The sequence below is a fragment of the Phoenix dactylifera genome, chromosome 15 (genome assembly GCF_051530095.1).
Source record: "Phoenix dactylifera cultivar Ajwa chromosome 15, Ajwa_hap1_PhDact_Kaust_v1.1, whole genome shotgun sequence".
Taxonomy (NCBI): Eukaryota; Viridiplantae; Streptophyta; class Magnoliopsida; order Arecales; family Arecaceae; genus Phoenix; species Phoenix dactylifera.
Genome location: NC_143204.1, coordinates 24,652,357 through 24,722,560, shown reverse-complemented (window position 1 = coordinate 24,722,560; position 70,204 = coordinate 24,652,357). Strand labels below are relative to the sequence as shown.

General features: G+C 38.9%; 5 protein-coding genes across 9 annotated transcripts; 3 read left to right on the top strand and 2 right to left on the bottom strand.

Moving 5' to 3' along the window:
• Window positions 1-12,165: 12,165 nt before the first annotated feature.
• On the top strand, window positions 12,166-19,584 carry LOC103711553 (transcription factor bHLH110). Its single transcript, XM_008797746.5, has 7 exons — window positions 12,166-13,009; window positions 13,476-14,076; window positions 15,105-15,230; window positions 15,356-15,421; window positions 16,952-17,017; window positions 17,411-17,470; window positions 18,278-19,584. The coding sequence occupies exons 1-7, from the start codon at window positions 12,885-12,887 to the stop codon at window positions 18,416-18,418; spliced, it is 1,185 nt and encodes a 394-aa protein (XP_008795968.3). The 5' UTR covers window positions 12,166-12,884; the 3' UTR covers window positions 18,419-19,584.
• Window positions 19,585-20,684: 1,100 nt separating this feature from the next.
• On the top strand, window positions 20,685-29,682 carry LOC103711552 (calreticulin-like). The gene is made up of 14 exons (XM_008797745.6): window positions 20,685-20,931; window positions 23,825-23,932; window positions 24,971-25,163; window positions 25,363-25,621; window positions 25,712-25,768; window positions 26,391-26,438; window positions 26,541-26,627; window positions 26,715-26,772; window positions 26,867-26,934; window positions 27,025-27,120; window positions 27,205-27,252; window positions 27,357-27,392; window positions 27,480-27,542; window positions 29,424-29,682. The coding sequence occupies exons 1-14, from the start codon at window positions 20,841-20,843 to the stop codon at window positions 29,433-29,435; spliced, it is 1,224 nt and encodes a 407-aa protein (XP_008795967.3). The 5' UTR covers window positions 20,685-20,840; the 3' UTR covers window positions 29,436-29,682.
• A 2,629-nt stretch (window positions 29,683-32,311) lies between these two features.
• Window positions 32,312-51,878, top strand: LOC103711551 (phosphatidylinositol/phosphatidylcholine transfer protein SFH8-like). 2 transcript variants are annotated; one of them, XM_008797743.6, is made up of 15 exons: window positions 32,312-32,736; window positions 32,820-32,924; window positions 43,159-43,459; window positions 45,743-45,842; window positions 47,400-47,666; window positions 47,774-47,851; window positions 47,945-48,046; window positions 48,131-48,180; window positions 48,286-48,385; window positions 48,469-48,567; window positions 48,653-48,769; window positions 49,392-49,521; window positions 50,300-50,703; window positions 51,514-51,588; window positions 51,687-51,878. In XM_008797743.6, the coding sequence occupies exons 2-15, from the start codon at window positions 32,891-32,893 to the stop codon at window positions 51,705-51,707; spliced, it is 1,878 nt and encodes a 625-aa protein (XP_008795965.2). In that variant the 5' UTR covers window positions 32,312-32,736; window positions 32,820-32,890; the 3' UTR covers window positions 51,708-51,878. The 2 variants fall into 2 exon arrangements, with proteins under 2 accessions (XP_008795965.2, XP_038990352.1); XM_039134424.3 differs by having other exon boundaries at window positions 32,473-32,736; window positions 32,809-32,924.
• Window positions 51,879-54,548: 2,670 nt separating this feature from the next.
• Window positions 54,549-60,874, bottom strand: LOC103711550 (iron-sulfur assembly protein IscA-like 1, mitochondrial). Of its 2 annotated transcripts, none has more exons than XM_026806397.4 (4): window positions 60,732-60,874; window positions 59,033-59,250; window positions 55,234-55,351; window positions 54,549-55,115 (listed from the first exon to the last, which is right to left on the bottom strand). In XM_026806397.4, the coding sequence occupies exons 2-4, from the start codon at window positions 59,193-59,195 to the stop codon at window positions 55,010-55,012; spliced, it is 387 nt and encodes a 128-aa protein (XP_026662198.2). In that variant the 5' UTR covers window positions 59,196-59,250; window positions 60,732-60,874; the 3' UTR covers window positions 54,549-55,009. The 2 variants fall into 2 exon arrangements, with proteins under 2 accessions (XP_026662198.2, XP_026662197.2); XM_026806396.4 differs by having other exon boundaries at window positions 59,006-59,250; window positions 60,732-60,873.
• Window positions 60,875-62,705: 1,831 nt separating this feature from the next.
• LOC103711548 (phosphatidylinositol/phosphatidylcholine transfer protein SFH12-like) lies at window positions 62,706-69,912 on the bottom strand. Of its 3 annotated transcripts, none has more exons than XM_017843910.5 (15): window positions 69,623-69,912; window positions 68,785-68,923; window positions 67,818-68,106; window positions 67,456-67,555; window positions 66,921-67,187; window positions 66,505-66,582; window positions 66,303-66,404; window positions 66,180-66,229; window positions 65,859-65,952; window positions 65,655-65,750; window positions 65,419-65,535; window positions 64,520-64,649; window positions 63,969-64,360; window positions 63,740-63,826; window positions 62,706-63,370 (listed from the first exon to the last, which is right to left on the bottom strand). In XM_017843910.5, exons 2-15 carry the CDS (start codon window positions 68,834-68,836, stop codon window positions 63,353-63,355), a joined length of 1,872 nt encoding a protein of 623 aa, XP_017699399.4. In that variant the 5' UTR covers window positions 68,837-68,923; window positions 69,623-69,912; the 3' UTR covers window positions 62,706-63,352. The 3 variants fall into 3 exon arrangements, with proteins under 3 accessions (XP_017699399.4, XP_008795962.4, XP_026662196.4); XM_008797740.6 differs by having other exon boundaries at window positions 62,707-63,370; window positions 65,401-65,535; XM_026806395.4 differs by having other exon boundaries at window positions 62,707-63,370; window positions 65,401-65,535; window positions 68,785-68,849.
• Between the last annotated feature and the right edge of the window lie 292 nt (window positions 69,913-70,204).

Genomic DNA, 70,204 nt, shown 5'->3' with positions numbered 1-70,204 from the left:
GTTGCTCATTTTGGAAAATCAGATGTGCAAACTTCCTTACCTCTGCTTTTAGATTTTTTTTTTTAAATATAATGAATATTCTTTTTTTATTATTTTTCCCCGCTCGGGAAAATCTAAGCAATAATTAAGGCGAAAAAATATTCAATCAGAAAAAAAAAAGACTAAAGATCACATTGTTCAAAAATAGACCCATGGGGCTCTTGAACTAGTCCTCGCTAGCTCTTCCAATAAAATAGCTAGGCCGTAGGGGAAACAAATATGGGAATGCTATCAAGAATACTATAGGAATGCTATGAATTATATGACTAATATTAAACTAAATAAAGAAGAAGGGAAACAAATAAAAGAAAACAGCTGGAACAAGTTTTGGTCCAATGGCCTGGCCCCTCACTCAAGGGCTTAATCTTGGGAGAGTTCTAGGATCAAAATTCCGGCAGTACTTAAAAAGATGGAAAAAAAAATTACAAAAATCTTTCTAAAACTAGGAATAAATTATACTTACACCAAATAGCTTGAAAACAAAAAGATGCTTACCCTCTCTAAGATTTATTTTTATTCAATATTTTTGATCCATAACTTAATAAAACATTAACCAAACCGCTAACCTTAAATTGAACCCAAATACCATGTTAGAAAAAATTTAAAAATGATTAAAACAACCTTAAGTGATATAATAATCATCTAAGGGCATAAGAAAATATGTGCAAGTTAGGTTTTATAACCTTAAGGGCAATTTTAACTTTTCGTATGAGGTAAATGATTTATCTAATACTGTTAATTTAACTAGGTGTAAGTGTAGGTTTTACAAATTATTGGATACAAGCGTAATAAGCGTAAACCTCAGCATGATTTCTATAATTTACTCAAAATAAATGTAATGCACTTAAAGAATATTTAAGGACTCGTTTAGTTCACATTAAGATTTTTTTCTTGCAAGCATGTTTTTTCTAAAAGTGGTATATGATGCCTAGAAAAGTGGTTTTTGCATGGCTGGCTGATTATGGAAAAGTGACATATTTCAAAGTTGCTAATTTTGGTTGAGCACCTAATTTTTCGAAAAGTTATTTAAAATACATATTATGCCCTTGATAAAGAAAAAGACTTTATCCGTTTTATCTAAAAGCATACAAGCACTTGTAAAAGGAAAATAAAAAAAATGATCCCCATTCCCAGTCGGTGGGAATTGGACAATTCAATCTCACATGGATTTTTCTTTTCCATAAAATGTGGAAATCTTATTTCTAAATCATCTCTCTTTTTTGAAAACTTTAACTAAAAAATAAAATATTTCTTTATTTTCTCGCTGGCAACACTTTTCCAACTCATATTCTTTTGAATCAAATGAGTCCAAAAATAATGATCCTCGTAAGAGTAATATCAACCAACTTCTCGTAAGCAAGATGCTAAAACAATGATACCTATGAAAGAGTTATGCCGACCAACTTCTTGTATGCAATATGCCTTAAAACAATGCCTATGTAGGCAAACCACATGACAACGTGCGTGTGGATAAACATGGACTTAATTCAGACTAGCATGGCCCCGATTAGACCCGGAGTGATCTCCCAAAAGAAAAGGAAAAAAAAATCAGTATATCTGAAGCCGGCATGATAAACCTTCTCGGTCAGCTTAGCCCTAGCCATGTTTTGAGTCACATTTTGGTTGGATTTCAAGTTTCACGGCCTTCTCGGTCAAATCGAGTCGACCGTTCGGTACCTGACTTGGTCGAAGCCAAGGTCCCAGCTTGGGACCATAAGTGACCCCTGGCCTAGATTTCAGGCAATGATGGGGGGTCCAATTCCAAACTGGGTCAGTCAAGGCAGGATCTAGCACATGAATGCATGACGCGTCCCTCCATGGACATGGCATCCCATGTCATATATAGGGGAATGCGACATGGGCCCCTCCAGGCCTCATAAAGATGGAACAGGGCAACGTGGCATCACTGTGACTCTTCAGCACAGCGTATGCGAGGGACACGGCCTAACATCCATGCTTTTAGTGGACGTATGGAAAAATAAAGACAGCCATGGTCCCATGTGTTTCACTTAAAAAGCATATTATTCCCTTCCGGCCCATTTGTCTTCTTCTCAAACACCTATAGGATCCTAAAACCAGGACCTTTCTTTCTTTCTTTCTTTCTTTCTTTCATACTCTCTTTCTTTTAAAAAAAGAAAAAGCCTAGGCATGGGTGCACCTTTGAATTCGATCCTAGATCTTGATACCAACAACCTAGAGGCAAAAATAATCCCGCACTGAGTGTTATTATATTGGCTTTAATTGCCCCGGGTTTTAATATACTAATGGATGGCTACAGACATTCTTTTATGTTTGGTTTTGATATACTCACTGGCTTATTCCCCAGGACTACCAGTCTCATTGAATAGAAAAGATAAAGCAAGATTGAGAATCCAGGTGCCGGATTAGGACTGAGGTAGGAGATAAAATATGCTTGGAAGCAGAGGATAATTCTAAAAAAAAACAAACCTTGATGTATTTTGACCGGCTAGGACTTGAGCAAAGCCAGGTTGATTTGGCCATGATGAAGGGAATGGTCCTTAAAGTTGTCAATCATGGCAGGGTCTGCTTTTTGGTCATGTGATTTTAGAACCTTGTCAGTTAGATCAAAAGCGATGCGTTTGCAGAAGATAATGTCTGATTTAATTTTACCCTGGACTGCTTCCTTAGTTGCCTCTGGTACCTGAATTGGGCCTAACATTATTTTAAATAATGTGTTCATAAACATCATTTTCTCCTTTCTGTTCCATTGAATGATGAAGTTGGTGTCTCTGCATCAGCTAAGCCGATCGATAAACTAGACGGTGAAAACCGGTTAAATGATGCTGGATCCATCCTGGAATTTCGCTCGGATCAACTTTGGTAGTCAAAATGTATGCCCTAATATACTGAAAGCCAACTGTTAGCTTCTTTTTACCAATTAGGGAGGGTCAGTTAGTCTGTGAACTCTAAACCAAGCCTCATCATTTGGTCAAATGATGCTAGGCTAAGGGACATATTAAAGGGCAAATCTATGAGAGAAATAAATGCTCATTTAATAGAATTACTAAAGAAAATTTTGCCAGTTCCATTCAAAAAAATATAAAAAGGTAGAAACTCTATTTGTCAAGGGATGTCTAAGCAACTCTAGAAGCACAAGTACTAAAACAGTAGTGAATTCAGGCTGTGGGCTCAAGTTGCAGCTGCCCCTTGAATGGTTACCTGGATTTACATATACTTTATAACTTCAATAATTTACTCCTTTTATAGAACAGAGAGGAGAAATCATTACCTCCTTTATGAAGTTATCTCTGATATTTGAGACCCATTGGAAGATCAGCTCTTACATCTGCTTGCACCCTCCAGTATATATATAGATATATCACCGATATGAGAAAACTAGTTCTACCTCAGAAATTAGGACATCAATCAAATTAGCAAAGATGATGGTCTTAATAAGAGTATATAGCCTATATAGATCGATGAATAGGAAAGAAAAAAAAAACTGGATTTACTGTTCATACTATTGAGGAGCTTAACATGCTAACTACTCACTCTGTTAGTTTAACAAACATGATTCTAGGGTTTTCCCTTTTGTTTTTTTAAGCGTCATGGCCCTCAATAATTAGAGCAAAAGGTAATATATAAAGAACCCAATGCAGAGATGTGCAGTTAAAAGCGAGAAATGAAGTGAATGGGAAAATGTAAGGCCCGAGGCAAAGGGAGATGTACTCCATAAAGAAATGATGCTTTTTGGAACTAGATGTAGGTTAGTGGGCATGCTGGATCAGTAAAGAAAGGAGGGTGCATAAAAAGCAAGGGCAAGCTTGCCTATACTCTATTTCACATTCTCCCAGCCTCTTTATCTGACATCAAGGATGTGGGCCTCAGCTTATTATAATAGAAATTCTTTTGGAAGCATCACAATTACCAAAAACCCAGTCACCAAGCAACCTCTCTCTCTCTCTCTCTCTCGCTACACAGACATCATGTATCCATGTGTGCATGAAAGCTAATTCCTTGGATCATGTCTCATAAGGAACAAAAGTTGTACGTAACCGGACAGGTTATCTATGAAATCTCATGGAGTTATTTGCATTAGTTTTTTTTTTCTTTCTCCATGGGTACCCTGGATGTCATGTAACTTAGCATTTTGGAGAACAAGTTTAGCAAATAGAGTTGATTTGGTATTTAAATATGTTATAGACGAACTAGAGGGAGACTATCGTATGCTAATATGTCGAGAATTCACTAAATCATTACTACATGGTTGTCATCCATCTCCCACAAACTGTGGCTTGCCTTTTATATATGCTCTTTCTTTGAAATCTTTCTAGTCTCTCCCCTCTTACTTATTGAGCGTCTATAGCTTATTTCATGCAACATTAAGTGCTCTCATGCCATTATGAGCAATGCGAAGGGCACTCTTTTTGTGCACATTAAATTTTCTCTTGAACTAGGAGTCGGAATTTCTGCGGTGTGCACCATAGAGAGTTGTAACCGACAGCTATCACACAAAGTGCAACATGTATAGCATGCAATACCATATCTTATTTTAAAAACCATCTATCTCTGTGATTGGATGGGGTGCAACCATCTGGTGTTGTACATATCTCTCTACAGTATAAAACATGCGCTGCAGAGGATCCAAACTCTACGAACTAGCGTAATACATGCATAAAAGGTGGTTGACTATTTGAGTAGCCAAGCCCACATTAGCAAGCCAGAAAACTTTTTGCTGGCATGAGAGAGCCATGCCCAAAGCAATTTTCTTACTGCTCAAAAAAAAAAAAAAAAAAAAACTTTCCTATAATGCAAAGAGCTCATTTATCCATTAGCCTATAATCTGTATCTATCTCCTCCTCTTTCTTTCTTAGATACTTAATTTTGATCCATAGCCCACCACTTTCCTCGTGACATTTTGGTTAAGCATACAATGCATTAAGCTACAGATGTTGTTCCCTTTATCCATCCAATTTCTATAAGAAAATGATGGCGTTTTGAGCGTGTACCTTACATGTAAAATAACCATTCTCCTTTGTATATAGTCTCACCAATATTAAACCTAAACAAAAAGGTTTACCAGTCCTGGACGTGCCAAGAGTACCAAAACTGTGTGATGTTAGTGGAACGAGAAATTTACAGCATACCAACAAAGTCACAAAGAACTTCTATTCAAAATAAAAGTAAAACGAAATAAAACAAAGCCTGAAAGAACAACCTTGAACACATAAAAATCTTCTTTTATGAGAAGTAGGAACGTTTATATTTCTCGCTTACAAATCCTGGTTTTAGACATCATTGCATGGTGACAGCGCTCGAATATATAGAATGGGACATGTGTTTGTCCTCCGTAAGCTGGCCATCATCTTGATACGCAGCAGCCAACGCATCCACGTCTGACGTCTCAATGTGTGTTCATAAATGCATGGAAAATCTCTATCTTGGTCAACGGCTCTCCATCTCTTTTCTTCAGCTCTACTATGGGGCTTCGGCAGGGATGCCCGTTATCTCCGTATCTGTTTATCATTTGCTCTGATATCTTGTCTCGGGCATTGCGGGCTGCGTGCGCCGCCGGTGAGCTGGGGGCCTATGTCCCAGCTCCAGGGGCCCAGCCGATATCACATTTACTCTTTGCCGATGACTGCCTCCTCCTGACCCGGGCTCGCGTAGCGGACGCTCAGGCTATCAGGAGGGTTTTGGCTGCCTACTGCACGGTATCCGGTCAGAGAGTGAATGGCCAGAAATCCTCCATCTCCTTCAGCCCTAGCACATCACTCGGGGTTCGACGGGGGATTCGGAGGATTCTGGAGATGCCCGAGCAGGACGGGACCTGGACCTATCTGGGTGTTCCGATCTCGGGTAGGAGATTGCGAGTTTCTGAGTGCACCGGGCTGGTGCAGCGGGTTCAGAGTAGACTAGAGGGCTGGCGGGCAGCGTCCCTGTCTATGATGGGCAGAGTCATGCTGATTCGATCTGTACTGGGCTCCATGCCCATCTATCTTATGGCAACTACGGTGGTGCTAAGGTCTGTTTTATTGAAGATTGAGCGACTTCTTCGGGGCTTCTTATGGGGCTCACATGGAGGGGGTCGTGGGGTGCACATGGTGGCATGGGAGCGTATTTGCCTCCCCCTCAAGGAAGGTGGTCTAGGGGTGGTGTCTCTCCTGGAGAGACGAGAGCTACTTCTTGCCCAGCATGCTTCCCGTCTCATCCTGGAGCCGCAGGGGCTCTGGAGTCGGATTATGACTATCCGCTATGGGGGGCAAGCCCGGAGGGCTGGGCCCGAGGAGGGCGGAGATGTTCCTTTCTATGGCGTGAGATAGCGACGTACGTGCCATTGGTGTCGAGTCACACCCGATGGCTGATAGGCGACGGACGTAGCGTCGATGTAGCTGTAGACCCATGGGTCGACGGCCTCCCGCTGCGGCTCTGGCCGACTATGGTTAGTGTCGAGGCTGGGGAGGGTCTACAGGTTTGTGATCTCATGACCCCCGGGGGGGCTGGCTGGGATGAGATTCAGTTGGCCCGTTTGTTCGGGCAGCATTTGGCGGAGCGGGTCCGCTCACTACCGTTACCACGGAGTGGCGGACCAGATATACGTGTGTGGGGTTCCTCGACCAGATCCAGGGTCAGGATGGGCGATCTCTCCCATATCCTTCGGCAGGATTACGAGCCTGGCCCTGATTTTGCCTGGATCTGGCGATTGGGGCTCCACCCGAGGGTTGCGTTGTTCCTCTGGAAGGTGGCTTGGGACCGTCTCCTTACGAGAGCTGTACTCGCAGGTCGAGGTGTGAGGATCCCATTGGTGTGTGGGGCTTGTGGTGTGGCCGAGACGGTGGACCATGCCCTGTTTCGGTGCACATGGGCTAGGGGCACTTGGCGGCTGGCAGGGGTCCCACCGGTGGTATGGCGATGTAGGGACCTGTTCTTACAGGCCATGCGTCAGGGATCGGAGTCCCTGGTGCTTCGTCAGGAGGTTGTCCGAGCTACCTGCATTGCCTACCAGATCTGGTTGGCCAGGAATGCTCGCACCTTCAGTGAACGACGCATGTCGCCGCGATTTGTTGTCGAGAGTGCCCACGTTCAGGCGGCCGAGCTGTGTTACACTATCCCTGTTGGAGGGACCTTGATAGCTCGGGACACCTGGGGTTCCCACTCTGCTTCGGCAGTCTCTCGTACGGTGTTTTTCACCTGGGAGCCCCCCACCCCCGAGTTTCCTCAATGTCAACTTTGATGGGTCTGTTTTGGATGGTGGTATGCGGGGAGGCGCGGGTTTTGTTATCCGGGACCCGTATGCCAGGGTTGTGGCTGCCAGTGGCAGTCAGTTATTTGACACTTCAGTTCCGAGTGCGGAGCTGACAGCAGCGTGGGCAGGCCTTCGCCATGCCCGGTGTGTCTTACGGGCTAGGTCCATTATCCTGGAGGGTGACTCAGCCACCGTTGTCAGTTGGATCCAGGGGGGTCCAAGGCGTGGCGGTTGTGACCATCCCTTGCTCCGTGACATTTGGGTTATGGCGAGGGATGGATGGGCTTTTCAGGCCAAGCATATTTACCATGAAGGTAATGGTGCTGCGGATTGGATAGCTGCGTATGTAGCTTGTCACTCCGGAGGCACCTTATGGATTGGCGATGGGGAGTTGCCCTTGGCACTCCGAGGTATACTATTTTTTGTCTTTATTGAGTGTATTCGGTCCCGTCCGGTCTGATCCACCCGCATTAGCAAAAAAAAAAAAAAAAAAAGAGCTAAGGAAAAGTCCTCAGTTCTTCGGATGGTACTTGCCATAAATACAGAGCCATCCAAGCAAGAGCCCACCAATCCCCAGAGAGAAGAGCACATTGATGATATAGATCACATCTGTCCTCATACTGTTCCCATCTAAATAGAAAACATGCTTGCTTAGAGAGAAATTAGCGAAGATGATGCACTGAGTGGCAACTGCATGGTTGTGGTTATCTTTTTAACATTTTTATGTGCGTGCGCTTAAATATTAATATTGCACATATAATTCTATTTGCAATCATAGGTCTCTTAAGAGTACTTCAATATGGCATCGAGTCAAGAAGAACGGCCTACAAATGTTTATAATTGATGTAAATAGGAGTAATCAAGTATGAGGATCGCATTTGATTTGCCAATTAGCAATGTAATTATATTCATGAAATTAGTATACCAGAAATATTAAGTTGTTCATGTGAAGTAATAGCAGTTGCTGCTTTAGTTTTGGAATATGCGAGGTTAGAATAACAGGCTGCGATGCTTTATAAGAGATTAAAAGAAATTGATAAAATACATGTGCAACTCTTTAGTCTTAACTTTCAACTTTAAAAGAAAATCATAAGGAGAACAAGAATGGTCATAAACCCTATGCTTAGTAAAGTTGAAAATGTTCGAATAAGAGCAAAACAAAAATTGTGAAAGATAACACTCAAAATGTGACTTATTGAAAGTTTAGGAATGTAAATTTTGCATTTTAGATGGTTAGGATATTTGTGCTGCCAATAATGGACGGATCTATTAGCCTGATGGGCGGCATGCGACTTCTTGTGTTTGTATATATGTTTACGAGGAAAAGCAATGTTTATGTAAGCAGAGTGAGTGATTATTCTTTAATTCTTGAAAGAAGGATCACTAAGCAGCAATGACTATAAAATTTAAAAGGTGAAACAAATTAACTATTTTTTATTAGGACTATAATTTCTTGGAACGGGGTTCTTTTCGGGTTCCCTTGCCACGATGGGACATGATTGGAAAAATTGAATTATTTTCAACTGATCATAATGGGTGTTTCAGGTGAGTATTATGGTATTGCGTGGCAATGTCTTCCCTTTCTTTGAATTTTCTCCACATCCCTATGCACATGCGGCATGATTACGCGGCTATAGTACATGATAACGGCTCTTATCTATTGAGTTCAAGCATAACAAATTACATAGGAGAGGGAAAGTCATGTGACCTTTGTGGATAGACTAGGTGGGATCGAACATGGAACACATATCAGACTAGTAATCTTTGCTTGTTAAAAACAAACAAACAAAAAAAAAAGTCAGACTAGTATTCGGTATTGACTCGTGTATTTCACTTAAGTCAAATTTTGTTTGGCAACCAATTGCATGCTGCAAACACATCTGACCATGTTTAGAGAGGAGGCTTTATCTATATATATATATATATATGTGTGTGTGTGTGTGTGTGTGTGTGTGTGTGTGTGTTTGTGTGTGTGTGGAGAATTTACACTACTCTGGTATGAATATATTTAAAAAAATTAAAAAACAACATATCTCGGAAGACCCTCGGAACAAGTGTTAAGTCGGTCCTGAGCACATAATTTGAGTGATGAGCCATGAAGGATCTCATACAGTCCATAGCGTTATTCGCCTTGCGGTAGATATGTCTTGCATCAAAGAAGATGCTCCCTTTCATCAGACTCCGAATATTCTATACCAGGGGATGTGCACTCACTCCATGGATCCAATTAATCACCGTACCAAAATCGCCCTCAATTAGGATGGAGCTAGCTTTTAGAGTGTGCTGCACATAGCTGATGCTTGCTCAAGAAGCTCTCAACTTCGCTCCTAGGATCGAGGTGTCAAAAATTGGACTCCCGCCAACTATTATGAAACTAGAGTCCAAGCCTTTAATCACAAATCTATCTATGCCTCTGTTGCCACTATCTAAAACATAGTTGTTGAAGTTAACCTTGAGGAAACTCAGGAGAGGAAGCTCCCAAGAGACGAACATCGTCCGAAATGCTGCAAGAGCTAGTGAGAAGATTCAGATGCCCTAAGCTGTCAAAGGTTCTCCAACAGCATATAAATGAATGATCTCAGCAGCTTGTACAGGGCCTTTTCCAATGTAAATCTTAGTGGCTAACTGCTCTCTCTGAATATTTAGGCATTCTGGGCCAGTATGATAGGCCACATAAGTAGCTATAATGGCCATAGATCTGGATAGCATCCTGGTAGAGCTTCTCCTTAGGTAGTCCAAGAAGGTATCAATTGGACCGAAGCACCTCTTGAGGGACACCAGCTAGTCTCTACACCAGGACCGCGTTCTCATACTCAAAGAAAAAATGGTCAACAAACTCCTCCACCTCACAGTTGGTGCAGGTTGATAGAATGCTCAGCCTCTATCTACTCAAAACACCACTAGTCGGAATATGACCTTAGGTTGGCTTCCAAATAAATAGGACAATCCTCAGGTGGACATCAAGCCTCCAAATTCAAGCATAGTCCCACCCCTGTGCAAGCTCTCCCTTGAATAGATGATAAAGATCCCTGGCCCTTACTATCATGCTACAAGTAGATCTCTAGACCCTCACGTTGGGAACACTATGCCTAGAGATTGCGAGGGACTGCACTCTCTCGGCCAACTACCCTCCAAACAACTGGGTAACCAAGCTAGTGTTCCACCTCCTCTTCCTAGCTAGGAGCTGTTGCTGGGGGTCCAAACCGAGAACGATTGGCACAGCGGTGTGAACGGGGTTCCCTTTGAATTGCTTTGGTTGCGCTCCACCTTCCGCCGGAAAACCTGCAAGCAAGCCTCGCACCACCACTGGGGTAGTGGGGGCCCTCCGACGATCAAGTTAGAGGGAATCGAAGGAGAAGGAGAGGTAGCAGGTAAGATGATGCTATGGAGAATCTTGCTTACCCTCCCCCTTCGCCCCCAGCCCCATATATACCAGGCTGGGGGGGTTTTCTGGGGATTGGTCATCATGTGGCACGATGGGGTTGCCACTGACATGGCCGTTACAGGGCGTCGTGGGGCAGCGCCGGGTACGGCCATGGCAGGGCGTAGTGGAGCTCCGCTTCGTACGGTTGTTACAGGGGATCGTGGGGCAGCACCGGATTCGGCCGTCGCAGGGAGTAGTGGAGCAGGGGGCCGCGGCGTGCCTCAGGAGAACAGTCTGTTGTTGTCAAGAGATTGCCGACCCGAGGTCGGATTGCTGGATCAAGGGGCAGCCGACTCGGGGTCGGACTGCGGAGCCGAAGATATCCGACCCGAGGTCGGATTGCTGGATCAAGGGGCAGCCGACTCGGGGTCGGACTGCGGAGCCGAAGATATCCGACCCGAGGTCGGATTGCTGGATCAAGGGGCAGCCGTAGTCTTTCTGGGCGCGCGTGCTGGTCACGTGGGGCATGGTGGCTAAGTTCCCCCGTAACAGGAGCAAGTTGCAAACTAGCATGTTATTCGCCATCTCGGTGTTAAATGTGGTCGGCCACTACCACAATGGAAGATTATCCATCTAAGTATCCCTCATAACATCTACACTTTGCTTGTCTCCAATCAGCCATCTCATATCGGCCATCATCATCGAGGTATGCGCATGGATCTTCCTTCAGATGAAGGAGCTGCTCCGACCAGCTGAATCTCAGTAGTTAAGATTCACAAGTCATACTTAGCTCTCATCACAGAACTTTAGATATTGTTGGGCTTAAGCAAATATCTTGCAGCATGCCTAGCAATCAAGGTCTCTCTTCTGACTAGCAGGGATTGAATGCCAAAACCACCATCTCGCAGTAGTCGATAGATCAGACCCTAAGCAACTAGGTGCACCTTGCGTCCGCCACCATGCAAACCCTACAAAAAGTTCTGCTCAAGAGCGAGGAGGCTATTTCAGCTCTTTTCCTTTGAACATTCTCATATATATTTTATGTAATCTTCGTCTTCATTTTCCTCTTCAGAAAATAGTGAGAAACCTACCAGTCATTGCATGAAAAAAAACCCATACATGAAAATTAATTTCTAACAACTATAATAGTTGTTTTGATGTCTCATGAATATTATTTACAAATACAATAGCTTGAATAAATATAACTATTATGCATATACCTTGGGGCAGTTGCTCATGATATTTATAATTTCATAGGCATAATAGTGGTTACCAAATATGTTCAACTTAAATAGCTTTTTTGAAAAAGTTTTAACTTTTATCTAGTAATACATAAACAATTTAGCAACAACATTAGATCATTATAAAAAGCTTTAATGGCAATTATAACAATTTTTAATGGGTTTTCAACTAAAAGAGTAAACCTTGCATAGTTTTGGGTACTACAATACCTATTTTATTCATCTACAGTTTTACATCATCTTTTTTAGTGAAGACTTGCATGCAATGTTATTGAGTACGTTAGCTGTCGACTCTGTATCAGTAGAAATCATTAGCTTTATTATTTCTTTGTTTATTCCAAAATGATGCATTTAATACATATACCTCGCATACCTTAGATTCCATGTGTTAAGACATAGAGCTCCGACCATGTTGAGAGTTGTGCGGGGGGTGGGAGAGAGAGAGAGAGAGAGAGAGAGAGAGAGAGAGAGCGAGAGAGAGAGGCTTGAGTGATATCATTGCCTTCTCTTGAGGGGTCTTTGCTGAAAAGCCTTGGGATTGAAAGCACAGTTCTTAATCATGGCGGAGGAGCTATAATCATCCCCCTGTAATTGCCAGCGACTGCAACATCTTCATATAAGAGCAAGAAAGAAAAAGAAAGTATAGAAAGAAAGGAACAGCCTGGAGAGAGATAGAGAGAGATGATTTCTTGTCTTCAATTTCAGTGCTGCAGAAAGTTCTTCTGAAAAGAAAAGCTAGAAGAGACAGACCCGCACACAAGAGAGAGAGAGAGAGAGAGAGAGAGAGAGAGAGCTTTGAAGGGCGGGTACACCTTCCTTCCCCCCTTCTCTACTTCAATAATCTCGGGGAGTAAAAGTATGGGCTTGAAAAAGCAAAGAGGAAAGTGAGTAGAAAAGTTGAAAAAGGGAGAAAGATTTGAGAGCATCTGCTTACATTTTTCTTTGAGTGGACTCTGAGATTCCAAAGCTCCAATAGTCTTTTTTCTCTTCCTCTCTTTTTTTTTCTTGGGACTATCAAGCCGTTTAAAACATCATGATGGAGCCTTCAAATCTAGATCACCACCACCACCAAGAAGAGCTTCATGGGTCCTCTTTAGCAGCAGCTCCATCTTTCCATGGTCTTGGAGGCAACCATGAGTGGAGCCAAAGTCTTATGTTGTAGGTCTTTTGAATAACTGAGTTCTGTTCCTTCATATATACTTTCCTGGTTGTCTTTGTTTTTTTGCACAAGAGAGAATTTTGAGTCTTAAATTTATATTTTCGAAAGAGGACATCTGAACACACTTGCATTTAATTCCTAGGATTTGGAAGTTTCTTGCTTGGTTGTTTGTTCCTCCTATTTTCATTATTTATCCTAGGGATTTGTAACCCCATAAACATAAGAATCTTAGGAATTAAGTAGAAGCCTCATAGTCACTTAGGGCTCTATTTTAGATTATGACCTCAAATAGATATAGAAGGTTGTTTTCATTGCATGATATAAGAAACAGAAGGATGTTTTCATTGTATGATAAGAGGCTATCCGCACTCCAAGAGTTCTTGAACTCCACAGTTGCTATAAGACATCTGTAACACCTATATGGATCTTCTCCAGAATCTCTAAGCTTGACTGGGTTTTGTGCAGAAACTGTGGTGACTTCATATCCAACGCCACTGGAGTCCTCTCAAGCCAAAGAGATTATAGACCAAGTAGTGAGATCCCACCTCCTCCTTACAACTCACAAATGGTCCAAGACTTAGGGTTTCACTGGGCTGGCAATGCCGAGAGCTTCATGAACCAGTCAGCTCACCAGCTCAACCTTGCAAAGATCAAAGAGGAGCTACCAGACTCTTTCCCAAAGCTTAGAGGGGTATTTACCACTGAAGACTACCAATTAGAGGAGAAGCTCTTCAGAACATTGGCATCAGATTGCCAGATCAATGGCCTTCAGCCTCCTACAGACTTGTTGGAAGCCCCAAGCTTGGTCAATTTTGGAAGTGGCAGAGGAAACCTCAGCGTGGTATTTCCGACAGCTAATATTTCGAACCCATGTCCCTCTCTACCAACATTCCCGGGATCCTCAGGCATGGAACTTCAGGCTTTGGATCTCTTGGCTTCAGCTAGATTCGGTCGGAGCTTCTGCCAACCTTCGCCCGGTGGTATGGGTTTGTTAAGAGAAGATGCACCTTTTGGGCTTGGCCATCTCCATGAACCAGCTCAAGGACCAACGCACAGTCACCATGAGGTGCGCAAGCCCTTCACTTCCTTCTTCAACATAAATAATAGCAGGAATTATGATAATTATGATAAGAATAATATTGATTGATAATTGCATGAAGATGAGACTAATGTTAACAGAATTTGACAATACTGATGAGAGCATAGTCAAGCTTGGGCACCATCATACCAACACTGGAGCAAATAATCCAATCACGGAAAATTATTGTTGTTTGTTGCTGTGGTTATATAAAATCAAGCATCACCACCACTAGCACCACCGTTCAATTAAACAACTGCTATCATTACTGTGCTCATCCCTCCCCACTAATCTTGTTTCCATAATCATCATTGGCATACTCATAAATTTATTGAGCTTATATTTTAACTTTTGGATGCATTGGTAGTCTATACATAAATATTGACAACCATGCTTGAATTAATTTTTTTTAATTGTCGAAAGCTATTTTCTTGGTTTCTTTTTTCTCATAGATATTAATAAGTGTGTTTTTAGCACGAGTGGGATGGTAGTAAGCACTAGCATCCGCATCCTAATATATTACTTGGTTAGTTTAAAACGAATATATGGATGGTTCCTCGGAAGAAGTAAAGAAAGTGAGATCAAACTTTTGTACCATGCTCTCTTAATTAATATTCTAGCTGACACTGGACAGTACCAAAGAATAAATATTTTTGGCAGGATACTAAAAATTTACTAATAAAAATTTTGTTACTTGAGTTTACCATCTTGTTGGAGTCTGTGACGTATGAAATGTAGAGACTTTCGCGTCCTCATTAATTATTTTTCACCGATGGATTGGAACCACAAAGCAAAGGTACATGATGTCCTTTGTGTTTTTTAACTTTCTTTCTCACCTCATACCAATGGGCCATAAAGGTACATAGCTCTTTTCAGCTTTATAAGTGACAATGCGTCGTCTTTACAGAAGAAGACCGTGAAAAAATATATGAGAAAGTAAATATGTATGCTGTTTAGGGTTCCATGTGCATCAATCAAACCAAAAAACTGACCTTTTGACTGTTGCTCCGTTGAAGATGCCATCTTTAGTCTGTGGAGTTGCAGAAGCAAAGAGAGCTAATAGCATTTTGGAGCACAAAGCATCTCAAACAGCACCAAAAAAACCTCGGTTCGAGTCCCGTTCTTCATTCTCTCCCTTCAAGGTACGGATGAATTATAGCAGATACATACAACTAAGACTTTCCAAGGATAACTGTGGTGCTCTACATCTTTGTTATTCCTTCTCTTTCTTCTTCTGAATACTACTATTTGGGATTACAAAAAACAGGTGAGGAAGGAGAAATTAGGTGATAGGATCGCAGCTCTTCAGCAGCTGGTGGCACCTTTTGGCAAGGTACATCCCACTGCCTCTATAAGTCCAATGGAGAGTTCTCAGTCTTCAGTGACAGTGACCTCAGCAGTTATGGAATATTTATGGTTTTGGTATATATGGTTCTTCTATTCCCCTTTTCTTCTTCACTAGCACAAGAGATCTTGTTTATGAAGTGTTGATGGAACATAGTGTTTGGGATCTCTTACAAGTGCCATTAATTTTCTTGTGAGGGGTTGATGGGAGAGATGAGAGTTCCCTTTTTTCTTCACTCATCCCCTGCCCTTCAAATTGTAGCAGAACAGATCAAATAGTTATGTTTGTGGGCTTTTCTGCAGCAGACCGTATCCATGTGCAAAGCATGTCAGATGGAAAATAATTTTTAAAAAAAACAAAACTAATAGCTTAAAAAGGAAACAAGAAGGCAAAAAGTAATAAAAAAAGTAAATCTGGAAAGAAAAGACCGCTAGAAGTACAAAACAGTTACATAGAAAAACAAATGAAATATAAAAACAATAATCTGCAAATACAAGTCAAATACAAAAAAAAGAACAAAAACACAAATTAATCCACAAAGAAATAAAAAAGAGTAAAAACAACAATATAAAAAGAAAAGTGCAGAAATAAGAGTAATTTACAGAGATAAAAAGAAAATAAAAATAAAAAATGAAATAGGAAAATAAAAAATGGTACTAAAATTACAAATATATGCATGTCTAAGAGAAATAGATTGAGTTTAAATTCTTGGTAATTTTTAAATGTAATCGCCTAATACATAAAAATGATTCTAGACGCCATTTTGTATGTCTTAAAATATCAACGAAACATTTGAAATGATCAATATGTAATTAGATCAAGCATATTTTACTAAACAAGATAACACGTAGTGTTATCAAACGATATTATTGTCTTGACTACTAGATTTTAATGATGTTTGCTTGTATAAAAAATTTTCAAGGTGTATGACTATTATAGGTATGAAACTATTTCTTCTTCAATGAAAGAATATCATCATAGATAGAGAGGTGCCAATTTTTTTTTATAAAAATAGGAATTTGACATTTATGCTACTATTTGTCGAACTAAAAAAACTTTTCCCCTTCTTTGAAGTATAAATGATACCAATATAATTATCCACATTGAGTTAAAATTTTTGTTTTTTAAAACAACAAGTGTCCTTTGGGTATCAAATGAAAGTTTAGTGGATACACGTACACACATAAACATACATACATACATATGTACACACACACACACACACACACACACATATATATATATATATATATATATATATATATGTTAGACTTTCTTAATCACCGAACCTAGTTTAATATAATCAATCTAGTATATTAAAATTCTTTGATATATTTGTTTTTTTTTTCTGTTGTATTTTTTCTAAGGGAAGAGGAACTCCAAAACATGCTTTAGAAAGAGAATTTAGTTTTCTAATTTTCTAACTGGGGGATATCATTTGTCATTCTGTACTAACTATATTTAATTTTTCATCTAAGTTTTATACTGATATAAAATTATATGGTTGGTGATGCATAGACGGATACAGCATCAGTGCTAATGGAGGCCATTGGATATATTAAATTTCTTCAACACCAGATTGAGGTAATCACCATTCTTATATAGCATAAATATTGGAGTTGAAATTAATTATATAGTAAATGTATCATTTGGCATAATTTTCCATCAATAGTAATGTACAAAATAGCGATGTTCTTTATTATAAGTTATTGGATGTAAATAGTTTTTATCAAATAATTTATATTATTGAATGGTTAATTGTTATGGATAATATTGCCTTTATAAGAGCAAAAACTTTTAAATGATGGCCAAGTAGTTACAACTTATTGAAAATTTACAAACCACAACACTAAATATTATACATTAGTTCTTTTATATGTAGTACTTGTACATGTTTTTATCTTGAAAATGAGAATTGGCTTTGCTAGAGTTCTATGTTCTTTATTTTTTTAAGAATATTCTTTACTTATTTTGCAGACACTAAGTGTACCTTACATGAGGTCATCCAACAATAAGAAATCAAGGACAATGCAAGGGGTATGTATTATCTTTCCATTTGATATTCAAAAATTAATAAATGTATACCATACACTTTGTCTTCTACTACCCATTTTATTCTATATAAATATTTATTTCAAAATTTCATATGAATAAAAGATAACTGCCACCATTCAAACTAATTTTAATCTAAAATGTTACAAATTCAAGTCCAATGTGTGTGTTTCCAAGCGTGTGGGGCGGTATGTTTTGGACCTAAAAGATGTTGTTGAAATATTATAATCATATCTATGCAGTTGCATGAATACACAAACATGCAAATAGGAAGGATGAGAGAGTTATAAGAAGGATTTTTGTTCCCATAAAGCATTTCATAATTTTAATTTAGCAGGATCAAGTTTAGTCACTTATGAAAATTATTTTGGCACATATTAACATTGTAATAGAGTAGCTCTAGTGTTCTAATAATCACTATTAGAATTCTAGATGAAAGAGATTTTTACCAAAGAAGTGGATAAAATCATCTTCAAGCATGTTCAGGAATAACCTCAATTTTTACAAATACTTTCTCTATGAGGTCTAAGTAAATATAAGAAAATTAAAGCTGAGTTCGCGTGTCACCTTGAAAACTTCTTAGTTGTTATATATTTAAAGAAATAAAATATCCAAATACTTTGTTTATTGGATTGTCGTAATAAATATCTCAAAGTGCTAGATGGCAAAGCATACCAAGGCGGAAAAAAAAAGAGAGCAACATTAGTCCTTTGAATTGTAAAATTAAATCTTGTATTTTTCTCCATATGCACATTATTTTTCTTAAACTTAACATTTCCTTTTCAAATCTAGGTATCAGATGAGGACAAAGATGAATCTAAACTAGATCTAAGGAGCAGAGGACTTTGTCTTGTGCCTTTGTCATGCACTTCATATGTCACAAGTGATAATGGAGGAGTTTGGTCACCACTGGATTATAGGAGAAGTGCTTGAATCAAATATGTTGCTAAAAGGAGTTGTACATGCTTTAAAGCAAGCAACCATTTGTTGGTTAATTGAAGAATGATTCATTTTCTCTCTATTCTTTTATCTATGTCAATCAATTATAATGATCTTAGCGTAGCTACTGATCACAAGCTTAAGATCTAAAAAGAGTGATATTGTGTTGGAGCAAATTTGATCAGCTTATGACGAAGTTCTAAGACAAGACAATTTTGCTCCATTAATGATGTAGATTTATGCTTCATGAGCAATTTATAAACATTATCTCCATGGATTAGAAGAAGTTAATTGACCTCATTCTTTGACATATTCTTATTACATATTTAGACATGCTTCTAATTATGCAGTACAACCTGCTGTCTGTCCAAATTTTTGTTATCAAATCAACTGCTTTGTAAATAGTATTGATATTGTAACCTTTGGAAAACTTTTATAAAATTAATCATGAGCTTGACACATAACTACTCTCTTTCACTCTGTGTGTGTAGAGAGAGAAATTAAAAATATCAAAAGTTCTTAATCTAATAAATGTTTTAAACCTCTATAAAATTAGCATACAATGACCTTTGATAAACCCAATGGCCAAGAACATAGCAACTAGAGCGTTTGAGTTTTGATAACACAAGCACTAGCTTTAGTTAGAATTATTTTGTTTCCTAGACCAATAAGTTAAACGAATTAAATTAGGGCAAAAATCTCAACCAATCTTGCTATAAGATCCATCGGCCCAAAAGTAGATCAAATTACTGTAGTTATTATAAGAAATCTTTTCACATTCAATTTCACCTTCAAATCGTATTAGAATCTTCTTTTATTAATGAACAAATTATCCCATCAATTCACAACTATGCAGGCCAAACTTAATATCCTCAAATCTATGAGTGGTCAATGCTATACCATGTCATCTTCATGGAAGTAGCTTCAACATGCTTTCAGGATTTCATATTAACTATATCACATCTCTCATAATGATAACACATTACATGATGATGAAAATTTCAAATTATTTACATCACATCTCAACAACCTAGAAAATAGCCATAAATAAGTGCTATGTTGAGTAATTTGGATAAAGTTAAAATAGATAGAAGTCATGTAATTCTTGCCAAGCTTAAAAGTATATGGCCGTGATAGGCTTTACTGAGTGTGAAGGTACAGAGTAAAAGGGAGAGTACAACCATGACGTACATAGGCAAGCTGAAGAATTAAACCTTGGTCGTGATTAGCTACAAAGTGAAGATGGTCGGTAGAAGATCAAAAATGATTGAATTAGTATGAGAAATCTTCAAGTACAAGGGACTATATCTTAGGCCGAAGTAAAAGAAACGGTTAATATAAGCCATGATCAATAAGATGTGATTATCAATCTCACAGTTAATGCAAGGTGATTGTGCGATCGAATATATACGTGTAGTGGAAGACAACTATGATCAATTATCAAACCGCTAAAAATAGAGGCCAAATATGGATAGCAACTGTACATAATAATATAATCAGGACGATGTTTTTTTTGAATAGATCATAGTAATTAACTGTAGTAGAATGATATTATCACGACACATACGTTGTTGAATATATCATGGTAATCCACTGTAGTATTGCATAAGTATCAGGTCCCCATGGATGGCATACTTATCTCATATACGGCAGCCTAGCTCATGTGGGAATTACAAAATACAAATATGCACTTCTATTTGAAGAACTAATCATAAGGTCGTACAAATCCTATTCTACTTAGGTTAATAATTTGCTAAAACTAGTCTTCAAAGTCGGGCAATATAATGCATGATACGGCAAAGTTCAAAAAACATGGAGTGAGCATTGCTCTTTTTAATTTCAGAGGGCCGGCCACTAAATGTACACAAAACCACCATCCTATGTTCACTTTCTTAAACAAAACCATTTATTGTTTATATAAATATATTTATTATTTTTAAATCTATTTGGTCGACAGGATAATAGGCACTCAACAAATTCTTTTGCTAATTTGGATAAGTAAGTAGCGTGACAGGTAACATGGCTTTTTTTTTGGGTACATCATATTCATGGTAGGTAACACGGTAAATGGAGCGGGGATGGGGGTTGTATCTCTCGCGCCAAAGATACAATCTGAACCGATGGATCGCGCAGTCGTCGCTTGATCCATGCAGCCTATGAACGATGGAGTCCGGAGTGCCTTAAGATCTGTGTGGAGCGCGATCCAACGGACGATGCCCGAACGAAGACCAAACATTCTATCGCGCGAAAGATGCAACCTGAGCCGATCGAGGGGAGCATCTTTAGTCATTTAGTGGGAGGCCTGAAACCTAGGGGCAGCATTACGGGAAAGTCACCCTCACTCGTGGGTCGTTTAAATACCCCTTTCGGTCCTTGGTCAGCTCCTACCCAGCTCTCGTGCGAGGCCGCAAAGAAGATGGAGAGAAGGGGTCTCCTTCGCCTCTGTCCTCTTATCGCCCTTCTCTGCCTCGCCTCTGCCGAAGTCTTCTTCGAAGAGCGCTTCGATGGTACGATCGTTCGATCTCCTTTCTTTCATCTCTGCCATCATTGATCTCAACTCGTCTCTTGTTTTCTTGATCTCGTTCTTCATCTCTGCGATGATATATCTAACCGACGGATCCGTGGTTCCTCGATCGATCTTATCTGTTTCTGCGATCAGTCTCCTCGGATAGGTCGATCTTGGTGACGTTGGATCGAATCAGATCAAGTTCGTTCTTGCGATCGTTTGAGTGTCCGATCTTGGAAAATTAGGGTTTGCCAACTTGTTGTAATCTTTTCCATTGGAAGAATTCGTTTCATGAAACATGTTTCTGCAATTCTGTGATGATCTTGGACGTTTTTGTGGTTTCTAGTTTCTTTATGGACACGCCTGTAGTTGCATTTGTTCTGTTATGTCAATAGCACGTTATACTTTAAGCGTGATTAAGAAAAGCAGATGGGTTAATTGAAGTAGTGATGAAGTTGTAAGGACCCGTGCGGTCATGTGTTTAGTCGCACATCGGTTATAGGAGATCTTGGGTACTAACCAAGAAACCCAAAAAAATGTCAACCAGCTAGCCATTTTGGGTGAGGTCCTAGATTATTACAAATGGTATCAGAGGGGACTTAGCGAGCTAATCATGGTGCTTGTAATTAGATTTGAATAGATTGTAATCCTTAGCCTGACGAAGACGTTAGAGCTTGAATGGAAGAGTATGTGAGGACCTATGCAGTCACATGTTTAGTTCCATATCGGTTAGTCACCATCGGTTATTCGCTAAGAAGATCTTGAGTACTTATACAAGACTAAGGAACCCTAAATATCATTTTGGGTGAGGTCCTGGGTTGTTGTAGAAGTTCTATGAATAGTCCATGAAGTGCCATTTTGGGTGAGGTCTTGGGTTGTTATAGAAGTTCTATGAAATAGTCTATGAAGTTTTGAGTGTGGAACTATAGGGTTACATAATCTGATTTGATCTTTTCAGTTGGCGTATCTTGGAAATGAAACATGGTTCTATGATCTTGGGGTGATATTGAATGTTTTGTAGTTCTGTATTTCTTCAAGGAATCATTGATATTTATGCTTTAATTATGAATTGGAATGTTTTTGGTATTGTAATTGTTGTGAAGTCAGTATGTCTAGTAAATGCAGGATTATGGTTTTCTGTGGATAGTGGATGATGTTTACATTGGATTTTTACTGAATTACATTCATCTTGATTTGCCCGGTGTTACATATTTCATGTGTTTAGAGGAAGCTGAATTTTAATGCAAATTTTGTCAACTCTGCAAGACCTAGTTTGTTGCTAAAACATGTTGCGACTACATTTTCGATGCCAAAACATGGTATTACTAAAGTAGAATGGATTTACTTTTATGATAAGAAGGATAGAGGTACTGTTATTTATAAGGTGGTCTACGTTCAAATGCTTTTTGGCATAATGCGGTGAGTGACAACCACAACTAAGACTATATGAGTGAAACAACCTCAACTTTGGTTAAAATATGAGAGTAGTTGTTGTTTGTTTAAGGTTTCCCTACTGATTGCAGTTCATTTGTTTTGGTCTTAGCTAACAGATTGTATATGCATCTTTTATGTTTTGCATATGAATAGAAGGATATTTATTATTGGAATTATTGTGGAAGCAGTATGGTATGCCGAACCAGCCCGTACCGGTTCCTGACCGGTCCGAGCCGGAACCGAGCAGTAAATCCACTGTACCGAGAACCGCACCCCGCGCATGAGACAGCACGCCCGTAGGGATGCGAGCTGGGAACCGCACCTTGCGCGGTTCCCCGCACAATTCCGCCCGCGTGGGGTCCCTGCGCAGGGCCTTTAATGCCACAAATATTTAAGCTACTCTGTGGCATCTAACGTGCGCGCACGCTCGCGGACCCTTCTTTTTTCTTTCGCGCCTCTCTGTTCGCCGATTCGGTACCGGTCCGAACCGGTACTGTACCGTTCCGGTAGGCGACCGGTACGCCTACCGGTTCCGGTATGGCGTACCTTGGAAAGCAGTGGGTCTTGTACACCTGAACTTAATGATATTTTATGTAAAACTGTACCAGGTACAGAATGAAGCCGGGTATTTATAGGATTGCTCATTTGAACAAAGGTTCTGTAGATCTACGAGACCGATTACAGTGGAATCAAGAAACTTTGGCTTGAGTCAGTTTGAAAAGATTCAGCATTGATTTAGTAGAATGCATTCAGTTTATAATGAAAAGAATGATATCTATCAGCTTATTCAATTATATTAGGGTTAATGACTTAATGCAATTTCTTGAGATACCATGGTGATGAGTTAGACATATCAAACAAACTCAAGACTAGGTGAGAGAAAAATGAGTTCAAGTTAATTTATGATTAATAAATGTAAATGAATTATTTGGTTCTTTAAACCTATTATGCTGACTTTTATATTCACCCAAGAACATATATTTAATAACCAATGGATTCATCAATTAGTGCCTATAAGGGGTTACAGACAGATTTGGATTGCATATCTGAATACATTTTAGTCCTTAGCTTTTTAAATTTAGTGATCTAGACTTATATCATGAGGACCCTTAAGCCATAACCTATGGTATCTGTTATTTTCATAGAATACTGCAAAATAAAAATAGGTAACAGATTCATGTCAACGCATCTCATGAAACTTCTAGTATATTTGCCAACTCAGATTTCCTATGAACTTGTGGAACCCACTGAAACAACGGCATGAGGAAAATTAACCTGTTTCTTTTATTTGTGCACACAGTTTCATTGTTGTTTTGGATTCTCATTGCTGTTTTGGATTCTGTGAACATTGTCTAAATTCCTTTCATGCATCTAAGTGTAATTATACATTTTTTTTGAATATCATCATTTTAGACATGATAATTATTTTATCAATTGCTTTCTTCTCATTGGTCATTAAGATGGATGGGAGGATCGCTGGGTGAAATCTGATTGGAAAAAAGATGAAAACATGGCTGGAGATTGGAACCACACATCTGGAAAATGGAGTGGTGATCCAAATGACAAGGGTATGTTTTCTTTTTTACTTTTTCTCTCTAGTCATTTTTTGGATGTATGGAGCCTTAACTTTTCATGTTAGTTTGCTTAGTCATCATATTGATCTCTTTCAAGAGGAGAATGCAAATATTTTTGTTTATAATCATTATATGCCATTGCTTTGCATCAGCTTGAAAAGTGCAAACTACTAGGTACTATTGGAAATTGGAACAAGATTGCATAGTTGATCTGGGTATAAGAAGTTCAATCCATAGCCCAGTAGAAAGAAAGTTAATTTACTTGCTACTTAGAAAGTAAAATGTAAATGATCTCATCTCCCATAGTTAGCTATAATCTTTTTTTTCTTTTTCAAGAAAAAGTTAGGAAGCCCTAACCTGCTCTCATGGTTAGCTATACTGTTCATTGCATAGTTTGAAGAATAACCGATGGACTTTTTGTTCCTTGTAATTTCTGGTTTCTTTTTCTTCTGGCATTTCACTAACACCAACGATAACCTTATTGTGATTCTTTTTTTAAGCTAGAAGGATCAATGTCTGGCTAGTTTTTTCTTTTTATGCAATAATACATAGTGCAAAATATTTTCTTTTGCATTTTGTGAATTGGATTCATTCCCCTTCTTGGTAATCATATATTTCCCATATGCTGACATTGGGCTTTGCTATGTAACTTCAATAACCATTTCTTGAGGACTTCTATCATTTATGAGTTATGACCTTCTTTAGTACAGCTAATTCTCTTACAAATGCGCAGGATGATCATCATTGAAAGGGGTTATTTGGTTGTTGAAAATTGATATACTAACATGGCATATTCCTCCAAGAAGAGACTATTGGCCTATTGTTTCAGCATATTTTAATGTATTGGATTGACTGAAATCAGGATTGAAAGTTGGCCCATGGAGCTGATTTTACATTGATTCAGGCTGGGCTTGTTGAGAACTCTGGATTTCTTTTGCCCAATCTCAACCAATTTCCATCTCTATGCTGTTTGTTAAATTGAAAAGAATTTTGTGAACTTTAAAATATAGTGGATTATTTTCATGTGCACAGGTATCCAGACTTATCCAGATTATAGGTTTTTTGCCATCTCTGCGAAATTTCCAGAGTTTAGTAACAAGGACAAAACACTGGTTTTCCAATTTTCAATTAAGCATGAGCAAAAGCTTGATTGTGGTGGTGGATATATGAAGTTGCTTAGTGGTGAGGTTGATCAAAAAAAGTTTGGAGGGGAAACACCTTATAGGTAACCATGATTCATTTAAATCTCTAAAATTTATAGTCCTTGAATTGTTCATGCTATTTCATTTATTTCATTTTGATTTATCTTTGCTTACATAAGACAACTGCCACTAAGTCTCTTTCTTGATGAGTTTGATTGAATGTCGTTCTATTAAATTTTCATTTTATCAAGCTTCTGTTGACTGTTACATTGTCGAATGCAGCATAATGTTTGGACCAGATATCTGCGGTTACGCCACGAAGAAAGTCCATGCTATACTGACTCGTAATGGAAAAGGCCACTTGATAAAAAAGGATATTCCTTGTGAAACAGATCAGCTAACCCATGTTTACACTTTCATCATCCATCCTGATAATACATACAGCATACTGGTTGACAATAATGAGAAACAATCTGGTAGCCTTTACTCTGACTGGGACCTGCTCCCCCCAAAGGAAATTAAGGACCCTGAATCCAAGAAGGTCAAAATACAAGAAAATTTTGTTAAAAATCTGTAAGCAAGCATGTCTGAAATTTTCTCATGAAAGTCTATTCCGTTGCTGATTTTACAGCCAGAAGATTGGGATGATGTGGTATATATACTGGACCCTGAGGACAAAAAACCTGAGGTATATATTGCACACTGTAAATTTTTTATTTCTATGTCCCAACCTCACCTTTATAGATAATATTGCCTTTTGTCTTGCACAGTTGTATGTCTATTTCTAACACTGATTGCATGTAAGTAGATAGTTTATGTAGTCATATTATGGATACTCCTGAATTATCCAGGAGATTTTATGATCTGCATATGCTGACAACATGATGTATTTTAAATATGCATCAAATGTGGCTCCCTGATGGCATCAACTGGAGTATATCCACTGTTGAACTAGTCTCTAAGTAGTTGATATTAACCATCAATTTAGTATATAACCCAGATTTAGTCATGGTTTAATGAAATAAAGAGTACCCTTTCGGAATTGCCATTAGATTTTTCAAAATATGTAGATCTTATTTTTGATTATCCTAATTGTTGTTGCAATTCCCTCTTTTCACATACATGGTTCAAATTGTTCTCTCCTCTTGCTGAATATTTGCCAAATTGCTCAAAAAATTATTGCCTAGTTAATCCTGGAAATTCAACTTGGTACAAGGCATTGCAATGTCTGCTATTTAGCATTTGCTTCAAGTTGGACATTCTAGAAGGTTTTCTTGTTATCAGATAATGATTATTTTGTCATATAACAGGGTTATGATGATATCCCAAAAGAAATCCCAGATCCTGATGCCAAGAAGGTATTTATTGATCACTTTGTGTTTAATTTTATTTCTTAAAGCGGGTATGGACTAAAATCAGGGGCATCATGATTCTCATGTAATGAATATGTTGATTTACAGCCAGAGGACTGGGATGATGATGAAGATGGTGAATGGGCTGCCCCAACCATTCCAAATCCTGAGTACAAGGGTCCATGGAAACAGAAGGTACACAAAGCAAGGAAAGAATACTTTCATTGATTGAGTTTCGTGCTCTAGGATTTTTTTTTACTACTTTCTGTGACTTGTTTTCAGAAAATCAAGAACCCTAATTATAAGGGCAAGTGGAGCGCACCAATGACTGACAATCCAGGTTATTTCTTTCTTCCTTAAATCTGCTCAGGCCTTAAAGTTGCACCACTGCTTTCATATTTAATTACAGGAAAGCATGTGGAAATGTTGGACAGATTTCAAAGATGATCCCGACCTCTATGTTTTCCCCCATCTGAAATATGTGGCAATTGAATTATGGCAGGTAAGCCTGCCCTATCATAATTGCATTTTATCTACTGGTAATTATTTAGCACTTAATTTATTCATCTTAATGAATGCCTTGATGTTTCAGGTCAAAACAGGAACCTTGTTTGACAACATTCTGATCTGTGATGACCCTGAATACGCAAAGAAGTTTGCAGAGGAAACATGGGGAACAAACAAGGATGTATGTGGTGGATTCTGTCCTAATTGCAATTGTTGATTCTTCTATCGAAATTTGGACCTTACGCAATTTCTTGGACACTTGTAGGCTGAAAAGGCAGCTTTTGATGAAGCAGAGAAGAAGAAAGAAGAGGAGGTACATATGTAGCTATGATGTTTTTGCTTTTCTGGTATTTGCTAAAATATGTCATCCTTTAATTTACCAACTTTTAATTTGCTGAACTGCCATCTACTCAACAGGAGGAAGCTGATAAGAGTGACATTGACGAATCTGAGGTGAGTTTCTAACTGTGGTTTTGTCTATAGGAATTCCTGCTATCTACATATATGTGTGGCATTGTATAAAACATTTATTTGTTGTAGGATGAGAAAGAGGATAACACTGACGATGGTTCCGAGGAAGAGGAAGATGATGCAAGCCTGCATGTATGTTTTCTCCACACTCCTCTCCCCCCTTTAACACATACATACCCCACCTCCCCCCGTCACCAACCAAATTTTTTTTTCTATTTGTGAATGTCCCTCGGATGTAATTTCATCATAGAGTGTTCTAATAAGTTCGACTTACATCTGGATGCAGAAACACAAGACAGAATAAATTTAAGCCTGTTTTCCTTTCCGTGTATTTTCATTCCAAGAAAGAGGGAACTTCTCATATGCAGATGGCATTTGGAATAAAAGATTAGAAGAATCATATGCATGACTTTTTTTCACCAAATTATCAATGAGCAAAATTTTAATCTTGGCTGAGATCTCATTTTAAACATATCTTTTATGGACACTTACTGGTACAATTTATAAGATATTGGGCTTCATTATATTGGCTAATATGCACGAAACATCCAGAGATACTGGCTGATATGATGTTATTAATATCAGTTGAGTTCTTTTGATCTTTCTTTTTATTGGCTTAAATTGTTTTCTTAATCACTAAATATTAAAACCAAGGCCTCGAGCAATACTAATATATATACATATATATCAGCTCGATATTTTGATATCTTGGCTATTGCATATATGTTGAGATCTCTCGAATCTTTGTTCCACTAAGGTTTCTGAGATATTGGTTGGTCGGTCAGGGATTAGGGGTATAAGACAACCAAACCGGGAGTGATTGGGTAGGAAGGTGTCAAGTGTCTTTCTTCGTATAGTACTTCTACTGTTGTTGTTCTCGTTGTTTATTTTTTTTAATAATCCTTTTTAAATTAAAATAAGAAATTTTGTATTAGTAAAGTCATCATCTTTATTGCTCTCCAATTAAGCATTGTTAGCTATATCCCTTTTAGGAGGATTCCTGCCTCTCTTAAACATCTAAAATTCTGGCTTTTAGGAAGAAAGGCATGAGCTATGGGCTGCAAAACCAACCCAAACTGCTTGGTTTGGGGCGTGTACTGTACTGAACCAATGTGGAACCAGGTCGATTTGCTAGTTAGGTATGGGAATCAGTCCAAACTAGTCTGAACCGAGTAAAACCACTCGATTCTGCTCGGTAAAGACCCATGCCACCCAATTTTTTCTTCCTTTTTTTTGGGGGGGTGGGGGGGGGGGGGGGGGGGGTGGGATTATGATGAGAGAGGAAAAAAAAAGAGGCTGACAACTATCTCAGTACAAGGATGCATACTATACCATACCGACCGTACCATATCGGATTGGTAACTTATCAGTGCGATATCCCATACTGAGAGTGGGGACCTTAGCATGAACTGTTGGAACATTTAAAATCTTGGTAAACATTCTAATGGGTTTCAAAGAGTTAGTAATGATGAATACTCTCTATCCGGTTCAGATTTGAACCATTATGTAGCTCCACTGATTCACTTTATCTGGGTTCATATGTCCACTTCTAAAAATTTTCCTTCATCTCAAAGTCATATGGCTAAGCAGGAACTTAGAACCAATATTAATCTCATCCAACATGTTCTCTATTCATGTCAGTCAGTCCATTCAAATTAACTGAGTAGGTTATTTTATGGTCATCAATATAACTGAAAATAATACTCTCATGACATTCATTTGTCAGTTCAGGAAATATTTTTGTATTTATATAATTCATAAATGAAAAACCTGGCTGGCTAATTTCTAACCATCAATTTAGCTGAGAATTTTACTCTATTTAAAATTCACATGGCATTGCAATGTTTTTGTAATTTTGTCATTCGTAAACGAGCAGCAAGACATCATTGTTTCCCTGCTGTAGTATAACTGTGTAAACCTAATATATTGCCAGATTTAATTAATTCTTAAGAGTTGTATATGTTATAATTTCTCTTTCTTTTTATAACTTCTTTTTTTTCTTAATTTTTTCAGGATGAACTTTAAGAGCAGCTGACATCCTGGAGGGTAAGTTTTTTTTTTGTCCGCAGCAAGTGTTCTAATTAGCTATCATTAGAGGAGTCTGATTTTGTCAGCACTTATCTTGTGATGTATGTGCTGCCAGTCAATGAACTGATTTGTTTAGATTAGTCACATACTCAATCTGTAAGTTCTAAAAGCTAAATTTTTGTTCTGAACTCTCCACTGTTATGGCCTGTTGGATATATTTCAGGAAACTATAGCTGTTCATTTAGTGGATGTTTGTTTGAATGATATCCCATATTCAAATTTTTGTTGGTTCCAAAATAAATGGCAGCTGGAAAAGACTCATTGCTGCAGTATCTTTTAGGGGTAGAGTGTATAAATCAAGTTTGCTAGCGTAGATGTCATCTCTGCAGGGCAAACAAAGCAGTGTACTGGTGGGAAGCAAAGAAGCAATAGATCAGGTACTACAATAGATGCCCATTCCCACTGTTGCTTTTCTGGAGCATTGCTTCTAACTTTGTCGATTTTAAAGTTGGTTGATGCCGGGAATTGGGCTGCATTGTTATTGCCTATAAGTATGTTTAATATGCTGCAAGTGTTGTGAAACCTTGGCTGGAATATAGACAGCAAGAAGTAGCCTGTACCAGTACCACTAATGTTAGGTTGGCATGGGGTGGGTGCAGCGGGTGGCTCGTCGTGTCGGTGGATAACGCCATCAGAAAAGGCGGCCGGACCTGCGCAGGATCGTGCCTGTCACAACTGTGTTTACGGTAATCTGTTTCGGTCTGCAACAAATTTCTTGCCGCCTTAAATAACTAGAGCAAACTAACCGTAATAAAATGCGGTATTGATTGCATAATCTGTGCGCAGTCATGCGCGGTAGGGTCTAAACCCCGAATAAGTCGCAATATGTGGTTATGGGCTGATCACCATCAAGTGTACCGTGTCGGACTTCAAGCCATCGTCCCATCCATAAATCATTGGCTACAGTCATGACATCATTGAAGGCCGCACAAATTCCATGTATTTCTATCCCCTTGCTTGTGTCGCCGCCATTACATAATTTCCAGTTCGGCATGCGGGAAGATTTCCATGCTTAGGACGTAGGGAGGACGTTACTCATGAGGTCAGTGGTTGACCTAATCATTCAAATCATTAATCGCGGAGAGACTGGAGAGCGCGATGGTTGTTGTGCTTATGTTGCTTGGTCTATTATAAGCTGGCATAATAAGTAGCCAACTTTTTCCTGGTTGGAATGAGTAGCCAGACTTGACTATATGTTCAGCTACGAAAGTAACTCCAGGTTTGGAGCTTGGTCTTAGGACCGCTCCAGTAGGCGCCGGCTAGTCACAGTTAAAGAGGAGACCGTCCCATGATCAACTTAACCATGCAAAAGAATATAACATCTCAACATTAGATTGAAAAAAAAAGGTTGGGGCTTTGACACCCACGGAATAGATATCTCTTTATTTGATGTCCTAATTCTTGATTAAATAAAATGTTTTTTTGAAAAATTAAAACCTCTATTATTTTCTTTGTTCTCTAATCAGTGGTCATAACTATGTCTCAACCAAATAATGTTCATACATTTCACTTTTTGTGTAATGTTAGGTAATAGCAACCCAAGCCGTTATTTTGTTTGCATAGAATTTAATCAAAGACTTGAAAAGACAAGTAGCAGATGCTATTTCTGTGGTAACTTTCTTTTTTTATAGATAGATAGATAGTTAGATAGAGTGAAAAAAAAGCATTTCAGAGGGGTGCGTCATTTGAAAAAATTGTCATTGTTGAAAATCGAAGCCTTCCGTATCACCCTCTTGCAATGTAAACCGCTGTCATTATGATGAACTCTAAAGGCTCATACCAGTAGCTAAAAATGGGCAATAGAGCTTGCAAAACAAGGACTTTTCATAAGGAGCAAAATCAACATCCCTTTAGAGGGTGAGCGACTGCCTCGGGAAAGAATTTATTCCAAAAGGTGACCAAAACAATCAGCTAGAGTGGGAATTGAAATCATTGCTGGTTTCACATGGTTTTTTTAAACCGTCTTGATTCCAATCCACAAATGCGGTTACATTGCATTGAATATGATCTTGAGTTTGGAAATAGGTGTTCATTACATGTTAATAATTGACAATAAAATAAAAATTGTGGTCATGAGATATTACCTTTTGATATGGAAAGCTTAGCAACTCTGCGACATGACACCTTTATATTTTTGTTATTAAGCGCCATAGTGCTTGTTAGGTGAATTGATCTTTTAACAGTGTCTTCCAAAGTCTATAACCTAAAAAGTTGATGGCAAGAAATATTGCAACAAGTATCATAAATTTTGATAAGCCATCCTTATAAATTGTGCAAAATGTAGAACTAACTCATCTAAATAGAACTCAAGGATTTTCGTAACTTTTGCGAACAAAATAGGACCATAGCATTTATGCACTTGCTTACAAGCATCATTTTTTTAATCGATGTCTCCGCTACTTGATCTTTTAATCCAGTATTAATCCATGAGTAATTTTGATTTTTCTCCTTTATCACAAGCTCCTCTATGCGCTACTATTGCAATCGTCCTCTTTCTCACTGACTAGGCCAAACACAAGTATAGGACAAGTAAACCACATTATCTCCTTTCAATATATCACTATGAACCTAGTTGTATACACCAGGAGTGCAAAACTTGGTATAGGTTACATGCAATAAATGTTTAATAGATGGCTATGATTTCATTAATTATAATTAAAATATAATATGTCTAACAATTATTTTTTGGACATTCTGGTTCTAAGTCTTGGACGGTATATTTCTAATTATCTATAGATGGGTGTAATTATAGTGACCATCCACCCCACTCTACGAGAGATATATGGATAATAATAGCACTCTAATCATGGACAAGATTCGTCCATCTTCTGATCTCCTTCTCCTCTCCTGCCACGCGCTCCGATCTTTAAGCAACAAGAGAATTGTGGAGGCTCGCTCACGGTGGCGGCCACGTGGCACTCCCATACTGCTCGGATCTACTACTCCGAGTCTCCGACTTGTTCCCGCTTGCTTTCCTTCTACTCTTCGAAGCGAATAAAAACTTAAAACAAAAATAAGAAGATTAATAAAAATCGTCCCCGATTTCTCCGCCGTGGAATCGGCGATACTTTCTATACTATATCTTCCCTTCGATTCCTCGGCTCCACCTCTAACGCCTCTCATCTGTACCCTCCCTCAGCTCCGCCTCGAATCCTCCTCCCAAATCCGCCGCCGCTGGCCGTCCGATCTCCTTCTCCACCCGCCTGCTCGATCCGCCGCCCGTGCCGATCCTTTCTAGGTACTCCTATCCGAATTTGGCTTGATTTTGCGGCCGATCCGACGGCCTCTAGGGTTTCTTATGGGAATGCAGCTTCTTTCCAGGGAATTCTGATTTTGTTGATCTCGGGGTTCGAAGTCTCTTGTCTCATCTCGTATTCGGATCGCCGTCGGATATGTCGGGACCGCTCGATCGGTTCGCCAGGCCCTGTGAGTGGCTCTGAATCTTTGCTAATTGGGTGAATCTTGGAAGAATTTCTCGTTTCTTGGTTTTATTTGATGGATTCGCAGAAATTGCCTCCGATTTGTATAGGCTTTACTAGTAAAACCAGATCTTGGGTGTTTGGCTATCGGCTTGGGGTTCTAAATTTCTCTATGGATCGAATTTGGCCTCTGTATTGTTCTTTCCGATTAATGTGATATGGTTTTCTTTTTCTCTTTTTCCTTTTGGATTCAGTTTTCTCTTATTCATTGATAAATTTATTTGTTAATGTATTACTAGCACAAGGCAGCTATTCTTTGTGCTAAAACATTAGAATAGGAATTCAAGTTATGGCCAATTTAGGTTTATTCTACTCGCTATCCTCAGACCAACTAAGTCTGAGGTTGCAAGCAATTGTCATTGATGTATTCTCCCTGTTGGGACTGTCTCTAAGCCATGATCTTTTCAAGAAAAAGAAAAGAAAAAACATAGAAATTAATTTGTCCCTTGATTTCATTAAATGGCTATTGGTGATCTTAGATGACCAGAGGCTTGGGGCGTTCTTACTTGTGTTGGACTTAGATGATTTGTCACAAAGGAATTTTGAAGCATTGATTTTTGAATCCTCTAAACAGCCAAGAAAAGTGTCTGTATGTTCACTATATGAGAGTGCTATATAGATTTAGAGCTTAAAGAGAAGGATTTTGTCCGAGGCAAGTTTTAAGGCAAGTTCTATTTCTTTTTTGTAGGACTAGGTGTTTTTGTTTCTCCTCCATTTTTTTCTTCTGAAGGTTGGATCTGTCATATGTAAGAGAAACAAAAAATTAGTTACAAATCTGTATGTTTTTTCTCCTCCTCTGGTATTGGCAAAGCTTAAAATGTACGGTTCCTTCACATATAGCTTAAATCAGACATTTGGTACTTGATGCGGGATGAATGCGAGGGATTTAAACATAAGGATTATCAGTAAGTTATGTTGATTAACTAGCCTAATAGCAGCAGAAAATTCAGTCACATATGGGATAAGAAAACATTAACATGAGCATAGTAATTTCAAGACTAGTTACCCGCATGTACTAATTCATTTAGGACTTAGAAGAATGGACCGTTGTGGTTGAGAAACCACTTGATTAGGACACTTCCTTCAATAAATCAGACCTAGAGTTGAGGTTTACCAAACATTGAACTTCTGAAATTTTTTTGGAGGAGGATCCTTGATCTCACTCTCGAAGGTTGATGATTGGATGACCAAGCTTCATCTTCCGTTGTAACAGGGCCCTTTTGCTATTGGTTTGGAAGGATAATTGACCCAATGACATGGAGTACTTTAAGGACCTGCAAAGAAATAGGGATTAGAACTTTGGCGTGAGAGGGGAATGGAAATCACAAAAGAAAAAGGAGGCGAGAGGAGGTAGGGCAGCGGTGGATGTGGTAGTGGCTTTAGGGCCTCACGCCCAACTTGGAACAAGGGCCTCACGCCCAACCTTCTCTCAAGGTGACAAAGCAAGATTGCTAAGGAAGAAAGAAGCACTTTTTATTCATTCATCAATTGAAATTACAAGATATCATGAGGAGGTATTTATAGACTTTCCTCATGATTTGAAATTTAAACACATAATGAATGGCGCTCCACATTTGAAGGCTTGGTTGCTAGAGAAAAGGAAAGAAAGTTGGCCGGCTTTAAGGGGGAGGATTTGAAAAGTTGTTGGCTCCCATTTGAAATTTTCTTGCATTTAAATTGTGGCCGACCTCTTGGACTTTGAATTTGGGTGACGTGTCAACTTGTATGAGGTGGCATGGTGATTGGTTCTTCTGATGAGGTGGCATGACGTTGCATTGGTTTCTTTGATGAGATGATGTGGTCGGCTCCTTATGCTTGACTTCATCCTGGTTGGCGTGCTTCCATTGGTTGGAGTGGTGGTGAGGTGGCCAGCTGATGTTGATGTGGATGCCGAGGTGGTGCTCCAAGGGTGTGCAAAGGTGGTGGTAGAAACATGCAACATGTCCTGACTTGGCTTGCTTTCTGACTTATTGAGGCTTGCTTTCTGACTTATTGAATTTATTTACAGGACTCGATCAAAGCCACAGTGACCTTGAGTTAATTGATTGGAGTCTTTTCTGGATTCTGGTGCCCGCACCAATTCTCCCGGGGTGGGAAGAATTCGACTCTGTCGAACAGGGGTTGGTTTGGCTGTGGTACTTTTCTAGGAGATCTGGGTTAAGTCTCTGTAGGTCCTCTCGAGTAATCCATGAATCATCAGATTTTGGTCGACCCTCCCAGTGAACCAAATAGCGTTGGTACCCTTTGTTCCGGGTGGTGATAGCTTGATCATCCAAAACATGTTCAACCCTATCTCTCGATTCTGGAAATGTGGCTGGAGGGCACTCAGGTGTGGGTTCACTCTCAATGGGAGCATGATCAAAAGGCTCACTAGGTATCAATGTTGGTCCCTTATACTCTATAAGGTCTGAGATGTTGAAGGTCGAGCTAATACCAAAATCAAGGGGTAAGTCAACCACATAAGCGTTAGGTTCAATTTTCTTTAATATCCTAAATGGACCTGCACTGCGGGCATGCAATTTTTTCATAGTTCCCGGGGGAAACCTTTCAGGTTTTAGTCTAATCATTACATAGTCTCCTTCAATGAATTCCTTAGCCCGTTTGTGACGATTAGCTGCTTGCGCATAAGCTTTGTTACTCATGTCAATTTTCTTACTGATTTCATTATGTAAATCCCTGACATGTTGTGCATATGATTCTGCTGTCTCTGAGACTCGTGCATGTGAGGGTAATGGAATAAGATCTACAGGTTTCCTAGGTTTATATCCATGGACAATCTCAAAGGGACTCTTTCCTGTGGATCTATTGACTGAGCTGTTATAAGCGAATTCAGCGCGTGATAATAGGAGATCCCAGTTTCCTAGGTTGTCACCGACAAGGCATCTCAATAAGTTCCCTAGACTCCGATTAACGACTTCGGTCTGACCATCAGTTTGAGGGTGGTAGGCAGTGGAGAATTTGAGTTTGGTTCCTAGCATATGCCAAAGGGTCTTCCAGAAATAGCTAGTGAACTTAACGTCTCTATCTGATACGATGGTCTTGGGTAAACCATGTAGCCTAACCACTTCATTTAGAAAAAGTTTAGCTATTTTTGAGGCATCATAAGTCTGGGAACAAGGTATGAAATGTGCCATTTTGGAGAATCGGTCTACCACGACATATACTGAATCATGTTTTCTCAGGATTTTGGGTAATCCTAACACAAAGTCCATGCTAATATCTTGCCAAGGGCATTCGGGGACTGGTAGGGGAGTGTATAGACCGGTGTTTTGTCGTTGTTGCTTTGCTGTGGTGCAGGTTCGACATCGGGCTACTATTTGGGCAACGTTTTTCTTTAGACCTGGCCAAAAGAACTGGTCTTCAACTTCTAAGATGGTTTTGTTCCTACCAAAATGACCAGCTAGGCCTCCTGCGTGGATTTCCCAAACTAGAAAGTCTCGGGTGGAGGTACGGGGAATGCACAACTTATTTCCTTTGAAGAGGAATCCGTCGTGAATGGTAAAATCGGAAAATTGGCTCGAGGGTCCTTGACGGATTGATTGGTAGGTTTCCTTAAAGTCGGGGCAATGTTCATACTCCTCCTTGAGCCTTTCAAAACCTATGACTTCGGTACTAACAGAAGTGAGGAGCATAGATCGTCTACTAAGGGTGTCGGCAACACGATTTTCTTTTCCAGCCTTATGTTTCAGGACGAAGGTATAGGCCTGGATGTACTCTACCCATTTCGCATGTCTAGGGTTCAACTTTTTCTAAGAGTTGAGGAAACGTAGGGCTTCATGATCGGAGTATAGGACAAACTCTAGTGGCAGAAGGTAGTGTCTCCAGTACCTTAGGGCTTGGACCACTGCATACAACTCTCTATCGTAGGTAGAATACCTTAGCTTGGCATCGTTTAATTTCTCACTAAAGAATGCTACTGGGTGGTTTTCCTGACTTAGAACGCTTCCAATCCCGACTCCTGATGCATCACAGGCAACCTCGAAAACTTTGGAAAAGTCGGGTAATCTCAATATAGGTGCTTGTGTCATCTTGTCCTTAATCTCTCTAAAGGCCTTTTCAGCTGCCTTGGTCCACTCAAAATTTCCTCTCTTAAGGCAATCAGTAATGGGGGCGACAATTGTGCTGAATCCTCTAATGAATCTCCTGTAGAATGTGGCTAGACCATGAAAGCTACGAACGTCATGAATGTTTTTGGGTACTGGCCACTCGATTATGGATTTGACTTTTTCGGGATCGGCAGATACTCCTTCAGTGGTCACGACAAATCCTAAAAAGATAGTCCTATGTGTCATGAATTCACATTTCTTTCGATTAGCATAGAGGCTATCTTGTCTAAGTGATTGACAAACTTGTCTAAGGTGATTTAAGTGGTCATCTTTTGTTTTGCTATATATAAGAATGTCATCGAAATAGACCACTACAAACTTTCCAATGAATGTCCTTAAAACTTGGGTCATGATCCTCATAAAGGTACTAGGTGCGTTGGATAAACCGAAAGGCATCACTACCCATTCAAATAAGCCGTCCTTAGTCTTAAAGGCGGTTTTCCATTCATCCCCCGGCCTAATTCTTACTTGATGATAGCCACTCTTAAGATCGATTTTGGAGAATACCGTGGCTCCGGCCATCATATCTAACATGTCGTCTAGACGGGGAATAGGAAAACGGTATTTGACGGTAATCTTATTGATGGCACGACTATCTACACACATTCTCCAAGTGCCATCTTTCTTAGGGGTCAGAAGGGCAGGTACTGCACAAGGACTTAAACTCTCCCTAATGAACCCTTTCCTAAGTAACTCGCCAACTTGCTTTTGCAATTCTTGGTGCTCTGAAGGATTCATCCTATAATGGGGTAGATTGGGCAAGGTGGCTCCTGGAACTAGGTCTATGGCATGCTGAATGTCCCTTAAAGGTGGTAGGTTGTCAGGAAGATCTTTAGGAAATACATCTTTGAACTCCTCTAAGATTTCAACCACTTCTTGAGGGTGTGCTACTGGGGTTTGGTCCAGGGTCTCCTTAACAGCCAACATCCAAATGGGTGAACCTTCATTGATCTCTTGCTCTAATTCCTTAGCATTGATTAGGTTCAATCCAGGTTTCTTTTCCTTCAGACTACTACTAGCTCCCCTCTTAATGTTGTCCTTAGGTGGGGTAGGGTGAACTACAATTTTCTTTCCATTATGATTGAAGGAACATGAATTTGATCGTCCAAACAGGGTAGCATCATGATCGTATAGCCATGGTCTGCCTAGGATAATGCTACTTACTCCCATAGGAAGGACATCACACCATACCTTCTCCTGATAGGATTGGAATTGTATCTGGACTTGGCATCTAAGTTTAATGGGTATTGAGGTCGAATTTATCCAAGATACCTTATAGGGATTGGGATGGGGTACGGTAGGCAACCCTAAACTCTTGATGGTGTTGGTTGATATGGCATTGACACAGCTTCCACTATCTAAGATGATTTTGCAGGCTTTTTCTCCTATTTGGATAAAGGTTTGTAGGATGTTGGTCCTACGCCAATCTTCTTGTTCTTTAGCCTGGGTCAATATACATCTCACAACTCCTAGAAATTCAGACGTCTCAATGATTTCTTCCTCTTCTTCATATTCATCTACCAAATTGGTCTCTGCTTCGTAGACTTCTTCTCCATAATTCTCTAGGGTCTCAGGATCTTCTTCTTCTACTTCTCCTATGTGTAACGCTCTAGTGGGGCATTGGCTTGCATAATGTCCTATTTTATGACACCTAAAACAAGGGACATTGTTTTCCTTTCTACCTTCAGGGGCTTTTCCTTTGTCGTCCCTACGAGCCTGTGGAGTGATAGGATTGGGTCTGTGTGATGGGTTTGAACTTGGGTTTGGCCTGCTTCCAGGGTTGCTAATCCTATTGGGTTCAGGTCGTCGAAAAATGGGTCCCCTCTGGAATCGTTCGCAGTCTCTGGCAATCTGGTAGGCTTGGTCTAAATCATGAATTTCCCTTAAGAACAATTCCCTTTGAATGTCCTCCTTAAGACCAGCTCTAAACCTAGATAGGGTTACGGCTTCTGACTCGACTATGTTGCACCTCATAGCGAACTCATCAAATTTGGCAATGTATTCAGATACAGTTTTCCCTCCTTGATTTAATCTTTGCCATTGATCTAGTAACCTCTGTTCGTAGGATAATGGGACGTATTTCTCTCTTAGCTTAATTTTCATCTGTCTCCATGTATTGATAGGTAGTTCTTCTCTTTGCCTAGTGATCCTCTCAATATTTCCCCAGTATAACCTTGCATGTCGTGTCAACCTAAGCTTGGCAAATTTGAATTTTCTTTCTTCCGACATTTCATACCACTCAAAATATTGATCCATGTCATTTTCCCAATCAATGTATACCTTAGGGTCTAGACTTCCTTCGAAGGAGGGTGCATCAAGTCTGATACTCCTAAGGGCTCGTTCATCCTGGTCTACATGATCCTGTTGTGGTCGTCGCTGATTATGTTCAGGAGTGAAAAGGTGGCGATGGGGTTGGGGTGTCAATTCAGGTTCCACGCGGGTCTGTTGATTTTCCTCTAGGGTTCCTAGCCTCTCCTCAACTTGATCAAACCTATTGTTCAATTGTTTGAACTGCTCAGTCATAGTCCTTAGGATGGTCTCAAGATTGGGGTCCATGGCTTCAATGGGTTGTGTATGTGATGGGTTGTAGGGTGATCCTGATCTAGTTGTCATACAAGGCTCAAGACAAAACAAAATGACTAGCCTATGCTAGGGTTTGCTAAATCTAAATCAAAGACTTATCTAATCAAAATTGGTTCACCACTTGCCCAGGCCAGTTGGACCAAGAGTTCGTGTAACCGCCATTAACCATACTTAGCTGACACCAACCGCTTAACGGGGCTGGGCAGATAAGATGGTAGCCACGACCCTGATCGGAACTTTTCTAGACAGCAAGGAATTAGCCAAATTCAATTAGCCTAAAGACTCGTTGTGGTTTCTAAGTTAAGTTGGCTAGTTGAGTTTTAAATTAGGCTTAGGTTCTAGATTTATGAGGGTGGTTGTTTTGGGCTAAGGAAAGGTGATGAAATCCTTCCCTTATGTTGCAATTAGAGTGCCCTTAATATGATTTATGATGGATGCAACTATTTTAAATGTCCACACAAGTTGAGATTTAAAATTTCAAATTTCACATTTCGAATTTAAATTTTTGAATTTTGAATTTCAGATTTGAATTTTAGTTTTCAGCTTTTGAATTTCAAATTTCAAATTTCAAGTTTAAATTTCAAATTTAAATTTTGAATCTCAAATTTTTTTTTGTTTCAATTTAAGTTCCCATTTTTAATTTCGAATTTTGAATTTCAAATTTGGATTTCAGATCTAATATTTCAAAATTTCAAGTTTTGAAATTCGAATGCAAAAGTCATATTGGAAATTTCAGATTTGGAAATTTTAGATTTGGAAATTTCAGATTTGGAGCCCAAACCTAGAATTTCAAATTTAACTTTGAAATTGTTAACTTCAAATCCTAAATTTGTGGAGATCAGATCTCAACTTTAATAACTAAAATTCGGAATTAAAATTTGAAATATTCAGATTTAATTCATAAACTTAATAAGGCATGCAAACTAGGATTTTGGCATCAATGGATTTCAGGAAAGTGCAGAAATTTCAGCAAGTGCAGAATTTCAGCATAATCAATGTGCGTGTCCTAATTAACCTTGCTCTGATACCAAAAATGATGCGGGATGAATGCGAGGGATTTAAACATAAGGATTATCAGTAAGTTATGTTGATTAACTAGCCTAATAGCAGCAGAAAATTCAGTCACATATGGGATAAGAAAACATTAACATGAGCATAGTAATTTCAAGACTAGTTACCCGCATGTACTAATTCATTTAGGACTTAGAAGAATGGACCGTTGTGGTTGAGAAACCACTTGATTAGGACACTTCCTTCAATAAATCAGACCTAGAGTTGAGGTTTACCAAACATTGAACTTCTGAAATTTTTTTGGAGGAGGATCCTTGATCTCACTCTCGAAGGTTGATGATTGGATGACCAAGCTTCATCTTCCGTTGCAACAGGGCCCTTTTGCTATTGGTTTGGAAGGATAATTGACCCAATGACATGGAGTACTTTAAGGACCTGCAAAGAAATAGGGATTAGAACTTTGGCGTGAGAGGGGAATGGAAATCACAAAAGAAAAAGGAGGCGAGAGGAGGTAGGGCAGCGGTGGATGTGGTAGTGGCTTTAGGGCCTCACGCCCAACTTGGAACAAGGGCCTCACGCCCAACCTTCTCTCAAGGTGACAAAGCAAGATTGCTAAGGAAGAAAGAAGCACTTTTTATTCATTCATCAATTGAAATTACAAGATATCATTAGGAGGTATTTATAGACTTTCCTCATGATTTGAAATTTAAACACATAATGAATGGCGCTCCACATTTGAAGGCTTGGTTGCTAGAGAAAAGGAAAGAAAGTTGGCCGGCTTTAAGGGGGAGGATTTGAAAAGTTGTTGGCTCCCATTTGAAATTTTCTTGCATTTAAATTGTGGCCGACCTCTTGGACTTTGAATTTGGGTGACGTGTCAACTTGTATGAGGTGGCATGGTGATTGGTTCTTCTGATGAGGTGGCATGACGTTGCATTGGTTTCTTTGATGAGATGATGTGGTCGGCTCCTTATGCTTGACTTCATCCTGGTTGGCGTGCTTCCATTGGTTGGAGTGGTGGTGAGGTGGCCAGCTGATGTTAATGTGGATGCCGAGGTGGTGCTCCAAGGGTGTGCAAAGGTGGTGGTAGAAACATGCAACATGTCCTGACTTGGCTTGCTTTCTGACTTATTGAGGCTTGCTTTCTGACTTATTGAATTTATTTACAGGACTCGATCAAAGCCACAGTGACCTTGAGTTAATTGATTGGAGTCTTTTCTGGATTCTGGTGCCCGCACCAGTACTAGCCATTTGCTATATTATTTTACGACATTCTAGTTTACAAAATATGGGCTATCATTGCATCTTTATATTAAGTGTTGTGCACTTGATGTTGCATCTCTCAAACATGTGCAACAAGATGTAATAATCAACAAATATATATCTTAATGGTTTTGCATGTCTTTTGATTGATTTTCGTGGTTGATAGGCTATAATAGTCTCATATTTTACATTTGGATCCAAGTTGAATAGCGTCTAGTCCATATTGCTGTTTCTGTATTTTGATCTGGTATAGTTAATAATGGTCTAGATTGAGTATTAGCAAGTTGACAATACAACATTTTGCACGGTTAGCATGGGTTGCTTCAAATCTTTGTATTTTCCATCCTGACTTCTAAAAGACTAGGCATGGTCTGCTGAACCAGTCGAAACCAATCGGCTCAGCTTGTACCATACCGGTACCGGCCTCTACCGGTACGGTATAGCGGTGGAATTCGGTTTCTTGCCCGTACCGGTGCGAACTGCACCAGTTCGCACTGGTACTCTCGGGGAAGAAGGGGGGAAGAGAGAAGAAGAGAGGAGGAGAGAGGGGAAGAAGACCTCTGGCACTACCGGGCCTCTTTCTTCCTTCCGAGCACTTCACGGGGAAGAATACCTCCCTTGCTCGCAGGAGAAGAGAGAAGGAGAGAGGGAAGAAGAGAGGAGGAGCTCAGGAAGAAGAAGAGGAGAAGAAAAAAAAAGAAAAGAAAAAGAGAGAGAGAGAGAGAGGCCGCGGGGAGCGCGCCTGTGCGCGGGGGTGCGGGCGCGAGTGGGGAAACGCGTCCCCGACTCGGCCTGCGCGCGTTCCACGCGGTGGGAATCGCGGTCGCCGGCGGGGCAGCGAGCCCACGCGGGGCTCGTGGGCACTTTTAATGCGGCAGAGTGGCATTAAATACCACTCTGTAGCATAACGCGGATGCGCGCACATCCGCGTATTTTTTCTTCTTCTTTTTTTCAGTACCGGTTCAAGTACCGGTCTTTTCCAGTACGTCGGTTCGGTCTATCCTTGAGACTAGGTATGTTGGTACCTTTAAGGCACATGCAGCCTTTATGTCAAAATTTATACATAAGATTTGGATACATTTTTCGGAGAAAGAATTTTCCTTTTTTACTAAATCTTTTTAAATAAAGCTTCTTCAAGACAATGCGGCATAATGTGACTGCTTAGATATGTCCATCATATTCTATGAACAAAATATGACTTATGTATCGTGTTTACAGGTTTTGAGGGGTTTTCGAGTCATGATGAACGAAAAGAACGGAAGTCAGACTTTGAGAATTCAGAAGATGAAAGGAGGACAAGAATTGGATCATTGAAGAAAAAGGCTATAAATGCATCAACTAGATTTAAACATTCTTTAAAGAAAAAGAATAGGAGAAAAAGCAACAGTCGAGTTATTTCCGTTTCAATCGAGGATATACGGGATATTGGGGAGTTGCAAGCTGTTGATGCATTTCGTCAATCACTAATTTTAGATGAGTTGCTACCTGCAAGTCATGATGATTATCATATGATGCTGAGGTAACTTCGTTTCCTTTATTTCAATGTTTTGATTATGTATATTATGTATCTCTGGTTTTTTGATATATTCAAATGTTCCTGCAGTTGTTTGGAATATGCTATCTATTTGACAATTTTTTTAATTTAAACAGACCAAAGACCAGTATGTAGATTATGAACCTTGAATTAAAGAATTTGTGCTGGTAGCTTTTGCATACTACAATGCTACAAATATACCATATACTGCCTTTTTTGCTGGTCCTGGTTCCCTATATATAATTCCAAAGGACCTCACTATCTCTAAATTTGCTCCCTAACTTCATTTTCAGTTTTCAATGATTACTTGCCTGAACTCTAAAGAACCCTTGCCTCAGTGCATATTAATTTTCTGTCAATCCTGCTCTATTGCGTGCCTTGCACAAAGGAAGGTAAATTGTGGATTGTGTGGTGGATATTGGCTTAATGCCTATACTGTCCTTGACCTAAATTGTGGGCTATGTTGTTTACTATATATTAGTTTTTCCATGTTATATGCAATGATCGTGTTGTTTTCTATCTTATGATCTCTCTGGTCAATTAAATGACATGTAAATGAATGGTTTACATCAATGTTTGTATTTTAAAAGCATTACTTGGTTTTGAATTCGGTACGTGTATTTATACATCGTAGTGGCTCTATTGTTTCATGACGGAGTAGTTTGATAAATACTAAGGGCATTTGCACATTTTTAAAAATAGACACTAATAAGGCTATACATGCTAAAGATTGGTTACTCAGAAAATTTCGGGGCTCCTAATTTTAAAATATGGCACCAATTTAATACACTTTGTTTGCCTCCTAATGTTCAATGAAATTTACTTTCTCGTATGGGTTGTGTTCCGGTTTGGTGGACGGGCATTGGCTTTTTTCGTGCTAGTTATTCTTATGATAATGACACAAGAATCTGCTTCTAGAACTTCTACTGTTCAAGTTTAAATTGTAATCACTCAAAAGGTTTAGATAAATTCAATTTTCCAGTAATTCTAACAGAAGCTCAGATCCAGACATTTTGTTTCTCTTTACCTTGCTTTAGTAAGTAAAATCATAAAGGAAATAAAATTGAGAGGGAAGGGGAAATTTTAATTTCCGCAATATTACTCAGGAATTGCTGTATTGCAATGCGCTTTATATTTCTAAATCAATGACGAGAACTTTCATTTTCTTAACAGTAGCAGCACTCCTATAAATATATTTCTGTGATCATATGGTTTAGAAAAAGCAGCAAAATAGAGCAATATAAACTATAAGCCATAAGAAATGGCTCCGACTTGGAAAGAATCCTGATAAAATCTGCTCACCCATGCCTTTCGGTAAGAACACACATCTCCCCTGCAACCCACCATGCCTGCATGCGTGCTCTTTATCAGGATGCCACTGGCCCACAAATTCTCCCCCCCTCTATCTCTCTCTCACTTCTTAATAGGTTGAGCTCTGAACAAGATGTCCAGCCTTGCATGGTTTCCATAATTAAAACAGGCTCTAACTAAATGACTTGGCCCTGATAACTTAAATGTAAGGCCAGGTAGGGTCTCCCATGGTCCACAAAATAATACAGCGTCAATTGTCTACCTAATCATTACTTACAAGCTAGTAATAACCCCTACGACCTTTAAACAATCTGAGTTCTTTTGCCCTTTCATTTTCACCAGGGTTATCAACATATGTTCTATGACATGATTCACATCACAAAATATCATCATTCCTCTGACTAGCAGGTCTACTTAGATGCTTATATCATTTTTCTAGTTGTTCACAACAATTAAATTATACTATGCCTTTCAATGACTACAACATTTCTGCACTCTTTGGCACTGATATTTTATTCTTGTTACTTCATGTGTTTTCTGTGATGGTTGATTTTCCGACTATTTAAAATATCTGGGAAATGAATCTGCATTCTAGCAAACCACTCATCCTGTCTCCAGTTGGCACCTCTAGTATCTCCTGCCAGATTTTTATTATGCATATCTTACACCAATTGGCTTGTAATATTTTTAAGATTTTTTTTCCCCAGAAAACTTCTTCTCAAATTCATGTGCAACCTCTCTAGCGTGTCGGGATGTCTATCTTTTTCAGCATGAACTGGATCAGAAAGATTCTGACTTACATATATTTTTGTGGATATCATTGAAGTTACATCACATATTTCTTCACAAATTGAGATTCTTATTTTATATTAAGTTTTTCTTTTGTTTATTGAAGGTGATTTTCCTTTTGTAACTATATCTTAGTTTCTAATGTACAAAAAACTTGTTTACTTTTAGATTTTTGAAGGCAAGGAAATTTGATATTGAAAAAGCAAAGCACATGTGGGCTGAAATGCTTCAATGGAGGAAGGAATATGGTGTTGATACTATTGTAGAGGTAATTGATAACTCCTCTCTGACATACTTATGAAATCAAAAAAGCCTCATTGTCAAAATGATCAGAAAGATCTATAAACATCGATATACATACAAAAAGGAGTTTTTTTTTGTAATCATTGTTTGCTAAGTTTGGTACATGAAAAATGAATAACATTTAGCAGTGCTTTATAAATTAAATAATAAGGTGTCAAATGCCAGCCTCATCTCATCATATCTGCCCCAGCTGATCTCCCTCATCTTCATAACTATCTCATTGTCAGATGTCTCTGCCCTCCCCCTCACCACCCTGTCTCCTTATTTGGCATCCCATGGCAGCACACTTCAGGAATTTACCCCATTCCCCATGAACTTTGATCCTTCTTCCATGGTCTATTGCCTCTCTGCAGGCTCAGGGGAGCTAGCTTGTTGGATCCAGTCAATTTGAGGCAGGGAAGGTGATTTAGACCCATCTCCATTGCTAGAAGAGCATAATGGTTGACATCATTTTGTCCATCAAGAAAGGGCACACAATGATCAGATGCACTTAGAGCATGATTTGAGTGCCAAATAAACATGGCATTTTAATCACCTGATCACTCTGATTTCTGCTGTTGAGTGCCTTTAAGCAGTGATGGATAGGTGCCTGACGAGGGTGGAAGATTGAACAATGCTGGTGGCCGTGGTGTTGAGGTAGAGCAGGGCGAGGGTCAGCTGGTGAGGAACGGCATGGGGAGCATGATCAGATGGCTAGAGAGAGGAATAAGGAGGGCTGTGAGGGGGAAGGGCATGGTCAAGGGGAGGTGGCGGAGGAGGCTTAAGTCTATAGAAGAAGAGGGAGGTGGAGCAGCATCATGTGGTGGAGGAGGGAGGAGTGGAACTAACAAAGAAGAAGAGAGGTGCTGATGATGCCGATGAAAACAGAGAGATGAAGGACAATCGAGGTGATTAGGGTGGATGCTAATGGGTGGGTGCAGTGGCATTGGGCTGCATGGGGTTGGAGGTTGGTGTATGAGAGGCTCATTGAGGAATAGTGGTTGATATCATGCTATAACAAAGCTGAAGAATGATGTGGTTTATTGACAGTCAGATCCAATGGTTCTTAATGAGATTTCAGTTAGATCGTGGGGTAGGATACTTAGAAGGACTAGATGCCTTTCTTCTTAAGAGGAGAGAACATCTCATACACACACAGCACCCCACTCCACCCCCCACCCCCCACCCCCCCCACGCACATACATATGTACGCAAATACATGCATGCATACATTCATTCATGTATTTATTTCAAGCTTGAAATGTGGAACACATTCAATGTGGAAGCATTTTGTCTCTAAAAGCAGATTTAAGCTCCACATCACAGTTACGCGTATGATGGTTGTTAAACTGTTGCCTCCAAGCTCTAGCATTTGAATATGCTCTGGGTAGGACTACTCGAAAAGGGAGCTTTTGTTAAGATTGTGAACCTGTCCATGAAGAAATAACCTCTTGCTCTTATACCACATAAAATCATCTTTGATTTTTGTGATTGTTTTTACTTAAAATTGATCATTATCTAACTAAAGTTAATATTTCATCAGGATTTTCAGTACATTGAGTTAAATGAAGTTCTACAGTACTATCCTCATGGTTATCATGGTGTGGACAAGGAGGGGAGACCTGTTTACATTGAAAGGCTGGGAAGAGTCGATCCCAACAAACTCATGCAGGTGACAACAATGGATCGGTATGTAAGATACCATGTGAGGGAGTTTGAGAGGAGCTTTGCGATCAAGTTTCCAGCATGCTCGCTTGCAGCGAAAAAGCACATTGATTCAAGTACAACCATTCTAGATGTTCAGGGCGTGGTATGTTATCCCAAGCATGACCTCACTGCAAAAGTTGTATCATGTTGTAGTTAGAATTCACAATGATGGTGTGCATGTCTAATATGATGTCACATGTGTTCCTGTAGGGTCTGAAAAACTTCAGCAAGACTGCCCGAGACCTGATTGTGCGATTGCAGAAAATTGACAGTGACAACTACCCAGAGGTTTATAATCAATGTCCATGTTTTGAGGTTTAAATGGATTCCAGATTGCTATAAGAAAACACCTGAATAGAATGGTGAACAATGTTTTTGCAGACATTGTACCGAATGTTTATCATCAATGCTGGTCCAGGCTTTAGGCTGCTATGGAACACTGTGAAATCTTTTCTTGATCCAAAAACTACTTCAAAGATTCACGTAAGCAATTCTGTCATGCGGTGGAACACTTCTCTAGAGATCAAGAAACCATAGTTGAACTTGCTATGTTTAATTTGTCTTCAGGTTCTCGGAACCAAGTACCAAAATAAATTGTTTGAGGTAATTGATGCCAGGTAGGTGCTATGCCTCTTGCTTTTTGTTGGATTTACTTGTCATTGAAGTAATCGCTTATATCCAACCTGCCACCTCACTTCTGTGTCATATTGGATTCTCTCTAGTGAGCTGCCAGAATTTTTTGGTGGTACTTGTACCTGTGCAGAACATGGAGGATGCCTTAAATCTGAAAAGGGTCCATGGAAGGACCCAAATATATTGAAGGTTTCTATTATTGTCCTGTTTTCTTTATCATATTCTTCTCTCATAGTTGGCTTATAATTTTTGTCATTCTTTCTGGAGCTCAGATGGTCCTCAGTGGTGAAGCACAATGTGCAAGACAAATTGTGACTGTTTCCAATGGTGACGGGAAGATCATTGCTTATGCTAAGCCACAATACCCAGCAGTAAGACCTCTTATCCATTTCAGTTTAATTCTTAAACATATCCATTTTCTGTAGAAGATCAAATTGTTTTCTCTCATTGGACCAGAAAAAGGGTAGTGATACATCTACTGCTGAATCTGGCTCAGAAGTTGAAGATGTTACTTCCCCCAAAGCATCAAGGAATTATATTGAACATCCTCAGTTGACTCCTGTTCGTGAAGAGGTAAGTTTGAAGTACTGTTAGATGTATAGTGGGTGTAAGGCTTTCTTTTGCTATCAATTAGACGAGGAAGCTGTAGTTTTAAAGTTTTGCTTTGTTAAATGCATTAACTTGTGGTTCAGATACTATTAACCTGTTTTCATTGTCTTCCACTATATATTGCCAACTATAGGTAAGAGTTTACCCCTACATGTGAATAACCTAAATATGTTTGGTCATTATGTTTTTTCTCTTTTAGAGGGGTTCTCCTGGTTTTCCTTTGAACTATTTATATTGACTTCCTTCAAAGTTGCACATAAAACTAGAATTTTGCAACTACACAACTTTTTTTTCTTGCGCAACTCATGAGTTCCATGGGCAAGTTGCTTAAATATTTGTTTTTACGCAAAACTTGAAACTTTTTAATCATGCAATCATGAGTATAATAATTTTGGAGATTGGCATGAGATTACACAGGTACATACAGGATGGAATGGATCCAACTTCAAGAGTTGAGCCAAGCAATTCTAATTAGGAATATACGCATACATAGAGACACACCTGCACTTTATATTTTTATAGGATGAAATATAACGTGTGTGTAACAGAATACATATCTAAACATAAACTTGTTGTGTTCTTGCAGGCAAAAATGGTTAAGGCAGTAAGCTTTTCTTGCTTTCCAGGGCATGATGAATATGTCCCGATGGTTGACAAGGCTGTGGATGCAGGATGGAAGAAAGAAGTTTCTAATCAAAAGCTCTCTTTGTCTAAAGGTTTGTCAATCCAAACTTATGGAATAATAGGTTGTGAAGTCAAGCATTATATGCTGTTTTAAGGTTTCTAAAGATTATATAACCTAAGACCTAAAAAAAATAACACACTTAAGTACATTAATGCTGAATAAATTCCATTTACCTCTTTTTTGCATGGCATTTCTAACTCTTTCAACACTACCAATAGAATGGAGCCCTGGAGCTTTAGAAGCATTAAGAATAAGGTTCAATAATATGCTAAATTTTCATATAATGCTGTTTGATCTTTTAACTGTGAAATTTAACCTACTCCTTATAATCAGAAGCTTTTGATGAAATTTTAACAAAAGTATCGGTATCATGGTGATGGATGACTTTGAAATTGTTCTGAGTCAGCCCACTCACACTTATTGGCAATCTGGTATATGGTATCAAATTTTAGATAACAATGAATGCTAAGATCTTTATTTTTTTTTTTCTTGCACATGTTTAACATCCAACCTTTAAATTCAAGACTTGTAATTTCATACCGACCTCATCTGCTTACTAAATTTTATGCCACAGAGCACTTTCAGAACAGTTTATGCACACTTGAAGATAACCGGTTTGAGCTCTTCTCAAAATTATTCGATTTTGTAAGCTAGGCACTTTGAATGAAAGGACAAATGATTATCATAGACAGTCAAATCCAATTACAGCACTCGTTTTGTCGCATTCCTTTCATATTGCTATCTTCTTTGTCAGTTTTTTCCTGAAATGTTGGTAACCTTGGCTAAGCGGGCTATTATCCCTGATACAGGATCATTTTCTTTATCGGAGACATGTAAGCCTCCTGGAGGACTTCAAGCTCAGATATACGCATTGTTTATGGCCTTCTTCATGATGCTTTTCACACTGTTTCGTTCCGTCACGAGCTGTGTGATGAAGAGGCTTCCAGACAAAACTTCTGAGCTGGATCACCTTTATTCTACATGTTCTGTAGACCCTGTTCCTAAAGGGGAACTTCGCCCCCCCTCACCTGCTCCTGGGTTTACAGAGGCAGACCTCCTTTCATCGGTCTTGAAAAGGCTGGGCGAGCTGGAAGAGAAGGTCAATATTCTTCAAGCAAAGCCATCTGAAATGCCTTTGGAGAAAGAAGAGTTGCTTAATGCTGCTGTCTGCCGTGTGGATGCATTAGAAGCTGAGCTTATAGTTACCAAAAAGGTGTGTTTTTTCATCTTATTTTACAGAATTGTGAATATTCGCACTTAGCAAACAGACACATCTTTTGTAAGGATATTCATGTCACATGATCCCAAGCACCCAAGAGTCAGAGAATAAATGCAAACATGCCATATATTTTTAGTGAAATGATTTTCTTTTTTTTTCCGGAACCTGGCAATTGTCTGTAACAGGGTGCACCAATTCCACAAGTGGTAGTAATCAAATGCCAATGTCCTAATAAATTCCCCTTGCATTTTAAATAAAGTGTACCTAGTTTTTAGTATTCTTGTCTACCATGATATTATGTGGGCCCAATTTGCTATCTTGATTGATAGATCAGTCCTTTTCTAGGCCAACTATATGCAGACTATCTTCCTCTCGCCCAAGAGGAAATATGTTCATACTTGGCCTTCTTTCTTAGTCCATGTGTTTGTTCCTTGTGTCTATCCAAGAGGAGAGGGTTTCTTCCTTGTATGCAAGGATTAAAATATTACATGTCACATCTGCATTGATTGTAAGCTGGCATAGAATGGTCTGGTACAATGCCTGATAACATGCTAACAGCCAGAAGAATGAGTCTGCTGATGCGGACTGGTAGACATGATATTGGGGTATCTTGTCCTTCAACAACATGATATGTAACCATACAGGGCTCTTTAAATCTGTGCTTTTATGCCATATCACATGCTTTGTTAGCATATCTTTCTTTGTTCATCTTTGCATGTACGCCATCTGCCTGAATATGTTTACATGAAAATAAGCTTTTCCTTTTCTGTTATTTTTATATTTGTTGTTGCATATTTTTTCTAGGCTTTACATGAAGCTCTTATGAGGCAAGAAGAACTGCTTGCATACATTGACCGTCAGGAAGATGCCAAGCTTCGGGTCAGTCCTTGTTTTTTCTTGTCATCATTCTTGTATATTTGTTTTCTCATTTGATGATAGAGATGGCTAACAATATGTTTATGTATACACTTATGCAGAAGAAGAAATTTTGCTTTTAAAGAAAGAGATTGCGCAGATCCATTTCACGATGACCATCCTGCTGTTGATGAAAGATGATTTTGATGTGTATTTATTCAGAGAAACCGTTTCCTGATGACAATAGTTAATGAGCTTCTGACTCTATTGAGATGAATGAGCTGATAAAAATAAATCATATTGTTTCATTGTTATCCCCTGCTGCTAATGTCATGGTTGATGCCCAGTCTGTTAATCTCTTTGAGCTTTGCCATCAAAACATGTGTTGTGTGCGCTTTTACGACACCTAACACGTTTTAGATCCCACCATTTTGATATCTACCTCTAGAAGAGGCATAACTGAGTTTTATTTTTATTTGGGAGATGAAGGAATAGATGCCAAGCTGGATGGAAAAGTTGTGGAGTCGACATTATTTTAGCAAACGATCAGTTTGTCCAAGTTGGAGCTCTTGCCTACATTTGTTATAGATGAAAACTGCTGAATTTTTTTTGAGTGTTAACATGGTGAGGCACTTACATAAGGTGGATGTGCCAGTATTACTTGGGACATAAAGCTGAATTTTACGAGATTACAGTAAGATTAAAAAATTTTGTGCAAGTTGAAAAGAGCGAGCAGTATGCACAATTTCATTCATTTTGTTTTATGAAATATGTGAAGGAAAAGGCGAAAGGAAGTTTGATTAACCAACATCACTTGTAGCTCTCAAATATGTTTCAATGCTGTTACACTCCGAGGTTGCTGCTTGGACTCGGTGTCAACTCCAAATCAGAACTATTCCACATGCTTATCATGCAAGCATAAAAAGGATTATAATGATAGCATCTCTCCTGGGTGCCATTAAATTTTGAAAAATGGGATGCCATTTTGTTAGATCTATGCCTGATGATTGGTCATGAATAATGATTTCATCATCTTGGATAATGGATAATGCAATTGTATTTTGTGAGAAAAAGAAGAGAGACTTAAATGGTAGTACAATCATGTAGATCCAAATTGTTTTTGAAATATGTTATCCAAAATTTAAACTTAGAAGCTCCTGTTGATAAGCGGAGAGGTACAGCCACTAGAATTTGCGGCGGATGTTACAATTGTTGTAACAACTTTTTGAAAGCCTTTCGTTATGATGTTATACAACTTTTTACCAAACATCACTATACTATCCAAAAATGTTTTTGGATAGACAAAAAGTACTTTTAGAGAGACAGAAAATGCTTTCTAGCTCATCAAAATTTTTGCCAAACAGGACTTAATAAATTATGGTTGCATGGCATTCCCTCTATTGTGAATGAAAGTATATATTACCTATGCATGACCTAGGTTGTACTAACATGATCAAAACAAAAACTTATGGACCTTGACCGAGAGATTTTGTAGTTACAAATCTATCATGCATTTTAGTATGGAGTAGAATTGCATCTAGGCATTGATTGGAACGAGACGTTATTGTCATTATGAATCCGTTAGCCTCTGTCCTTCGCCTAGGTCAAACAAAAGAGGATCTCAACCTCTAATTTGTTCCCCGATGTGCTGTACTTTAGCATTTTTGAGTTTGGGTTTCTTTCCATCACAGCTACGCGTCTGCAGCCTGCAGGCTGTCGCCAATCTTTTGAACAATGAAAGTGTCTCTAATGTTGATCGCTTACAGTTATTAATGCTGTAGGCTTTCTCCTATGAGGAGAGCCTAGTTCAATTGATGATTTGATGCAGCTTTTTAACAAATTAGCTTCACGTTCTGCGAAGCATAAGCCTGGTACAATGCAGCTATAACTACTTCCTATTCTACATTCGAAGCTTTCACATGCTTCCTGCATTGTTTAGCTCCTCAACTTGCATTTTAATTCCACTTCGTGGCAGGAACGCTAGCTATGTGAGATTAGCAGATCATATATTCTTGCTTGTTTTCTGAAGGTGCTTTTTCTCCAAGCCACTTAACAATGTCTTGATTTTCAGCAAGTAATCTTTAGAAGTTCGGATATTTTTGATCGTTAATTTGCATACTAAATAATCCTACATGTTGCCTGACTGTAAATGTGATGTTGAAGGACGGTTCAGTAACTGGTCACTGGCAGGACAATGCAATGCCTGATGTTCGCTAGAGAATGCATTACCTGTGTTAAGTCGGTTGCATGTTTTAGGTACTTACCATATTTATCATGAATTTTATTTAATGATTCGCCAACCCGGCACACTGACTTATGTTTACAAACAAGGCCGCAACAATGCGGACCAGGCAAGAATCGGAACAGCTCGGGCTATTAGATTGGGGAACAGCTCGGTCCTTTATTTGGCCTCTCTCTCTCTCTCTCTCTCTCTCGCACGCACGCACACATTAATTGATCGCTCGCTCTCTTGCCAAGAATTGTTTTGTAGCAGCATTAAACTCCCAATCAAACCCTAGCTCCTTCTCCCCTTGCCATATTTCTGGTTCTACAAAAATTCATTAAACAAAGATGCTTTCCATCAACCTTCTTTATGACTTCCTCCTCTACCAGATCCATGCTCCTCAGGTGTTCTCCATCGGCCCCCTCCACCACCAAATCAATTCTCCTTAAGCCACCCACAATCTCGACCATCAGAGTATCTTCTTCCAACACCAGTACAAGCCTCTCTCTTCTCTCTCCCTCCCCTCCTTCTCTCTCCTCTCTCCAGCATGGCATAACTTCTTAGAATACATTCTCACTATACCGAACCAGCGGATGCATCTCTGGCACAGATTTGGCGAACCTTGCTTGAGAACCATTAGCATGACCTCGACATGATGGGCAATTGGATAGTAAAAACTTGGATAACGATACTGCAATCTGTATATGTGAAGTTGTCTCCTAAATCCAAAGCCAATCTCTTTGTATCTGGCTCAGGTCCAGAACAAACCAAGACACTCTCTTTGTATCATTCTTATTTCTCTGACATTATTTAGCAGAAATTTCAATCAATATTATTTGATGTACAGAATTATGTAGCTCCATAGTTTCCCTCGATATTAAATTGCAAGTCTGGCAATACGATGCAAACCTTTCAGATACAAATATTTATGATACATCCAAGAATGACATTATATAGAAGATACACCAAAATGCTTACACGCAGGCTCTCATAATTCTACGACCATGCATGCAGAGAATACAAGATTGCAGGACTGCTGTTGCACAAAACTTGCTCCTACAAAAGATTTGCTGATTTAGTTAATGCACAGCAAACTGTTTGATCTCAGCAGCAAAATGGCTTTATCGGTTCCATGTCGCAGCTTTGTATGACGTTCTCTCAGTGTAAAATTGTAAGAAGTTTCAGATCGTCTGTCAGACAATTGGACTAGTCCTAAAAATATTATATACCACCTGATTTAGCATTTTGAGTCCTGCTTGTTGTCATAAAGGATTCGCCACAACCACATTGCCCTTTCGAATTTGGATTAATAAAAATGAACTCTGACCTGCACAACAATCACCATTTGAGAAAATAGTAAAATGCTTTGTTTTATAGCCTCCAAAAGAAAAATCATAAGAAAGAATAAAGCTAGGTTATTAATTAGAACTTAGAAGCAAGCTTACTTTAGTGCATCATCAACAAAGTCCATCTTGGTTCCAATTACATGCATGAGAGCTTTTGGATCAATTAATATCTTGACACCTTTGTCCTCCACCAGTTCATCAAATTTCCCCTTCTCGTCTGTAGCAAAGCAAACATCATTTCACTTCATTAGTAGCAGAACAAAATATCTAAGGATGTGTCACTTAATTAAAACAATTCAAGAAGGGGAAAGAGAGAGTGGGAGAAAAAAAGGATAAACAGTGACAGGAAACTCAAGTTTATTTCAAAGTACTCAACCTATGTAAAATCACAAGTAGATCATGATGGAAATAGAGTCAATGATCTAGGTTTGATCCCAGACTTAATATTTCTTACTGGAGATATTTTCAAACCATCAACACAAAGTACTTAGACCAGCTACTTTTTTCCCTGTTAGAGCTAATATCACCCTGAAGGCCCATATACTTTGAGAAACTAGAGAAGTTCTATTACATAGAGAAATTCTTTGATATATCCTAATTGCCATATCTCAATGACAGATCAACATCATTCATCAAACTGCTGATATAACCATAATATGGATTTTTGCTATGTTGATCTCCTCAAGAGAGCAATAGTTTGAAGGCTAATGAACTCTATCCTGCAGCCAAAAGGCTTAACTGCTACCAACATTGGTATTACTCCATCAACAGTCATAAAATAATAATAATAAAAAACCCTCCAATTTGGTTCCCAGTAACTAGTATATTGCTAATGGTACTGATCTCCCTGAGTAGTAGGTTATCCCAAACAACCTTAACATTCATAAATCTGTCAGAGTCTGCAACGGATCTGCCATGTCACAGGCAAATTTGAGAGAGCACACTGCTGTAAACCTACAGTAATTTTATGTACATTACAATTTTACATATATGCACACCAACATTTTTTACAAGTTAACAACGACTCAGTCTAATAAGTATAATAATTTTCATAAAACTTGTGGAAGCCATAAGCCAGCAAATTTAAGTACAGTTACTGTTGACATATAACCTTTTTCAGATCTTTCATATTACACTAATCAACATGCAACACAAGCTTTTCTCAAAACATCTCATGCTACCCATTCAGCCATTCATGGATAACCTACCTATGTTGTTAGTATTACCGTTTCCTTTCAGACAAGTCCTACATGTTCTTGTCAGGGAGTTTATCGAGCATTGCTCCATATATTTCTATCCTTCATCAGTTTATACCATATGAATGTATTTCATACTCCAGCAGCCAACTTAAACCTTGTCTCTCATGGTTGAACTCTGGCTTAGCAGTCTCATCTCTGCTAAATAGATCTTGCATGTCCTCATCCATTTGCTTGCTCAGCATTTCAATGCAATGCAAGATAGTGCTACTTGCTGTAGTGTGAGAAAACTATCCTTGGAATTCTATCACTACCTTACCAAACATTGATCCATGAAGCTGACTCCATATGAATTATATGAGGCTTGCTAATTGTAATTAAGGTTGAGCTACATGACTGTTATGTGATACTCTAGCAAGATATTTTTGCTTTAGCTAATCCATTTCTATATGAAATTTGACGTAACACTTTATGACGTATAATGTAAGACATGATGAATTTGACAGAACTTGCTAGGAATTGAAAGAAGAGACAGAAGGTGAAGGAAAAGAAAAAAAAACATATGGAACTTAACATATATAGTTAAATGTAACAACAACGCAAATATTCAACATCCAAAATAAACTACATGCTCTTAGAAAGATCTCACCAAGGTCATCAAAGGCAGCCATCCAACCACCTAGGCATGCCCTTTCGTGGGTTCTTTAGGCTCAGCATCCGCTGGAGCGACCAGGTTTGCACCTAGGCTAGCACCTAGGCATCCAAGCATTGTTCGCTTAAGTGGGTGCCTCTGTGCTAGGTCTATGAAAGGGTTCTAATATATAATTCTCTCTTCAAGTATAAAAATGTTTCAAAAGAGAAATAAATGGAAAACAATTAATATAAGTAGGAAGTATCTTCTAACAACTTAAATCTAAATGCTTCAACCCATATCCCATTAACATCATCGTGTTACAAGGAAAAGTGGTTACAGCAAGGAAACAGAGAGAAAAGGGGGAAGAGGAGGCAGTGATTGGGGAAAGCAACTAATGAATATCAAAAGGAAGTGATCCATGAGGGCAAATGCTTATGTCCTTCAGTCCTTTCTAGTTTTTCCTTTCTAACTTCTGCAGTCCTCCTTCGCCCCTTTCGGCATACTCTTTTTCTTCAAAGTAGGCCTCCTCCTTCTCCCTTTCCTCCTCTGCTCCAAAGAGCTTAATGTTAAAATAAAATTTTGACATCCATAAATAGCTATCCTTCTTCCATCCCTCTTATTGACATGAAGTTCTTCACTTCAGATATATGCAAGCTCTCAATATGTCTTCGTTTGGCACTTCATACACCTGTGTTTACATTCAAAATTTTTCTCTCATCAACTGTCTTTTTGTTGGTAATGCCTAGAACTATGATAGCCATAGCCATGGATCTAACAAACTGTAGCCTCAAAACCTAAAAATTAACCAAAAACAAGCTGCTAATCCAATCTTTATTATTATTTTTTAATTTAGAAGGCTCAATAGGGATCAACCAACAAAAAAGATTAAAAAAAAAATAAAAACAAAAGCAAAACTCTGCAGTTAGAGTTGTTTGTGATTGCTCAATCTGATGGTCAAAGTGTAATGTATATTTTCTTATATGTTATACATAACCATCCACAACCTGTTATGTGCATTACTCGTGAATATTGTCAGATGTGTAGATAAATATGACCCATTTTATTGTAATCTATAGTTTATATTGGTGTGCCTATATGCCAATACATGTCAATATGCAAAAAATGAAGAACTAGGAGAACATATAAAATTGTCTATCAGTTAATAGGCACATGTACACATATTTAATGACAAAAGAAGGTAAATAAATACTGAATAGGAATCTTAGAGGATTAGATGAACTAACATTATATTGTAGAACCAAAAATTTGACTAGCTCAACCTGAACATGCAAGTTAATACATCTTTCTAGCAACCAATGGCATGTGGCACAATTGACAGTAGTTCACTTTAGCCAAGCAAATGACATCAATTGGTCTACAAATACTCCAAGAGACTGCTTAGATGCCCAATCATCCTATCCTTCTGGCATACTTTACATATGTGAGAATCGACAAGACGAGTAGGGAAGACAGGAATACAAGCTATTGGTGAAGGCCATTGATCTCCTGATATTGAGTTTGGTGGGCCACCTGAATGAAGAAAGATTCCCATGCCATCCCCCTCAAACCCCGCACCAACACCCCCCCCCCCCCCCCCCCCCCACCACCACCACCACCATCACCCACCAACAAAAAAAAAAAAAGAAGAATCTCTCAGACCTCTTCATCCTTCTGCCTAATTTTTGCATACCTTCCACACAAACTCTAAAATAGTCTCGACATAAAATATATTCTACTCAACAAAAGAAAATTTAAGACATTAAACACAGCAAGTCCCTTAAAATAAAAGAATAATTCTAGGAATTACGAAATCAATGAAGTGACAGGTGCATAAATGAATTTTTTTCAAACTCTATCAGCACTATTCACAAAGCAAATAATTATAAGAAGTTAGTTCCTTCCATTTGACATCTTTAAATCAATGTGACAAGATCAGATTATCTTTTACTTACAGTCATTCTTAGCTGTTTAAGCAACAAGTTTAAATGAATAAAAAAAAAAGAAATCAAAGAAATGGTGAAGAAAATGTGAGAAACCAAACCAGAATAATTGAGGGTGTAGGATAAACCATTGCAACCGCGGGCCTTGACACCGAGCTTAAGATATGGGCGCTGACGGAGGTTAAGGAGGTGGCATATCCTAGCAGCAGCAGCATCTGTCAAAGTCAAGGCCTGCTTACGTACAGAAGGCCCTGCCCTCTCTGCCATGGCCTTTAATGAAGAAGCAGCCATCTCTATAAAGTCTTCGGACAACACCAGCAGCTTAAAGTATCAGCCACAATAGTTCCTGTGGAAGGTGAGGATACATTCATCATCAATCAATATCTGAGTAATGTATAAACAAGAAAGTTTCCATACCAAAATTCACAATGGACAACGGGTTCCTGGAACCCAAAGCAACATGTGAAACAATAGTGGAAGTATGGCTGGAAATGTAAAGCGACGTCAAAAAAACATGCAGGAAGTGTGTAATAATGGATATATATAGTCACCTTAAGACTATTGAAGAATGGGTTCCATTTTCTTCCCAACTTCTAATGTAGGCACATTTTTGCAGGTGAAGTTTACAGGATGGGCATCTATTACCATGCATGTCAAGAAAGAGAGGAAGAGAGGCCCCTCAATTTTCTTGCTGTAAATTTCTGTACAACATTACAGACATAGCATTTTGGCTCGGTGTACTGCCACCAATTGCAGCTCCAGAATCAATAGCCCACTAAGGTCTCTCTCCTGTATGGCAGTTGGGTATTAGTGCAACAAGGGAGGCAGGTGATTTCATGTGGGATTGGGTCCAAGAGAGCCACATCAGCTCATTGAGCACCAAAATGGAAGCAGGGAATGGAGTTGCAATCTGAAACATTCTCCTGTGACTAAGGCTGTGCTGTATTACTCAGAGTGAGCAAGCAAGCAAAAGATGAACTTTTACTTAAGTCCTTCATTTGTTTTGCAGTTTTGGCTCATAATCCCATTTCGGTCATTTTATCTTCAAATTCTTCCTTTTCTTATATCCCAAAGATGTTCTAAATAAATTGCATTCAAAGGCAAGGCTGCACGTATACTAGATGATTGTCTACCGACAAAATTTTACCATAAAAAATATTAAATCAAGATACATAAAAGAAATGAATTAAGTTTTGCTTTAGAAGTATTCCGTACTGAATTTTCTACTTTTCCTAAAAGAAAATCAATTCCAGAAAGTTTAAGTTCAAAAATATTTCTTTTTTTTTTAACGCAGAAATGTGACTTGGAATCAATTTTCGATTTTCTTCATTCATGACATTCTTCTTATTCTTCCTTTTGTTCGGAAGGGGGGAAAAGAGACCAACCCCTAAGCTTCTCCTAAGCTCAGCGAAACCAGGGCAGATTAAAAATTACTCGCCGCTTAAACTAACGATAAATTAGAAAACAATAACTGGTGTATAAAGAGATCCTTCACCGAGGGTGAATTATGAAAAGATTCACCTCGCGGAGTGCTCACAAATTTATTGATGCGATGACGAAAACAACAAACCCTAGCCGTCCTTACCCTGGAACCGACTCAAAATCCCTATGTTTTACGACAAGAACACTCGCCAAACTTCAGAAAGAGATTTCGAAAAAATATAAAGTGAAAGAAAATTAAACGTAAAATAAAATTCAGAGAAAAGGGATCGAAACATTCAGATTAAGAGATAGAATTCGAATCATTCAGATCAAAAAAACCTGAAAGAACAAAATAGAATTCACGAAAAGGTATCGAAGGATTCACAGATGAATTCGATGACTGACCTGCGGGGGAGATGAATCGAAGCAAGTGATTTTGGATCGATGAGAGGGGCGACGTGCGAACCCCGACTCTCGATGTTTTTCTTTCTTTCTTTTTTTCCTCCCCTTTTTAAAAACTCGAAACGAGGCGGTTTCCTTCCTTTATATTGACGGTGCTTCGGCTAGATATGGGTGACACTTGTCCTGTCTATGCTTGGTGAGTTCAGTTTCCGCCGTGCACCTCATTATCAGATACGTGGCAGGCGCTGGTTGGACAAAATCCGTGTTAGATGGAACGCCTGCAGGTTTCTCCATTACTTACGTTATTTACGTAAATAACGTTATTTACCTTATCGGACGCTTTTATCGGAACGTGTCTACGTTTGTTATAGATGAGCTTAAGGTCCTCTTTGGGGAAGCTGTTAGTAGTAGAACTTTTGAAAGTAGAACTGTTGAAAATAGAACTGTCTAAAGTAGAGCGTTTATAAAATGTCGTTTGCTGTTTGGTAACTACATTTATAAAATGCTGTGGCACTTTAACATGTGTTTGGTAAATAAATTGAGAAAGTACTTTGGTGTGACAAAATGACCATAAAGGATATTACCAGTATTATATAACAGAGCATAATAAAATATAATATGTCTTAATACATAAATATATGATATAGTATAATATTAATGTAATGTAATATAATAATATTATAATATAGTACTATAATATTATGTATTATAGAATAATAATTTAATATAATATTAAATTATTTAACATAACATATCAATATATTATGATATAATATAATATAATATTATATTTATAGTATAATATAATAATAAATATATAAAATATTATAATTATTAGTGTAAATTAATTTTTCATCATTCTAATGACCATTTATCTCTCTAACAAATTTTCTAGCTAGGTGATAAAATTGGTTAAATATTTACTAATATTTTTATTTATTTATTTATTTAGATCAGATTATTTGCCACTCACTCATTATTTTTCTTTTTATTTATTTATTTTATTTATTTATTTTATTTATTTATTTTATTTGTTTTTTATTTTATTTCATTGAAATATAGAGGGATCACCGGTCTTGGGTGGTAGCCGGCATGGTGGCTGCCATCGTGGGCAACCACGAGCTCCCAAAACAAAAAAAAGAAAAAAAAAAGAAGAAAAAGGAACATAGGCGGTGAGGTTGAGAGGAAGAAGAAGATAGAGAGGGAGAGGGAGAGAATGGGTGAGAGAGGAAGAGGCGGGATAAGGGTTTTAGGGGAAAAAGTGTGATTTAAATGGGGGTATTTTGGTTCAAAAAACAACTTTCCGACAAAGTTGAAAACAGCATTTTCGGAAAACTCTAAATTGGAACTTTTCCCCAAAAGCTGTTTTCAGCTTCCTGCAAAAGCTGAAACAGCTTTCCGAAAATTTTACCAAACACTATTTTTTATCTAAAAATACTTTTGGAGGGCTAAAAAGTGCTTTTTGGCCTTCCAAAAGCTCTCCCAAATAGGGCCTAAGCTTGTTCCGGATGAAGCCTGGCCCCGTCAAGCACAAAAGAATTTAGGATTAATCAAGAAAGAGTTTTTTTTTTCAGTAAGGTTGGAAGGTTGCATGACCTTCACTAGTAAAGCAAATGCAGCTAGTTTAGGTTGAAACAATAATCAAGAAAGAGAATGGAAGCTCTGGTTTCCAGTGAGAGATTATTTCAAGCCGCCATAATTAAGGTGCATTCCAGCTTGTCTTAAGATGGTTTTGTCATGGCTAGCCAACAAGCAATCCTTGTAGTTCTTTGTGTTGTTACCGTTACGCTACCAAAAGATTGACAAGGATGGTTGCAAGAAGTGTCGGAAAATACCAAGCAAGGAGATGATTTGGACCACAAAAATGTCATGTTTGGAGAGGCATGCAATACAATCATGTGCATTCTTGAATGGAGGTTAGGTAGATTGAAGGATTGTGATGTAATACAAGAACGAGCACAATGGAATCACTTTGGATCGAGATAGTGGTAAGAGTCTGAAGGTGAAAGGATGTCGATGTCTCACTCGCATGCGTAATTCCCTTTCGTGTCATGTTAAGGAGTGGAAAATTCAGGCCTTCCAAGTCGTGCTTTAATAAAAAAATCGTGACACAAGTGGATTCTTTCACAAGATCCAGGTTGCAAACTGAAAGCGGAATGCAACAAGAGCTCTGGCTGACAGAATTCTTGGTATGTAGCTCAAAATCCTCGGATGGAGATCATTTATCTGCTACTTTTTCAGACGTAACTGTAGCCAACGACCTGTTTCTCTTCTGTAAGTGCAAGTCAACTGCAAATGAGTAAGGAATCACTAGAGAATTCGCACTTCATGCAGAAAAGGTGCCAAGATAGATAGCTGAGGCTTGTTGATAATTTGAATGTCTGAACCATCTATTAGATGTTAATAGATGCCTGGCTGACTTTATTTAGATTATCAGGAATCAATAGGCAATAAGATTTACTTAGAACAGTTTCGTCTTGAGAAAATCATGAAGTTTTATATTCAACTGATCAGTTTGGCAAATCCAAACATAAAGGAGTACACTCAAGTGTATTTTCTGTCGAGAGAAACTCGGCCAGCTACGTCAAATTCACAGCTTTATTTTCAAAACCTGCGGCCTCCATTTACCAGCAAAATGGGTTCTGCAATGAAAAAGGAAAAAGAATTAATAATATGGTGAGAAGGAAGGAGATTCATGCAGCTGCAAAATATAAATGAAACATCTTTTATGAAGGGAATACCTATGTTTCTGAGTAATAAAAAAAAAAAAAAAAAAACTAACCAAGTACCTCCAATAAACCAAAAGAACCTGAAAGCATTTCTTTCAGCAGAACTTTACATTCTTAAAATGAATGGACTATTAGACAGCCATCAGAAAACTTGGCTATATCTCCGAACTAATTCAGGGCATTACGTTCCATCCTAAAGAGAAGAGTAGAGGTTCTAGGGATTACATGATAGAAAGGGACTGGTCTGAAGGACAGGATCCTTCACAGCTTAAGATAACTTACCAACTTGCTCTTCTTCTTCTTCTTCTTCTTCTTCTTCTCAACGTAAGCAAGAAGCTCCTCCTGCCGAACAAAAGCATCCTCCAGAGCCTGCAAAAAGGAAAAAGAAGAACAAAACATATGCAAACCTCAAATAAGAGCACCAAAACATTGGACTACATTCTAAACTATCACAAATTCGCTTCAAACTGTATCTGTTTTTTTTGCCATTAGGTAGTACTGGTAACGTTACCTTCTTGGTTGCTGCAAGCTCTGCCTCCAAGGCATCCACGCGGCTCACGGCAGCCTTCAACTGCTCCTCCTTCTCAATGGGCATCTCAGCTGGCTTCATGCTTAGGATGTTCACGTTCTCTTCCAACTTCATGAGGCGCTTCATGACAGAGGAGTACTCAGCAGCCGAGACAGTCGATGCAGGCAGTGTCTGCTGCATCTGGCCTTTAACCATCGTCTCTCCACAGTAGACAGGGCTGGCATAGTCAATGGCTGCATCAACAATCTTCTTTGGCACGACACGGGTCACGCGGAGCATGGTGACGATGCCCATGACAAAGGCCATGACTCCGGCAAGGATGTGGTTGCTAAACCCATCAGGACCCTTGTAAACATCTGATAGGCTGTAGACACCTGTGAATAAGAAAATAAATCTTTGGTCGTGTTCTAGAACAAGAGATATCCTTAAAAGTCTTTAGAAATTCATGCTAGCTTGCAGCAGCGGTTGAGGTAATGCCTGAGGCCCCTCATAAACAAAATTAACAAGTTTTATACAAGTTAAGGAATCTGGACCTTTAGAGAGGGCAAGTTGTTTCTCATCCATCACTTCCTTACTCCAGCTGGCATCCACAGCCTTGTCGACCATTGGGATATAATCGACGTCTGCATCTGGAGTAGGGAAGCACTTTTTGGCACTCTGGACCTGAGAGGTTAGAGAAGAGTATAAAGATTATATGAGGTGCAGTATATATTGCCTCAAATCACTTAACAAAATGGTGAAAATCCAGAACGGCGAGCTCAAGTTATTAAAGATGTGCTCTGAGATTCCCCAAATTGCTGATCTTTGATATCTTCTATGGTAGAAAGGAAGCTGAGCTGAGATTATGCTTATGATTAGAATGGCAGATGAATGGCAACTTAATTAATGAAGTCTGTTAAAAATGCTGTCTGAAGCTGAAATTGCTTATAAAGTTCTGAAGATTTAGCTGTTCCTCGAAGTTTGAATGCAATTTCCAACAGATTGGATGACTCTTTTTGTATGCTTAAACACTTGGCAAACCTTCCATCTCTACGTCTGAATCATAAAGGAAACCATGCACCAAAAATTTTTTGAGGAAATCTTGCTTGAAAATAAATAGCATGAATTTGCTTGCAGAGCTACCATTCAGGGCAACGTTCCAGCAATGTTGCTACAGTGCCAAGGCCAAAAAAGGGCATAGTAGTTGGTTTTCTCATTAGTAGATATGCACCAAGCAAAGCTACATATGTTCAGCGAGCCATCAGCTAAGTAGCTCTAGCCGGAATAGGGTGTGAAGGAGCTAAGAAAATGATGCAAATAACCAATCTGGACCAACATCATATGTATGTTTGGGTACTAATTATTTGCAGATTTTTGTGTTTCATTCCTGTACGGAATCATTGAGTTTTAAAAAAAAAAACAATCTGAAAATCACCAGGTAACTCGGACTGACTACTTCCTCCCGAACAGGCGACAAGTGTGGGTGCTCGATCAGCCTTGACATTCTGGGAGAAAGAGGTCGCACATCATCAGCAGCTAGAATAGTCTCTCCACAGAAAGAGTCTTGCCTCTTCATGTTGGAAAGAAAAAGGAAAGTAATGTACCCATCAGTATTGGAATACACCAGTGAAAATACAAGTTTGCAAAGAGAATAAAATGAATGGAGAAATCGGTGGATCAGTTTGTCACCTTAAGGTACACTATCTCATCCTCCGAAATTGTTTTCTCGTCTGTGCCAGAAGGAGCCTGGCACCTTCCATATCTTGCCATGCCACTTTGCACCATCTGTACCTCAGTTTATTAAGTAAGAATCCATTGAAGTACCAAACCGTTTCAAATTAACTTTCAAGAGCTCTAAGGACAAAATGAAGAGAAATGACAGGAATGAGGTACCTTTATAATTTCAGGATCTTTCCATGGGCCTTTGTCTGACCGAAGGCAACCTCCTTTGCAGTTGCAAGTGCCACCAAGGAATTCTGGCAATTCACTGGTAAAAATCCATGAAAGTAAGACCAGCTATGACTATTGTATTTGAATCTATGCATTGATCGACTTGCTTGCACCTTTTAGTTTGCATGTAAGAGCTCTTTTCTAGAAGATTTTTTACTAATTTGAACAGCTACTCGGGTAAGTTATCATTCACAATCGAGTATAGAAAATCTGGACCAAAAATTGGAAAGAAAGAAAAATAGCACTTTAGCCAATAGGACATGCCTGGCATCAATCACTTCAAGCAACTTGCTCTGGTACTTATTTCCCAAAACCTGATAGAAGAAGTTGTTATTAGGTATATTACTCGTGGACACATTACTATATAAAGAGAGAAAAGGAGCTTACATGGATCTTTGCAGTGGTCTTCGGATCAAGGAAGCTCTTCACAGTGTTCCATAGAAGTCTAAATCCCTGACCTGCATTGATAATGAACATACGGCACAAGGTCTGCAGCAGAATGAATAATATCAATATGTTATTTCATAATAGTCATTTCTATTTGATTACTGTATGTGTACCAATTTCATGTAGCACAAATGAGAGATACCTCAGGATAATTATCACCATCAATTTTCTGAAGACGGCTGATTAAATCTCTTGCAACCTTATTGAATTGTTTCATCCCCTAAGTCCAAAATCAGGTCATATTCATGTCAGAAAAGAGGAGTGGGGTGGGGGAGGGGAGTGCACAAGAGAAGTAAAACATTTATCCAAACAATTGGGCATTAAGAGGATCCATCTTAAATGTCAACCAATGCTAAAAACAATTGAGCATTAAGAAGATCCATCTTAAATGTCAACCAGTGCTAAAAAAAGCATGCATATGCTTTTGAGATTCACATTGTAGAAAGCGATAAAGTTATTAGTCGAAAATTTTCAAGAATTTTGGTTTTCTACGGATTTATATTTCAGAAAAGAGGTTTTAGGCATAATGAAAAAACACAGAAGCGACCATCGACATACCACTCCTTGCACATCAAGAATTGTTGTGCTTTGGTCAATGTGTCGTTTTGTTGCAATCGAGCAAGCTGGGAACTTGATGTTAAATGTCCTCTCGAACTCCTTCACGTGGTATTTGATATACCGGTCCATGTTTGTAACTTGCATTAGCTTGTTGGTGTCGATTTGTCCTAGTTTTTCAATGTAGACTGGCCTGCCTTCCTTATCTACACCATGATGACCTTGTGGATAGTACTCCAAGACTTGATCAAGCTCTTTGAAGTCAAAATCCTAAATAGATTAATGGAATGTAAAATGTAAGTGTTAGGTGTAATACGTCGCTCCTAGAGAAAAATGGCATGAAGAAAACATTGGCTTACACACACACACACACACACACACACACTAGATCCGATCTACAGGAAGAACGTCCCTAGCAGTTTTTTTTTTTTTTTGGTGTGTGTGTGTGTGTGTGTGTGGAAAAACCTGACTGAAAAGTTGCCAATGAAACATACAGAACACAAAGCTGAAAACTGTATCATAGAAGAAGGATGGTTACCTCAGCAATTGTGTTAGCACCAAATTCCTTCCTCCATTGAAGCATATCAGCCCACATTTGCTTTGTTTTCTCAATGTCAAACTTCCTGGCCTTCAGAAATCTGCATCATAGACTAATTAATGCCTAGGTTCATGAATATCAACAATGACATGTACAATCAATTGAGCACTGAAATAATTGCCATGCCAAGTATATCATAAATTTCAAACATCAACAACCAAAAACATTCACTTTATCCATGGACTTTGCCACAATTCAGCACATAAAAAATATTTTAAAAAACATCATAGTAAGCATTAGTCACTTCTCAAGATAAATGGGGTGCCATTGATCTTAAATCAAGAATCAGATAAGAAGATGACCTTAGCATCATATGATAGTCATCATGTCTCGATGGTAGCAACTCTTCCAAAATAAGAGTTTGGCGGAAGGCATCAACAGCCTGCATTTCCTCAGCATCGCGCACGTCCTCTATGCAGACAGACATGACCCTACTACTTCTCCTACCCCTTTTTGTCAATGAATTTCTGAACTTTGTGGAGGCATTGATCGCCTTCTTCTTCAGAGATCCTATCCTGGTCTTCCTCTCATCCTCAGAGTTCTCAACATCGGATCTTCTGTCTCGCCTCTCCTCAGGGGTGCCATCTAGACCTGCAACAATTGCAGAAAGATGATATAGCACATGGGAAACCGCTCTTTTTTTGAGCAATATGGAAAACCTCAATTATTACTCAAAAAAGAAAAAACAATTTTCCTGTATAATTAATGATTCTTAGAGAATGTTTCTTTAAAAGAAAAGGGATTCTGAGAGAAAGATGAATGCCAATTTGAATAATCTAACAATTGAGCATAATAAATTATTGTAGATTCTGTGACATAGAACAAATATTAAAGATTCAGGAAACAACAAAATTAAAGGTTTAGCTTTCTAGAAATCTTTCTGACCCAGGGCTACATTGCTGATCTATTGGCTTCATAACTTTCCAAGTATTTTTTTTCTTCCTCCTTTCAACATTGTATATTTCAGTGCCAATAGAGACTTTACCACGGGCCTTGCACCTTTGGAAGACATAATGCCAAATATCAAGAAGATATACATTTGACAACTCAACCATTATCTTCCGAGGACAATTGAATTGAAATTTAGTGTCTGTTACACAAATATAATCTGTCGAATTTCATTCGAGTATATTTGAATCTCAATACAGATAAGAAATTATCTAGTTTTCTGAGACGCTGGTTAGATAACATTAGAACAAGAAAAGAATCATAGGTTGGAAACATAGAACAAAAGAAACAAAATGGAGGAGATTTTTATCTTATGCATACCAGATTTTCCGTGACGGTCAAGAGGTCCCGACATCGCTTCGCTCATGGTCATCTGTGCGCCGGACCTGGTTAAGGACAACAAAGGGGTGGAGAGTTAAGAACTCATCAAGGATACCAGGGCGTATGCCTCTCCAAGCACCTGAAATCCCATCATCTTGAAATCAATAACAAAAATAAGCACTACGACATGGGAATAAGCAGCAAAATATATCTTGACAAATTTCATCTGAAGGGTGGGGTATCTCTAAATAAAGAACTCCGGCTTTCCTAATGATCAGGTGAGAAAGAAAGGAAAATTGAGATTCGGTTTGCCATTATTTTTCTCTTTTCATCATGGAAAGCCCAAAAACAGAACAAATAATCAAGAAAACAAAGGAATGAGTCCAACCATTCATGCAACGAAAGCCATATCAATATCAGAAGCAGCACTAAAATTTGGTTCCAATGCACATGCCAATCCAGGATTAAATTTTGAAGGTTGCAATCTCTTAAAATCTCGATAACGGCGGGGTTTTTATCAGCATAAATGGAAAAAGATATGGCATTATACTGAATTCCAAGAAAAAGATAAAAAGAGGGGATGGAATTAAAAGTAAAAAAAAAAAAGGCTATTTGCCGTGGCGGAGCTAAAACTGGAGCCATTTACATTAGATAAGGATTATTAGACTCCTTTAAAGACCAATGGCAAAATTGAGATAGAAAGTAGCAGCAGGGAAAAGGAGAAAGAAAACCCGATGAAACGAGGAATCCGAAACAGCTGAAGACGAACTCACGGCCAATGGGAATGCAGGTGGAGAAGGGGATAAGAGAAGGAGGACGACGAAGAAGAAAGATTTACCTCTCGGACAAACTTGAGGTTTAGAGAGGGGTGGAGGGAGGGGCACAGTTTAAATGACGTTGGAATCCGCTGACGGGACGACGAGGGGGACACGACTACTCTACGCTACGGTGGATATGACGGAAGAGGAAGAGAGAGGTTGGTTGCGTTGGTATTTTTTTGGAGCTGTTGACGAGGTCTCTGCCGTTGGGGGGGACACAGAGAGAGAGAGGCCGAAATGCAAGCCACTCCATAAACTCCAAATACTAATTTAATGGATGAATACTTTAGAGAGAGAGAGAGAGATAGAGAGAGAGAGAGATCCTAGTGCTTAGATTTGCCCCACCGCAGAACCACGTCCAACGGCTAGTTGTTGGATGTGAATTGGGACAACTGTGGAGGCGCGAATAGCGAACAGCAAATTCTAGAACGGGAGATATAAGTAATAGGGACTCACCGGACCGGGGTGTCGGCCTCTGATCTATGTGAAATGCTGTCTGCTGTCTGCCTGCAGCAGCTGAATGGTGCTTCATTTGATATAGATTTAGGGAAAAAAAAAAGGAGAATTTACTTTCCCATCCCTCTAAAGACTCCACAGTAACA

Excerpts from the sequence above, each read along its gene's own strand:
- LOC103711550 (XM_026806396.4), bottom strand. The coding sequence starts at position 59,195 with ATGGCTGCTTCTTCATTAAAGGCCATGGCAGAGAGGGCAGGGCCTTCT. Across the intron at positions 55,352-59,005 it reads CTACACCCTCAATTATTCTG|ACGAGAAGGGGAAATTTGAT; the intron begins GTTTGGTTTCTC and ends GCTTTGCTACAG. Across the intron at positions 55,116-55,233 it reads TTTGTTGATGATGCACTAAA|GTCAGAGTTCATTTTTATTA; the intron begins GTAAGCTTGCTT and ends ATTGTTGTGCAG.
- LOC103711552 (XM_008797745.6), top strand. The coding sequence starts at position 20,841 with ATGGAGAGAAGGGGTCTCCTTCGCCTCTGTCCTCTTATCGCCCTTCTC. Across the intron at positions 23,933-24,970 it reads TGGTGATCCAAATGACAAGG|GTATCCAGACTTATCCAGAT; the intron begins GTATGTTTTCTT and ends TCATGTGCACAG. Across the intron at positions 26,773-26,866 it reads ACCAATGACTGACAATCCAG|ATTTCAAAGATGATCCCGAC; the intron begins GTTATTTCTTTC and ends AATGTTGGACAG.
- LOC103711548 (XM_008797740.6), bottom strand. The coding sequence starts at position 68,836 with ATGACCATGAGCGAAGCGATGTCGGGACCTCTTGACCGTCACGGAAAA. Across the intron at positions 65,751-65,858 it reads AAGATCCTGAAATTATAAAG|ATGGTGCAAAGTGGCATGGC; the intron begins GTACCTCATTCC and ends ACTGAGGTACAG. Across the intron at positions 64,361-64,519 it reads ACAACTTGCCCTCTCTAAAG|GTGTCTACAGCCTATCAGAT; the intron begins GTCCAGATTCCT and ends TCTTATTCACAG.
- LOC103711551 (XM_008797743.6), top strand. The coding sequence starts at position 32,891 with ATGTCGGGACCGCTCGATCGGTTCGCCAGGCCCT. Across the intron at positions 32,925-43,158 it reads CGATCGGTTCGCCAGGCCCT|GTTTTGAGGGGTTTTCGAGT; the intron begins GTGAGTGGCTCT and ends TCGTGTTTACAG. Across the intron at positions 48,770-49,391 it reads TGACTCCTGTTCGTGAAGAG|GCAAAAATGGTTAAGGCAGT; the intron begins GTAAGTTTGAAG and ends GTGTTCTTGCAG.
- LOC103711553 (XM_008797746.5), top strand. The coding sequence starts at position 12,885 with ATGATGGAGCCTTCAAATCTAGATCACCACCACCACCAAGAAGAGCTT. Across the intron at positions 17,018-17,410 it reads TTCTTCAACACCAGATTGAG|ACACTAAGTGTACCTTACAT; the intron begins GTAATCACCATT and ends CTTATTTTGCAG. Across the intron at positions 17,471-18,277 it reads AATCAAGGACAATGCAAGGG|GTATCAGATGAGGACAAAGA; the intron begins GTATGTATTATC and ends TTTCAAATCTAG.